We start from the raw sequence: 72,089 nt of genomic DNA, 5'->3' as shown, positions 1-72,089 counted from the left end.
GTTTGGATTACAGTGGAGCATCCAGGATTGTATTCACTTACAAATCCATGTCAATAGTTGGTCTTCTTTGTTGCCAGTACGTACAGGAAGTCTGAAATTTGCCTTAACTAGCTCGTGTTTGAGGCCATGTTCACAATAACTTTGATATCATTTTTTTTTAACTGTTAAATGCTACTTGCTTTGTGTGTCGGTGTGTTTAAATCAAGCAGCAACCAACAGTGACACGTCACCTGTTGGTTTGTGAACTGGCGTCGCCATCTTGGTATTTTGGAACCAGAAGAGACCATATTTGGACGAGCTGGGGAGGAGCCAGCGGAGGATCTGATTGGATCTCACAGGACATTATGCCCCGCCCACCCGTAGCAGAAACCAGACTGCCCCACAGGCCTCTAAATCAAACAGACACGCCCACAAACATCCTGCTAGATGAGGCATCATTTCTAATTAAAGATGGGAATATTTTCAGATGGACAAGTAGAAAACAAATGAAAAGGAATGACATCATAATGATTTGTGGGGAAAAAAATGTATGGACTTTGTATTTCATGAGAGAAGTTGAAAGGGAGTCTATGAAACAAGAGCCTTTTTGCGGCCAAACCCCAGCGGCCATTGGTGGTATTGCACTTTAAGGCACTTTAGATGTTAAATGTCAAAGTTGTAAACCCCGTTCAACATATATAAGAGTCAGAGGAAACATTTATATGTGCAAAGAGGGTCAAACACCAGAGTTGTTTCAATTTTCCAAATCCTAACTGCATTATTATTCAAGCAGTTTTACACCAGATGTTTGAGTAAAACTATTCCAAATCTAAATTACTGATCAACACAAATCATTTTCATGCATGCAAGTCCTTTTCAACTGCGAGGCTACAGATAGCACAGGGTAACTGAAAATGTCCCGTCCTCAACTCGGCAGAGTTTGGAAAGTCCCAAAGCCGACCGTGGGAATACGGGACATCAAAGTCATGTGGCTCAACACCGGCATAACCGAATGAACAGTTCAGATGCAACGGTGTCTCCTCGACATTATTGGCAATTAGCTGCTGATAAGCGGGCAGGAAAGGCAGCAGACGGTGTGTGAATGTCATCAGAGGGCTGACGAGAGAGATACGACACTGTGGTCCGAACCGAACGAGGATCGAGAGCTGAGGCTGCCAGGAGGCGGCGGGAAAGCAGGTTGTTAAAGGGGAGCAATTAAACAAATCATCTGTTCAACTAGTACAAATATTTCAATTGAAATATAAATATGAGCGTCGACGGCCGAATGAAATACCACACGTAGTTCACAACACAATAAAACCAGTCCGAAAGAAATAAACCCTGCATTATCATAAAAGCCTTATTCTTTAACCACATTGTAGGTTTTGCAGTTTAGTGAGAGGTTGTTGTTTTGTCCCCCCCCCCTCCCCCTCCCGAGAGCTACTGGGCTTCGACCTTCATTAACAGAAAATCAATGGACAAAGATGTCACAAAGATGAAGTTCCGAATGAATTCAATCTGACAGAAATCCGTAATTATAGTGGACCTGGCTTGTTGTCCTTCAGTGAGCCATTCACATCATCTGCTCTTTGTTTAGTCATTGATTTTGTAGGATTTTAAAGGTTGAGAAGATTTAAGATGCTTTTCCTTTAACATGAAGCGTGACACACGTCAGGCCCATAGCTGTTGATGGATCTAGTAATCTCCGCGAGTCGTGGAGCAAAAGGGTTTTGACATGTTGTTATGTATGTTGTGTTATGTTATGATTGTTACAACCAGCTGCTTTTTTTTTAATGACGTCATTTCAATGCTCCTCCTTCTTCTGCTTTAATTTAATGGCACATAACTTGGAGAACCAAGACCACCATAGTGTACTGCCATCGGCTCCAAAAGCGTAGCGAGGACAACACGGACCGAACGGCTTCAAGTTTAAACACGTCTTATCTGTCGTAACTATTTTTTTATTTTTTTTAAACAATCTACGAGTAATATGAAGTTTATTTCATGACTCTCACTTAAAAGCTGATTGCGTGGCTCCCAATGGGTGAAGACTAATGGAATGCACTCTTGCAAGAACGCAACCATCAAAGCACTTCCTCTGCAGGTTTAACCTCGGGTCACCCTGACAATATGGAAGTTCATCATCTAGGAACTGATGCAGCTCTGATTATTAGTACAGCATTAATTAATTTATAAGGCTATAATTGGCAGTGGTGGAGCTCACTGGTGCATTATTTTACAATTATCGATTCACTAAGATTCAAGTGGTATCAAAGTACTGCAGCTGATTGGCCTTGAACCAATTTGATCTATTTAATGGCCGTTTTCATTTATATTTTCAACTGAAATTTCAGAAAGTACCCCGAATCATTCAAAAGCATCAACGTGGCCTCATATTTTTAGTCCACCGCTACAGTTGGGTGTATTCTTCTTACCAATGTAGATAATGGGCGGTGCGACGGTTTGGAGGTCAGGGTTCGATTTCAAGTTGTGTTTTAAAATACGCGTCGGTCTAAAGCCCGACCGCGGCGCGCACACGAACCTCAATTCAGGGTCGAAATCTTGATCATCGCGTGGAATTTTCGGCCTCCTCTTTGATGTTTCTCCGAGTTGGGGGGCGGGGAGGGGGGGGGGGGGGCACTATTTATACAGCCGCCACTTGTTGTCTGGAAAGTGTAAGCCTGCGCTGCCGCGTAGCTCCCCACTGTACACAAGCGTGTAAACACGGGCCGGGCTCACAACGCTGCCCTCCTTATCGACAGGAACCCAAAGTTCCTCCAGTGGAAATGTCTTTGTTCCCCCTCGGCTGCCACACAATGAGCGCGACTCTCTGGAGTCTGCTGAAGGCACAGCGAGCGAAGGCCTTCGCTCATTCCACACATAGCACGGCGAAGGCGCTGACCTTGGCAGGAGGCTGTTAAAATTGTTCTCCACAGAACACGCATGTGTACAAACCCGACAAAACGTGTTTCAGCCACAGCTCGTAGCATAAAAACACATTCGGCTGAGATATATTCACCCATCAGTCTTCTCTCACGCATACCCTCTCGGTCTACCTGTCTGTTTACCAATCTATGTATCTATCCATCTATTGACCGACCAATCAGTCCAATCAATCTTATGTATCCCATCTGCAGTTTGACTCTACTGTATCTGTCAATTACACAATATTGTGCCTCTCCAGCCACGACACGATATCCTTCTCACGTATTGGAGTGCGTTGTACGTCCAGCCATCGACAATGTCGTAGCACGTCAATCAATCGTATTGTTGTTCTCCGACGAATTATATTATTTTATATTTATTTATAATTATAGTATTTCATATTTCCTGTAGATGGTTTGCCAGATTAGCCGATAAACCATTTTTTTTTTTTTTTTTTTTTGCTTGGAAAAAAATGACTGAAATCAATAATCAAGTAATCCACATTTCCATTCGGTTTCAGGCGTGACTCCACTGTGACGTAACCGTTGTACCTTCCTGTTGGATCACTGTTGGATCTGTCCAGCTGCGCATCAACAGAACTGCGCGTGTCCATCCGTCGACCGCATCGTCCATACCCGTAACAATACCGGTCGATACGAACGCCACGGCGACCGAAGCAACGACTGCCCATCTCCCTCTGGCCCGGTTGCTACTTCTGCATCCTGTGGCGGGACTCAGCATTTGCTCTGACGTCAACGACCCTCTGACACGTAAAACGCCGACAGACAGATTCACCGAGTCAGACCACGAAGACAGGATGACCTCCTGCAAACAGTGTGAGCACAGAGGAAGAGGAAGACACACACACACACACACACACACACACACACACACACACACACACACACACAGAGAGAGAGAGAGAGAGAGAGAGAGAGATTTTCCCTAATGACTTGCCTCACGGCAGCAGTCAGTTGAAGCTCTACAGAGGATGAAATCCTGTTACAGCTGGCTATTCATGACGCCTTTAACCGCATTACGCTCCCCTCTCAAGTCTAGATCCAATTTCCCTATCAAACAAGGTAGCACTCTGTGACGAGGCTGCCGGCCTTTAATGTCGTAAAAAAAAAAAAAAAAAAAAAAAAAGTATGTTTTTCTTCTCTCTGTGTCTCCAGAGGCTGGGCGCTCCGGGCGGATGGGAACAGGAACTCAGTCAGACGAGGGGAAAAGGGGGGTGGATAACTCACTTGACTCCGGTGTGTGGTCCCCATAATAACATGAAGATGAGGGAGAAAAACCCTTCCTGAGTAAGGACATTTCGTCAGTCCTCACCTGTTCAATTAGCTTCTTTAGGATTAGGACTTTGGTTAGAGGTCCTAATGAGGATGTGAATTTCAGATAAATTGGGTTTGGCTGAGGTTTAGGCCTGCAATGGACTGGTTAAAGAGAAAAATATTTTTAAATGTTTCATTTCAGTTTTATTGTCTGGTGTATTTAAAAAAAAAAAAATGTTTATGTATATCTAGCTGGCATTTCAAGCTAAAGTTTTGAGTAGATTAATACATTAGTCAAATTATTATTATTATTTTTTTAGGTGACTTCTTTGGTCTTCTACGACAGTAAATTTAATATCTTTGAGTTTTTGACTGCTGGTTTGCCAAAACAAGATATCTGAGGACTTCAGGTTGGATTTTGGGAAACTCATTTCATATAATTATTGACATTTTAAAGACCAAACAATTGTTTAGTTAATTGAATAGTTGGCAGTGGGGCAGGCCACTACAGACCAAATCAAATATCACAATATTTTTGACCAAATACTTCAATGTCAATATTGCCAGAATGTTTTGTGCGATAACTTTTGTGGCTTTCACAAAACATGTCCACAACATTTATGATAAATAATCATTATTAATGTGAATATGATGACCAAGTGGATGAAGGCAAACAATAGAGCGGCGAGAACAGTGTGATGTGCAATGAAGCCTTTAAAACCAGGAAAAGACAACACTACAATAGCCAAAAATCGAATCTGGGCTGATATCATGATATATAGATATAAATATAGATATAGATATCAATACATTGGCCAGCTGTAATGGATCCAAGCTCTCCAGCTTTAAGGAATAAAAAAGGAGAGTTGGAAGTAAGGATGAGATACGAGAGAAATATCTGGGACTCGTTTCCATCGAGCTTCTATTCCAGAATCTTCTATTATTAACAAGAGGATGTCAGAACTAGATTAATTATATGAATACAAAGGTTAATTAGGTGGGTTTTACTTCATCTACTTCCCAAAGAAAAATATTCATGAAGTAGAACTGACATAATGAACTACAGAAGAGAAGCTTCAGAGAGGCTGTTGCACCATCGACCACATGTTCGTCTGCAGGATAAAAGGCCTTCCTTATTAAGTCAGCTGTCACATCGGGCATCTTGCCAAGTGGCACATCCCTCCACTAGCTATTCCCAGCTGTGCCCATATCGCTCAATGCCAACGCAGAGTCCTAGCGTGACCTCACACAACCCAAATTCCGAGACTTTAAAAAAAAAAAAAAACATTTTTTTGCATGCACCAAAAAAAAAAAAAAGTAAATCAATTGGAGGAAAAAGTCTAATTATTGTGCATTCATGCTTATCTGTTGGGTCTTTACATGGAAGAATGACGACGGCTCCAGCCAAATGCAACTTGAGCACAACCCAAAAGAGTTTTAATGAATAAAAAGGATCACCGGCTTCGAAGAACACAATCAATTTTAATCAGCTTTCGTTACGCGGGACTCCCGTGGTAACTTTTAATTATCCTTTCCTTTAGTCATTCCAATCGACTTGATTGGCTACGGATGAATTTGACCTCTGATCACCTTTCTAAGGTCACACCTGACAAGTGTCAAGTTGAGAGAATTGACTAAAGGAATCGCATCGGGTTTCTGATTAATTGATTTATTTAATTTTTTTTTCCCTTCAGGAGTGTCACTTTCACCACTTTCCATCAACACAGAAGAGACACGCAAAGGACAAACATTTTAACACGTCTTCCAAAAGCTGGTAACTGCATTGCTTTTTGAGATCAGGATATACTCACTGTATCAGCGTATGCATGTCGTTCGATAAGTAACAAGAAATCGCAGCACACGAATGCAAAAAAAACCAAACAAAAAAAACACGTTTGAGGTCATTTAGAAACCAAAACAATGAGAGCATGAACAAGCTGATTTTTCAAAGTGGTCTCTGTGTGTATCTTCATCGCAGTTCTGGAGAAACACAAATCTTTTTTTTTTTTTTCTCCCTTTCACCAACACACAGTCGTGGATTACTGAACAGGCCTACTGGGCACAGACACCAGGGTCCAAGCTGTCGGGGGGGGGGGGGGGTGCCAGAGCTCCAAACTACTCCAGGAGAGACGCCGAGTGAGATGCAAATTTACAAAACGACTACAATGATACATAAATTATGGCGCAAAAAAGAATTCACCAAACAATCGGTGAATCGAGGAAACGACTGATCGCGAAAATAGTTGCAGTCCTAATTTCACTCGGTGCCGGAGCCTTAAAGAAGTGCACTGTATGGCCATATAAAGGCAATGCGAGAAGTGCAGGAGGAATTGGCTCTATCAAAAAGAAACACCCTTGAGCAAGGCACCAAGCCTCTACATGCTTCAAGCTGAGACGCTCACTCGGCAATAGAAACAGGCGATTCATCGCCGCACTAAACGACAAGACAAGCGGTTATTTTCATCCCTGCTTGTTTTTTTGGTAATAAAAGCAGAGTAAATGCAAATCAGGGCTTCAGTTTGATTAACGTCCTCAGTCCCTTTCTTCAGAGTTATTTATGATAACACACCGTCTGGCTCATCTACACTTGTCATGGCTCAAGGCAACATATTTCTTTGACATGCCCAAACAAACCCACGAATGTGCCAAATTACAAAGTCGTGCATTATTTCCTTATTCAATCCGAACCAGGTGAGTGAAGACTGAGTCACACAGGAGTGCCAAAATGAAAAGATCAGCATAATGACTTTAATGTGTTTTTCCATTACCAAACTCCAGCCATCACTAACACTCGCATGGATGGTGGCAATAAACGTCTTCACTCAAGGTCCCCTAGCTCACTTTTTCCTCCATTAGAAAAAAAGCCAAGTTATGATGTAGGTGTTCAACTTTTTTTTTTTTGGAGCAATTTAAAGACATTTTCTCCAAGGCTGGTTGAAAATTTGACGTTCAATGTTCATTCTTGACCTTAGAAACAGCAGTTGAGAAAACAATCTCACTAAAAAGGTCCATTCGGTAGCTGTTGTGGAGCTTTCAATCACATCGCATGTTCTTCAGTATCAACCTCAGCTTTGAAGCCAACATTGCTCGGATTAAATATAAAATGAAAGTGTCTTTGAAATCCACATAACGTGCTTAATTCAAAGGCCATTTAAAAGCTTTGAACATCTCTTTTAACCAAAAACATCTGTAACTATCATAGCAGCAAGAAAACTAACTGGAAAATGTTGTCATTAAGTGGTCTAAAGTTGTTTTTTTTTAATGCTATTTTTCCAAAATAATTGTATGTTAAATATTTAATGATTTCAGCAGATATGGAAATTAGGTAATTAACGGTAGAAGTGCTCTTAAGATTAATAACAGGATATGTTTGGCACATTTCACCTGGCATCCTAAAAGATAGTTTATGACTAGTTATTTCACATTAAATTGGAAGTATGTAAAGTAATTTGGAAATACTACAGCAGAAGGGTTTATGATGCCAAAAAAAAAAAAAAAGAAAGTCAAAACGAATCTCATCTGACATTGAGGGCATTAATTAAACTTTACAACATTGTGTGCATCAGCACCTTGACAGTATCATCATAATACACCTGCCAAATCCCTGAATCATAATTGCTCAGGCACAATAAGAGGTAATGGGTTTAATTCATTGATGGCTTGAAATACGGCTCTACAGGTCAGAACAAAAGACACCAAAGGCGAAAACAGCTCACAGAAATGAACTCACCGAGTCCATAAACACGCTGAACCAAAGCCAAAACACCAAATAATATGCAGGTCAGCACAAGCGAAGTGTACTTACAGATTGGGGAAACGGGGCCGTGAACGCATCACCCCGCGCCCCGGAGGAAATCTTTGGGACTTCACGGACAGAAGGAAACAAATGTAGGAAACTAGCTGGTCGTCGGTGTGTCATGAAACGGATTATATAAACCGTTTTTGAAGCGACACGGACTTTAAAAACGCGGTTTAAACACGAAGAGAAAGCGGCCGCAGCACGTGTTTAACGCGACGCAGTGGCGTAGCAAGAGCTGAGCGGCGACAGAGACCGGAAGTTTAACGAGACCGCCATATTTCAAAAAAAAAAAAAAAAAAAAAAAAAGGGTGCGTTTGATATATGTTACGTTAGTTAGAGTAGGTCACGTGAGCTACTTAAAATTTTTTTTAAAAAATTTAAAAATGGTCTCCTGTAGATTATATTATATGTTATATAATAAAGTGTATAAAATCAAAATAAAAAAAAAATCTAATATATGACAGACGAAATAAGATTTCTGGTGATACGTCAATGCATATGTGCACTTGGAGCTCGCGGTGAAACTAGTTTTAACAGTTTTATATAGCCTAAATGTAAATATTTAAGTTAAGCAGTGGTCACCTAAGACACATGTCAGAGATGATTAATGGGAGAGGAAATAAATTAAAAAAAAACGAATTTAGTAGAAAAATAGGCCTACTCTGATATTTGTGGTTAATTTGTGGAAGAAGTGGAAAACAGAATAGCCTGAATTGGGACTTGGGCGGGTTTCATTTCAATGAAACCACCTGATAAAAGATTAGAACAGAAAAGCCTGTTTGGTGAAAACAATTCATTGACATCGGGAACATGTGTCACGGGGCCTCATCTGCTTTTTTGAAGTTGTTTAGAAACCATTTATTGAAAAGCTTTCTGGAATTTTTTTTTATATGAACTACAGAGGCCTGTTAATAATAAATAATATGATAGAAACATAGTTGTAGAAACATTTAATTTAACAGTTTGATTTGACGAGAGAACACACGTAGGCAACTTGAGTGCATAATTAAATGGGTTGGTTTTTTTTAGAACATAAGAAAACAATTATAATGAAGATAATTTTGACTTTTTCCCACACTTCAGACAATGCTACCGTCTTGCATTGTCAACCACAGATGTTGATGCCCCTTGCGTCCTCGTGGTGCTTCAGCACCTAAAAATCCTTTCAGCGTAGCTCTTATTTTCTGTACATATCGAGTTATTTTCTTGTGCTGCACATACTTGCTTCAAAGGAGCTCCTGAGGGTATTTTACACTCCCTAATGTCAGTCAGGCTGCAAGAAGTGCAAATTGACCTTGCAAGTCGCTGCGCAGTGTTGGGTTGCACCGCACACTGTCACTCGAGCGTGTACAAAGGCGACATGCATGGCATACAGTGTGAGGGGGGGGGGGGTGTCAGTAGGACGGAAAACTACGTGGCGGGATCTGAAAACAAAAACAAAGAAAGCATCGTCTGAAAGCCCTCAATCTTTCCATCTGTCTGTTCATATATACATGGGCCTTATGTGTGTGTGTGTGTGTATTCCACTCCATGCTATATATCGGGGATATACGAGCTCATGCTTTGTTTTCCACCACCAGTTGCTAAAGCCTGCACTCTCACCAGAGATATCCAAACAACAAAGACGTGCTGTGAATGCACTGGCATCTCGCCACGGCATGAACATGTGTGCAAGTGCGTGTGCAGTGTGTGTGGACAAGAGCTTCTGGCCGCGGTGGGGAGGTCGATGCAAATTCACAGTTTGTTTATCCTCCTTTGGCCCTTTGACCTTTCATCTAACCCTGCAAAATCCAACATGGCTGTTTGGAATGACTTCCGTAGCCGTGATTGTCGATGAGGAGGGAAAAAAAAAAATCAAAAACCAAAACTCCAGTCCATTAACAGGTCATGTTTATGTTATGTCTCAAAATCAGATTAATTGTGATATATTGCCTCAGACTACGTTGTTGTGGTGATTGGTAACTAACCCTAACATAACTAGCTTTTTATACATTGTATCTTGGAAGTCAGTTCATCAATAGTCAATCAATATTTGTATAAATTGAAGAAAAAAATTACAAAAAAAAAAAAAAATCAAGTTGATTAAATATGAGTATTTTCTGTTCTTGTTAGTTTTCTCTGATAGTTTACTGCAGTACAAATATTGTTGGGTTTTCATATGTCGGTTGGAAAAAAAAACAAGACATTCAAACACTGAAAATGGAGTTGCAATTGGGATGTTTCACTATTTGTTCACATTTTATTCTCTTGTTACTTGAGGAAATAACCTGCAGATTAATTAACAGTGAATATCATCAATTGAATCACTTTTGTAAATGTTTTTCCTGTAAATGACGGTGCCACCTGCACATTTCCGATAAACTTTAGGACATTTCTGGTTATACAAATTCCTCCATCCTCTTCGTTCCTATTCGAATTCAGGTATATTTTTGCTTCATCTGCTCACTTGTCTCAGTGCAACTGCCATGTTTACCCACAAATCATTTAACTTTCATCTTAACATGTTTGTTTATTCAGACTCATGGAGCTCACACTGAACAGCTGTCCCAGAAAAGCTGTTACAGATCTGTGCTGCACTCCTGCAGCTCCAGCCATCCCCTCCTCTCTGCCAAGACAGTGCCCCCTCCCCTGCCTCCGCCCTCCAACCTCCTGGTGCAGAGGGTATGTGTATGTGTGTGTGTGTGGGGAGGGGGGGGGGTTACTGCAGTGCCAGGACGGACCTGCAGTGCCAGTAAACACACCCCACACACACAGACTCAGTCGTACACTGTGGCTTGTTTCTCCGCCCACAGTGCCAGCTGCAGCCCGCTGTCCACCAGCACGTGCCAGGCTGATGTCCCATAAGGGCCGTGTTTGGTGTGTATATGTGTGTGTAGACTCTGTCTGTGTGTGTGTGTGTGTGTGTGTGTGTGTGTGTGTGTGTGTGTGTGTGTGTGTGTGTGTGTTTAAAGGGACGAACGGCTTAGCCTAAAATCCTGTCACCCAGCTGCCTCCACTGTCAGATGCTCCCAAAGACCCACATCAACAGATGTACGGAGCAGCTCCGGGGAGAAGAGCACACACTAAATACCATCTCGCGGTCGGTCGGTCGGTCTGCAGACTACCCGTGTGTACAGAGAGCCCACGTTTTGTCACGTCATCATTATAGTCGTCGTGGCTTTTACAGTTTGGGTGTTTGCTTCCCTTGCGAACGCTCGCCGCCATTTTGAGCCGCAGGGTCGTAGTACTACGTGTTTACAAATGCAGCGCACCGAAATGTCCTTGGCTGCTGTAAGGAGCCACTTTTGGAATCTGGTGTCAGTTTACTGATGCAGTCTGGGATCAGTGGGGGGTAGGGGTGGGGGTGGTTGTGGTGGTGGTGGTGGGGGTGATGCTGACAGACACAAAGGCAACTTGGCAGCACACTTCTACTACCTCGTACCAAGAAAAGGCGATAAATAAATAGTTCTGTGCTTCACGATCAGACATCGAAGAGGACTTAAAATATGGGACTAAAAATGAAAAAAAAAAAAACTGGTTAAAGTCAAGTCAAGCAAAAAGGTGTAGAAATCAAAAGTCTAATGACAGAGTGTCACGCTTAAAACGATCTTAAAGATCTTTAACAGCCAAATTGTAATTCCAGATTTTCTACTATACTGATTTGACGAGTAATTTAGATTCGCCTTAATCTTTGTGTGTGGGAGAAAGCAACACAATCACTTTTATCAATCATCAGCTAACACAAACAAGTTCTCGACTCGTCTCATGGGACTTCTAAAAGTAATTTCTGAAAAAAAAAAAAATCATAAACGAAGCATCGCAAGTCAGAAAACTGCGGTTTAACATTAACTTCCGATGTCTGGACTTAAACCGGGATTTCGTCGCCGTAACACACAACATGGTCAAAAGTATGCGAACACCTGAAGAACGTGTGACGACACTTTGATATGTTTCCATAAGAGCCTCCGCTGTTCCGTTTTAAGTTTCTCCACAAGATTTGGTAACCCGATTAGAGATCTGAACATCAGTGAGATCAGGTACTGAAGTCGACCGATAAGGAAATGAGCCACAGGAAGTATCATTCAGCACAAAAACAAACTGCAATCACCTAAAACAAATAAGGACATGAATCACTTCTGCAGAAATGAAACCCCATGTTCTGATATAGAAGGTATTGATATCCACCGCATCCCATTTACAGGATCTGACAAAGCTCAGACTGACCAAACCCTTCTTAGGAATGATACAGTCATCCATAAATTCATATATCATTATCAACCCGCCCCCGCCGTCCGATGACACCACCACTTCCACAAAGCTGTGTAAGTTGATCCGGCCTTTCCGACAAGGGAAGGTCCCATTAGCGCCAGCCAGGCGTGCCCGTGGGAGTCGGGAGGAAAAAGTGTCCCACCCCACCACCGCGCCGCTTCGCCCCGACACCAAAACGTTCCTCATGAAACATTCACATCGTCACGCGGCCGGGATGATCGCGCCAGCCTCCCATTGGCCGAGAATGGATCGGCCCAGAACAGGAGACGAGGTTCTATTGGCGCGGTGGAGAGCGAGAGTGACGGGCGGGGCTGGCGAGGTTACTGGATCGATCCGTCCCGACAGCCCTCCTCAGCCCACACAGACCGGGGCGGAGGCTGCAGCTCCTGGGTGGACGGCAACAGTTAAAGAGGCGGAGGGTCAACTTTGAGCTGCTCGGACGTGCGAACAGAAAGAAAGACAAAGAATAAGAAGTCAACACAATTGAAATTAAACTAGCCCACCCATGTCGTAGTTCTAGTTTTATTTACCTGCATGTTTCTGGAGGGAGGGAGGAAGCCGGAGCACCCGGAGGGAACCCTCGCAGGAGAACACAGAAAGGCCCTCGCCCCCAGTTAAGGTTTGAACCGAGGTGGTGACCCGGCCGAGGCTCGAACCCTGCACACCTCCCTCCTGAGAGGCGAAAGCGCCGACCGCTACACCGCCACTAATTGGAGTGAGAAGAAAAAAAGCTCGCTGCATTTGGCCGTGGTGCCAACAGCAACGGGGGGTACGGAGGAGACGTCAGCCAGTTCTGTCTGCCGACGAAGGCCACGTGATGTGGTTGAAAGCTCCGGAGTAAGGGGCCAAGTCGACCTCCAGTTTGAATTGGTTTGCGAGTTTAGAGGCCCTCTTCACGACGTCAACATGTTTTGGCGCATGAACCTCCAGCTCATCAGTTTCAGAGTTCTGCGTTGCAAACCAAATATTACAAGCGCGATCATGAAGTGTCAAAACTGTTTTAATAAATAAGTGGGATGATTATTTAGAACAATGAAACATCCACTGAAAGAATGGAAACTCTTTTTTTTTTTTTTTTTACTTTGTACAAAATTAACTTATGTCCCTTGTACAATAAAGTGTATACAATATGCATATTCAGCTTTTAACACCAGCAGTGATGCATTTTTAATTCTTTATTTTGCTGTCCCATTTACAGAAATACAATGGCGTTTTGAGACAATGACAAGATATGAAAAGGGGTAAAACTTTTGTCATTTTTAAACTGAGTTGGTAACTTAAAAAAAAAAAAACCATTTGCATGACAGAAAAAAAAAGAAAAGAAAAAAGAATCTGCATCTGCAAACATTGTTCCCTTCATTAAAGCCTTGAAACCAAACATGAAGCTAATGCATGATGTCCACATTTGACCTACTAACATCAACATTCATAACACTCAACACTGCCATGGTGGACTGCGGTTTTTTTTGTTTGTTGTTTTTTTTTTTGTATTAACCCTCCGTCAGTGTTTTTACTCCAGAAATCTCCACGAGAGCTGAGAAGAGGAGAGTGCTTTACTCAGGCGAATAGAACACGCCACAATACACCACACAATGTTTTAAAGAGTTACTTTCCTTTAAACAGTGAAAACAAACCAACAACATAAAAAGATGACCATAGATAACACAAATAATGCATTACTCGTTACATTAAGGCACCTGAAAGAAAAGGGTTTGTGATGGGTTTAGAAATGGTTTGGAAACTTAAGGCAATCATGTTGGCAGCTTTTGAACACTACCCACCAAAAGCTACTGTTGATCTTTTTTCTTTAATTACCAAATCTTGATTGAGCAACTAAAACCGGTGATACTGGAAAGTAAATTCAAATTAACTGAAACAAAAAACAACTCTGCGCTAGGTTGCACCTCTGGCCACACCGCTATTTTGTGAAGTCCCGGTAGGTGTTCTCCGTTAGCAGTAAACGGCAAAACCGCACAATGACTTCATTGATTGGACGAGAGGTCAGAAGGGTAAGAGTAACATGTTCTTTTTCTGCATTTTTTGGATATAGTTTTGATGTCCATTTTCCATGAATATGCCCATTTAAGACGGTTTCTGTTTTACAGTGAAGTGGTAAGTAAATATAGAGACAAATAACGTAGTACTGAGAATGGAGGTTTTCTTCAATAGAGAAAATGAAGGCTCTATTTGCCTCGATAAAACATCCAGGCCATGCTTCCTGCTTTCTACTGATGACTGGTTGGTATTCCATCTGAAATCTGGCAAAATCTAATATAATAAAATCTGCAGTGTTAAAGACGCTAAAGATCCCGACTAGATGTATTACTGTTGGCCTGCATTTAGCCAGATTACCATTAAATATATAAATTTAGTGTTATTTTGACCCCAAAATGGATATTATGACATTATCTGAATGTTGAAAAGCATCAGTGATTTTCTTTGCATAACTAAAAAAAAAAAAACACCACTGAAATAAAATAATCCCAACTGTTTGTCACACAAAAAGAAGATAAATGCGTCGACGACAAACCATTTATAAACCCTTCAGCAATTCCTTCATAAGTGGTACCTCATTGTAAAAGTTCTTAACTGTGGGACTCTGAATAGTAAGTGTTATAAAACCTGCCTATTTCGACTGGCATAAATAAAAGGAATGGCATTGTAAAAAAAATAAAAATAATATTAATCATAATAATAATAATAATAATAACAACAATAATAATAAAAATGTGTGACTTGTCTTTAAGTTACTTATTTCAAATATACACAGCGACTCCTTTCGTATTTACACGTATGTACAGAGTATTCATTTCTGTTTTGATCAAATACCTTGAATGGCGTTGCTGTGAAATTGAACTCTTAATGTACACAATATCCCTTTGAGATTTGAGAACAAGGAGGTCAAACTGGGCAGCGCGACTTGGAGCCTGAACACAGCTCTCAGAAAGGCACTTGCTACCAACTCAAATACTGCAAAAAATCCTCAAACAGAGCTTTCAGCCGAGACAACTGAGAGACAGGAGAACAAAAATGGAAGGCCACATAGTAGGCACTGGGGTTTCTGTCCCCTCTCCCCTCCAGGCCAAGTGTTTTGGTAAGGCTGGCGCATGACGGCCACAGGTGGGATCGGTGGGCGAAGCTGGAAGGAGACGGAGCAAAAGGGGATGGTCCCTCTCCATTTCCCTCAAAACCCTTCCCCTCACCGTCCCCCATTCACCGTGTATCTGCCCCCACAGACACGGAACAGGAGCCAACTGACAGTTTAACAAAATCCTAATTATCTGTAAACAAACAAACAAACAAAAACTTTATACATGCCCCCCCCCCCCCGCTCCATTTCAACGATTCACCGTTTCTTAAATGGTACAATTCCATAAACAAAACAACAACAAAAAAACTTGCAGAGAGCTTCTTTTGCCTCCCGTAACGTCGTTACATTTCTTCTCCTTCTGTACACAATTAAAGAAAAATAAAAGAGAACAGAAGCAAAACAACAACCAAAAAAAGGACATTCACTGTGCTCGAGCCTCCTGAATCCAAAACAAAATTTTAAAAAAAAACAACCAAAAAAAAAATTAAAAAAAAAATCACTTCAGGTGACAGTGACGAAAACATGAAAACAAAGTAAAGAATGGCTTATTAGAACAAAAAAACAACCAAAAAAAAAGCCTATTTTTTTTTTTTTCCCTTTCCAAAAGTAGTCCAAAACTAAGAATAATCGCTGCCTCGCAGCTTCTCTTGCTTCCGACATCGCGAGTACTTTCGTTAAATTTCTTATACACAATGGTCTCTGAGGTCTTTCTGACCAGTCAAGACGGCACTGACATTTTTCCAGCGGTTGTCTTTGGGGCTGTAGCCTGGGGTCCGGTGGGGCGCTTTGAGGGGTGAGCTGGAGCTGTGCAGGGTGCAGATCACTCCCCCACCGGACTGCACCGCAGTCTTCGAGTACTTATAAACTAGCTGCTTCCCCGCCTCCGCCCCGCCGCACTCCTCCTCCAGCTCGCCCTCCGTCTCCTCCTCCTCCTCCCCCTCGTCACACGTCCGACACGAGGGGCCCATGAGCTTTTTGCGCTCCTGCTCGGCCTCCCTGTTGCTTTCCTTCAGCAGCTGCTGCTGCTGCTGCTGCTGCTCACACCCCACCACCAGCCGCAGCGGCTCCCACTGGTTGTTCACGCTGTCGTCGGCGGCCGATCGCGACGTCCTCTCGCGCGCTTTTCTCCGTTTGCGCGTCCACCAAACGCAAACGATGATGCAGAAGAGGCAGAGCAGGCAGAGGAGGACGCACAGCAGAGGCACCAGGTAGTCTGGGGACACGGAGGTGGACGAGGCGGGAGACGGGAGAGAAAAAAAAAAAATAAATCAGCGGGAGTAGGGACAAATGGCAAAATCGGACACGGAAAGGTGGGCTGTGACATCACACCGCCACGAGCATCGAATTTGAAGGAAAGAAAACTTTTGTTTATATCGTCAGCGAGATTTTGGGTTTATCACGTCATCGTAGCGCGACTTTCGTCGTACTTTCACTGACAATTTCCCGTATCAGTGAAAACTAAAATAAATGTTCTAAAATTAAAAAAAAAAAAAAAAAAAAAAGTGATAAAAATAAATACAACAAATCGAATCGGTTTTTGAGGATCGACACTCGTAGTAACAAACCACGACTCACCCACTGAAGCGGACACGACCTGCGTTTCCACTTTGACCTCGACGACCGCCAGCATTATGGTGCTGTTGTGCCTCTTGGACAAGGTGCCCACGATGGCGCCTGCCGCCTCCTGGATCAGGCTGTGGTCCGACAGGTCCTCGGGCTGGAACGACTGGGGAAAAAAAACAAAACAAAAAAACAAACGGGCGGCGGAGAAGAGATGAGACAACGAGCTGGAAACGGACCTGAAGTCGGGTAACGACATGCGGCATGTTTACGTCGTATTCAACGCGGCTGCAAGAAATGGACAATACGTGAACGTCTTAAAACTTCTCCGTTGACTTCTTACTGCACAGCCTGCACTCACAAAATGGTTCATTTTTGTACTTTATGTGACACAAAATACACAACCAATTTATATTTAAACAAATTTAGGTTGTGTTGTTTAACAGGTGCTTGCTGTATTTAAAAAAAAAAGAAAAAAAAGAAAAAAAGTTTAAATCTCCAAACGAATTCAAACTGCGGCAGCCAAAACCTGGAAAAGTACAAACTAACGACCTCAGCCGAAGTGGAGAACGTAACCAGTCGGCGACGGGATGATCGCTCACTCACGATAGCGACGGCTACGGCGTCCTGATTGGAACGGGACAGGTCGCAGAGCAGCAGGAGGGCGTGGTCCTTCGCCAGGCTTCGGGTGTCGGGAAGATACCTGAGCTCAAAGCAGATATTCTCCACTGTTGTTCCCTGCGCACACGCACACACACACACACACACACAAACACGCTGTTCAACAACAACAACAACACAACAACCAGAACCGCTCGAGACGACGGGAAGCAACGATTTGTGCGCGCGATGACGGCGACTCACCGGTGGGACTTTGTCTCTGTTGAAAACAAGTGTCACGCGGCCGCAGCTGTTGTCCAAATGGCCGCTGTTCGGCTGACACTTGGTGGTCGCTCGCGGAGGCGGCGGCGGTCCGGCCAGCGAACAAACCCCCCACTGATGGCAAGGCGGGGAGAAGCAGGTGAAGTAGCTGTGCTCCAGACACTCGCGTCCGGCCGGGCAGGACTGCGGGCTCCGGTCCGGGCCCGAAGACGCGAGCCGGCAGGGACGGCGGCCGCACAGCACCTGGCGTGAATTTTCTCAATTCATTAAAAAACATGACAATCGTCCAACGCGATTTCCCAATTTTTTTTGTTTTGTTTTGGCCAAACAACAGTTCAAAAGAAACTAAATATTTAGTTTGAATACGTCAAGTTTCAGAAAGAAACAAAACCATTAAATTTGACATTTCTGCTGTAAAAATGACTCAAATCACTAATAAAAAAAAAATGAAATGATTTTGTTAGTTTACAAAATACCTTATTGACTCAGTTTATTACTGTCGCACACTAATTGATCATTATATCAATTTTGTAATGTGAACGATAATATAAACACACTCGAAAAAAAAAAATTAAAGTTCAAATGAGGGACATTTAACCCTCGTGTTGTCCTCGGGTCAAAATGACCGGCAGCTGTGTTCAACCAAGTTCTATTTTATTTCTATATTTTTTGGGATCATTGGTCATCATTCTTTAAAAGAAACCCTCACAGCCTCCTTGTCACCAATGATCCCCCAAAAAATATGAAAATAAAATAAGAAATTGGTTGAACACAGCTGCGGGTCATTTTGACCCGAGGACAACAACAAAATTACATAAAGATGAAATACTAGTCTCTGATCTTAACACCTTTATTTCCTCTTATTTCCTTTCTGCGGTTTCTGTTTCTGGTCCTTTTCTACCTGATTTTGTAACCATCTCAGAACAATGAATAATGGCTTAAATTAAAAGAAGACACAAGTACCATTATATTCATCGGCATGACTTAATTCATACATGAAGCGTAATCAATTTTGAGTCGATATGCAGCCACTTTTAAACGTACGCATGGCGGACGCGTGATACAAACGGTAAGGAACAGGAAGACCATTTTCTTAACTGGAAAACAACAGTAAGCGCGTAGAAAACGACTATTTTCTCACATTTGTAGCTCGTAGGTTGCGATAAAAGACCGACGAGCGACTGGTTTCACATGTAAACAAACTGTCGTCACCGGGCTTGTTAGCCGCCGTTATAATCGCCCCCCCCCCCCCCCCACCCAAAAAAATAAATAAAAGACAGATCGCATAAAGCGGCCGATATTCCACCGCGGCGTGTCCGGCAGGCGTCTCCTACCTTGCTGCAGTCCACTCTGCCGTTGGTGCAGCGGCAGCCGTTGCACTCCTCCTCCCAGCGGCTGCCGTGCGGAAACTGCAGCCCGGCGTAGCGGCACGTCTTTCCGACGCCGACGACTGCGGAAGCAGACAGGGAGAGGAAACGTTTGACCGTGCAAACAAGGGGTCGGGACTGAGACGTGGACGGAGAAGGTTGGGCGCGCGGGGGCGTATTTACAGTCTTGGCACCGGGCTCCCGTTCGACCGGGCGGACAGACGCATCGGAAGCCGTTGATCTCGTCCACGCAGGTGGCGCCGTAGGCGCACGGCGAGGACTGGCACTCGTTTACGTCTGTCGAGAAGAGAACAGAGCGGCAAGGTTAACTCGGACGCGAGTCTCGGCGGGAAAAAAAAAAAAGGGCTCGGTGACGTGGGAGAACTCGTACAGCTGCTGGTGGACGACCAGAGAAAAAGAGCAAAAACCTCAGAGAAATAAATAAATAAATAAATTGTACAACAGTAGTGTTTTTTTTTTTACTTCTCAATATCCTTTCCTAATCGATCTACGACTCCACAGATTTATTTCGCCGCCTCTTGACTGAAATACCAGTCAGTCAAACCCCCCCCCCCCCCCCAAAAAAAAAATGAAAATCCCAACGCGGGCTGAGCCTCTGAGATCAGTGGGAACTCTCGGCCATTGTCGCCCAGATTTCGCATGAACACGGTCGGGATGAGGATTCTCAAATTCAGGCCTGACAAAAAAGGTGAACGCTATCCGGCCAAAACAAAGCAGAGCGGAGAAGAAGAATTTCGGGGTCACTGGGTAATTTGTCTTCCGTGTGTGAATGTGTGACTGTGTGAGTGTGGAGGAGGGACGACCTCTGACCCCCCGGGGCGTTAAAGGACCGAGAAAAAGGGAGAGGGCGGAGTCCCGGCCTTGCATTTAGGTGTCAGTGTGTCCATCACCTCCCCGTCCCCTTTCCTTTCCTTTTTTTTTTCTTAGTTCCTTCCTCGCTCCATCAATCCATCCTCTTAATCATACTGCGTTGCCATGGCTACCCTCAGGGTCTCCATGAATCGGCATCGGATCAGGGATTTCGTTTCAGGTGTTTCCGAGGTTGTTTTTTTGTTTTTTTTGCATCAAAAACACGCGTTGTATCATCACTCACTGATTCTGCAGTCCGGTCCGGCAAAACCGGGGGCGCACTCACACCGGAACCAGTTGACTCCGTCCACACAGATACCACCGTTGTAACTGAGAGGAGAGAAATAATAATACAAAAAAAAAAGATCAGATGGGAGCTGTACATCCTTTCCAGCCTCGTCGTTTCTGTGCGTGCTTGCGTGTGTGTGTGTGTGTGTGTGTGTGTGTGTGTGTGTGTGTGTGTGTGTGTGTGTGTGTGTGTGTGTGTGTGTGTGCGGTGGGGGTCACAAAGCTCAATTCAGCTCATCAATACAAGCCTCCACCTTTCAGATGCTAATAGGCGTGTCCAGCCCCTCCCCTCCTCTCCTCTCATCGTGCCTCCTCAAAGCCGAGCTTCCCCCCAGGTCGCACTGGAAGAATGGACACATACGCCCTCCCCCCCTGCATCCCTTCCCTCCACCTTTCCACCCCCCCCCCACCTGCATTCACCACCATGGGGTAGGTGGGACTCTTGTCCTCCCCACAAAACTCCCACGTCTCACTGTCCTATTCAATACGCCCCCCTTCTTCCTCCCCCCCCTCTGTGAGATGCCCCTTTGAGGCTTGATTTAAGGACAACTTCCACCGCTTTCAGCGGCCCTTCACCCCCTCCAGCCTGCACGGTGTCTGTGTGAAGTGTGGAGACGCGGCTAAATGCGGCTTTTTTTTTTTTTTTTTTTTTTTTTTTTTTAAAGTTTAAAAGATGGTGGGAAAGGTTTGGCCGCACCAGAAGAGCGTGCGACGCGAGAGACGGTACATACCATGGATGAGGGTTGCAGTCGTTTGTGTCTGTTGAGGAGAAACAAAAGAAATGTTGAGCTTTCGCCGTCCCATGTTTGTGTCGTTTCAATTTCTTTTTGTCACCGGTATTATTTCCTCCAAATGTCATAAAGCCAATCTTTTTTTAACTGGTCACAGCATTACAAGGGAAACAGCCTCGGAAACCCACTTTGTTCATGTTACTTACTTGCGTACTACTACTTACTAATTGTGTCATTAAAGCTCCAAGATATTGCAGGTCTTGGACTCTCAAACATCCCCACAGAACATAATGTCACCAAAAATCACCTCAAAAACAGTCACATAATAACAATTACTAAAAGAACAACAATCTTTCAGGAGCATGCGGGTCTTATTGGGTATTTATTCTTAACAATTATAGCTTAGAGCTCAGTTATATTCAAAGTCATGCCGAATGAACTCACTCTGTGCGCAGGTGGGACCCTCCCAGCCCTCTTTGCAGATGCAGGTGAAGGTGTCTCCTCCTCCCACACACGTCCCGCCGTTGGAACAAGGACTGGAGGCGCATGTGCTGTTCTTGGCTGCGGGAAGAGAGAGGATGAGTCAAAAACAAAACAAAAAAATATCAGAGGTGCACTTAGACTGTTAAAATCTAAAATAGCAACAGGGCTTCTGCAAAAAAAAAAAAAACAACGATGCAACTGCATTGAAATTCTTTGGATTTTAACTCTTAAAGCAAAACTGTAAGCAACACCATCAACCATTAGCTTCTCTGAACAGTTATACTGTATACAGCAGTGGTTCAGAGCAAGTAAGTTGGGATCCATGCTTTTATTTTGAAGGATATACGTGTCCCGTGAAAGTTTTTACCTGTAGCTCAAGATAAGTCTGCCTTCATAAAGTCCTATTCGCTCTTCATTGTGTATTACTGTATTATTTGTGCTGGTTTGCGACTTGATGACGACGGAAACATGGAGCTCCTGAGGTTGAGCACCACTGGTATACGTCACATATGCCTCACCCGTGTTGCAGGCGTTTCCTTCCCAACCAGGCGGGCAGGCACAGCGGAAGACATCCCCGTGGTCGTAGCAGGTGCCTCCATTACTGCAGGTGGTCTTGTCACACTGGCTCTCGCCTGGCCAAGAATAAAGAAAAACACATGAACCATCTTCATCTGACACTTTGTACCATCAGGGGAAAAAAAAAAAAAAAATCGAACTTAAAAAAAAAAAAAAAATGAAGTATAGACATCATGTTGACTTCTTTTAGATGAGGAGAGCTGGGGCCACGGCAAGCTCCGAACATTAACGCGCAGTCGACGGGACTCACGGGAATGGCAGGTCTTGCCCTTCCAGCTGTCGGCGCACTCGCAGTAGAAGTCGTTCACCAGGTCGACGCAGCGGCCGCCGTTCTTACAGGGGTTGTGTCGGCACTCGTTCACATCTGAGGAACGTTTTCAGGACTTATTAACACATTTTTCTATTCTGGCGCGGAGGTCTTTGGTTTCGTCATGAAGGTGAATATCTGCATGTTTTGGAGGCGGAGAACTCACTGAGGTCGCAGAGTTTCCCCTCCCAGCCGTCCGGACAGAAGCACTGAAACGAGTTCACGCCGTCGATGCAGGTTCCTCCGTTTCTACAGGGGCTGCTGACGCAGTCGTTGATATCTGACGTCACAAGAAAACAGGAAACGTTGGAAGGACAATACGCCGCGTGTTCACTCGGCAAGGTGTTTTATTTGAACCCTTCGCATTCAGCATTAATAATGACTTAACGAGCACTAAATAAATGTTTAATAACACTAACATGCAGTCTCTGAGTAGATCTGTACGTGTTTATTAATGTATCTGTAAATGATAACAGCGTGATTATATAGCATCATACATGCCTGCAACTATGTGCATGTACATTTTAAAGTTCGTATTGGTTTAAGACAATATTATCTGTTTTCTATCTTTTAATGACGTGTTATGAACTCCTAAACGCAAAATTAGGGGCTTAAAATAGGAAAAAGATTTTGATATAAAAACTGTGCAAAGTAAAAGTAGACAAGTTTAAATAATCCAAAAATCTATTTGAAAGCATGACTAACTTTTTTTTTTTTTAAAAAAAAATTTAGGGCCTGACTTTTCACTTTTTGATTTCAGCTGTCGATATGATATTTCACGCGTCACAGCTCAGCTCTCTCAGGAAACTCTACGTACTCTCGTGGCAGTAGATGCCGCTGAAACCCGGGTCGCAGACGCAGGTGAAGTTGCCCGCTGGCTGGCTGATGCAGCGCCCTCGCGGACCGCAGACGTTGGAGGAAATGTGCCGCACTCCGGCCGAGTCATTGGTTGCTACAGCAACAGTGCAGCTGTCAATCACTGCAAGAAGAAAACGGTCAAATCAACACGATTCAAATTCCTCCCTCTTCTTTGGGACGCTGGTTTTGTTTCAGCGCCGCTTTCATCACTGCGGATCTCTCTGCGGTCACCTTGACACGGGCTGGTTTGGCAGCTCTCTTTGCGCCGCTCGCACGTCTTTCCCTCGAAGCCTTCGGGACACGCACAGTAGAAGTCTTCCTCCATGCTGTGGCACCGGGCCTCATTCTCACAAGGGTTCGAATCACAAGCATCGGAGGGGGACCAGCTAGAGATCTATGGGAGGAGAAGAAATACAGGAGATTACAATGAAGGCAAAAATATATAAAAAGGTCAAACCAAAGAAGTGAAATTCTAAAATACCACCTCCGTTGTTTCCTGGTAGCAACAACACCCGAGATGACTCAAAAATGTTGTCCATCAGCTTCACAGATTGTTTTAGCATCTTTCTGCGCGTTGCTTTATTCTTTGGCTGACAACCGAGACATAACCGTCTTCGGCAAATGAAAATAATAAAAAGCTTTAATGAGTGACGGCACACTACCTGCCCAGCACAAAGCAGGAACGACTCAAAAGCCAGATGTTTACTTCAAAAGTTGATGGAGACCCCCCCCCCCAAAAAAAGAAGAAAGAAGCTAAAAGGCTCAATATTTTAATAGCGGACTTCACCAATTTCCCACAACACACAAGTCCAAATAAATGCTGGTCCACATGGACTTCATTTAAAGCTACTTGTGTTGCCATACAATGGTCAAAAATCTATTAAAGGTTTCACTACGCCTTTTTTTTTTTTTTTTTTTTTTTTTTTTTTACATACTTATCCAGAGAAAGCGGCTGAAATCTGATATGACGTGAAAAACAATTCACAAATGTGCGAATAAAATTTGGAGGCCAGAGGGTTTTTCAGATTTAACATCATCACAACACTAAACTACTGAAGACAAGGACGTCGAAGCAAGTGAAGCCGAAGCAGCGACGGAGAATAGAAAGCTAAAGTCTGTGGAGGTGAGCAGCTTATCTTGGCTCAAGGCACCGCTGGTGTTCAGAACAAATCGAAGGTAAGTGGACGAGCGAAGTAAGCCTCAGAAACTTTCGCTAAGCTCATCAAGGGAATCCACGCTTTCGGTTTTACATCACTGCCCCGCTTAATCTCGTAAGATTATTCTGAGACGGAAGCCTCGCAGAGGAGACGGAGAGACACACACTGAGCAGGCAAAAGAAAGAGAATCCATTATGAGGACAAATATTGACTCTGGTCCAACATCATGCAGAGCCACAGTGAATATAATAAAGATAAATCTTCTGAACGCGACTCAAGGCCACAGTGACATCTTCTCCCATTTCTACAAGCAGCAATTCAAAAAAGGTCGGAGAGAAAAATCTCTCCGTTTATGTAAACAGAGGACGACAGCGCATAAACTGAGGGGGTGCAACCCTTCGCCATTTAAGGTGCTGAGCAGGGGAGGTCGAGCAGGGGGCGACAGGGTCGGTGAAGTTTGTGGTCACGCGTAGTTTATTTTACCGCAAGTGCCAGGAACAGGTACCGTTCGCATGCGTGTGGTGGGGAGATCGTGTCTGAGGGCGATAAATCTTCGGCACATTAATGTCCCCGCTCGCACTGCTCACAGCACGAGAGATGTTTCATTTCAGAGGGTAATGTCCACATCACAGAACCAAAAATAAATTCTGCAATAAAAACGGACATTTCATGAGTGCATATTATATCATTTAAAAGGATGTTACTTGGCTTTTCCAAAACAAATATTGTAGAATATTTCAAACAAAATGCCAAATTCAGTGTAAATCATTGACTACGTAGTTTTAAACATGATTTTATATTGCATTGGAGCTCTGTTATGCTTTATTTGCCACTTGCCATTGAGTTTGATAGAGTTGCTGTAAAAAAACATTTGACCGGCATCTCCGAAATCTATTTCTCGATACGACCGCTAACGGGCAGATAATCTTTTTCTGGCTCGTGCACAAAATCCTGACTTCTTCAGCGCAGGAATTCGTGGTTTCTAGAGAAGTGTTTAAAGCTACCGTCGCTGCGACCATACTGACACCTCACTCGTTATCAGAGAACCGGGGTTACCTCTGTAACCTAAAGTTGCACCGATTGTTAAATTTCATTTAACGGACCATATATCTCAAGTTCACGCTATAGACTCGTCTCCATACAAATAAACTCCTCCAAATAAAGTTATTTTATTCTGGTCCATATTTAGTCCGTCTTTCTCAAACAACAGCTACAGCGGATGCTTAAAAAAAAAATAGAAACAGCTTAGCCCAATATAATTCAAGGTTTATTCTTAGCAATAAACCCATAAGCCATTTTGGAGCTTTTGATTACATTATATAAATAATATAAATGTTATTCCATGTATTTATATATCTACTATCTTAAAGATTTCCTGTAAATTCCCCAAAACTGAGCAAACTCCATTTGCTATTTCTTTCAAAAATTAAAAGAAAAAAAAATCTTTATTATACATCATTCGGGGACCATGAATGTTTGATTGATTCCCATGAAATGTTGTGCAAATAGCTGTTGAGATATTTCAGAGGTGGAGCCATCACTCGAGAGCCGCGCAGACAGTGTGCCTAAAAACGCAAACGAAATATTTTTTGGGTTGACTCCCAAAACAAATTCTATGCGGGAAACACAGGACGTGCAAAATTTATAAATCGGTATTACATTATTAATGCAAGCATGTCTACTACTGAGTAAATGTGTCTCTCATCCTGAGCTTCTCCACTGGGATTGCTCTCTTCTTTTTTTTTTTTTTTATCTTCTGAAGACATGAATCAGATCGCAAAAAAACCACAAAAAAAACCCAGCCTTACACAATCAAACTTTTATGGACTGGAGAGGAGATACTAATCATAAAAATACGACGCTGGAGGCGTCGTAGTTTGGAATGTACACCGTGCCGTTGCAGGCAATCAGAGCTGTGTAGTATGCGGACAGAAATCCAGCGTCACCTCATTCAGAGAGGCTCGTATTTATAGTAGAGATGCTAAATCAGGATTGGCTCCTGACCAGCAATGTCCTCCATTCAGGGCCCCAGAGATGCAGTGAAGTGTCGGTTTCCTCACTGCTAACCTACATTCAAACACACACTTCATACATGAAAGGCTGCAGCAAGGACACGGATAGGAAGTGTGTGTACGGGATGAAAATATGAACTGCAGCAGAAGTTTCCGATGAAAACCGGGCTTTGGCTTTGAGACATGCAATAATACACAAACATTAGGGCGGGTTATAGCACCGACTTGGCTGCAGCGGACTTGTCGGGTCGCATGCTTTATAATTGCAAAAGTCACTTGGTGTATAATTCAGGGCGGGGGGGTCTCGAAACCCTTTTTCCTCTCAGAAACTACTTTGACAAAATAAAAGTGTGTCTCTAACATTTGTTCACATAGCTGAGCTCCACCAAACCAGCTGAATACGCTGCTTTTATGTGAATAATAACAAACTGATACTCAACACGCACACAATGAAAGCTGCTCTCCAGGGGAACATTCTCTGTACATATATGATAATATTCTCTCGTTCATCTCCATGACGATCACATCTTTAGTCGTGAACCGATTTGTTTTATCAGGATGTTTTTTTTAGCATCCAACTTCATGTCAAACTGTTTCGCTGGTGAGCTCGTATCTACCGATCGGATGTGAGGCGTTAAAGGAACATTGGAAAATTGTAGCATCTAGTTATAACTTGCATGCGAGACATTTAGGGAATTAATTGTAGCTAGAGAAAAACAACCTGGGTTACACTCTCCCCCTCTGAAATGCATGAGAACTTAAGATTTGTACCGTAATGTGTGATGTCATTTTTCTTTTGCTGAAATGGATTTGATCAAATTGCCATCGGGGAAAAAAAAAAACCCGTATCGCTCAGGAACAGGTATCGAACGTTTGGCACGGCACTCGGCCCTTTTCGTGTCCCTTAGGGTCCCCACAGCGATATATAAACACCTACCGCCACCGTTACTGCCGCTCGGTAACCGTTCACTGCTGGAACTCGTGAAACATGACACTCACCTCACACAGCTGTCCGGCGAACTCCGGTGGGCATTCACAGACGAAGCCGTCCAACACCGCGTGGCACTGGCCGCCGTTCTGGCACGGCCTGCTGTCACATTTATTCCTCTGGATTTCACAGTGAGCGCCCACGAAACCCGGAGAGCACTGGCAGTGGTAGCCCTTCGAGCCCTCCTGAAGACGACACGACGGAAAGGAAAGAGTCAAAAGGGCGCAACATCCAACATCCACAAATTCAACCGCATTTTCCACCGTGTCTTATTTCAACTAGGAAACGTCCCCACCTTGCATGTCGCCCCATTCTGGCAACGACCGCGGCAGGAGTTGACGTCTGAAGAAAAAAAATTAAACATATCAATTAATCCCTAATCCTGTATTAGGTCGAGACTACAATGAGGGAACAGCACAGATTAAGTTTAAATTTTTGGAAAAGAAATAACTAGTGAAGCAAAGAAAGTGCCAGATAGACTTGTATAGATTGTAACTGGGCATGCATGTCAGAGCTGGAGTTTCAGTTTGCCAAGACGAGAAAGAAACGAGTTGCCACATGTGGGAAAGTGAGTAGAGGGAGGCTGCGTGTCCAGGAAGTGAGAGGAGGCATCTGAAAGTAGTCAGAAGAGGAGGTTCGCCAGCGGAAGAAGAGCAATTTTAGAAGTGACTTTGAGGAAGAAATACTGACTGATGTCACAGTTTTGTCCGGACCATCCCCGAAAACAGTCGCAGTGATATCCGCCAATCAAATTTTTGCAAGAGAAAGCGTTCACACAGGGCTGTCCTGCACACTCATTTGCATCTGTGAAGGCAGGAAGGCAGAAGGAGACCGAGTCCATCAGTTCAAACAAACCAAGGGAAGGACAGGGAGAAAGAAAAGACACCAGAAATCCATTGTTTGAAGCCCGATTTACACAAAAAGGAAAAATAAAACTGTGACCAAAGCTGCTGCGGAATTAAACATTATTGGAGTCAAAAAGTGCAAAAGGAGCTTGAAATACCTCAACTCTCTCTGAAACATGATAAACTGGTTGCTACACTTTCTGACAGTCAGATGATCGTTGCATTGTAGGAAATGCAGTAATTCACTGTGGTTTTAGTATATTTGAAAGACGAGAAGTCAAGATATTTCCACTTCTGCTACTTTGATTGTGTCCATCGTTTCTTTTTTTTTTTTGAATCCGTCTCCTCTGAGTTACTCTGTTTTCTGAAAGTGAAACTGATGATGGACTCGAAGTATCAAATTTGATGCAGCAGATCCAGAAATACCCTCTTCTTCTTCATCCCACACAACCTTCTTCCTTTTCAAAATAGCCCATAATAATCAAGCTCCATCTTACATTAAAGATCTCTTAGCGGCCTTTAAACCCAACAGAAAGTTCAGTGTCCAGGCTCGCTTATAGTTCAGAGTTTCCAGCTTCAGACATGGAGGCAGAATATTTAGTCATCTGGCTCCTCCTCTGCTCTCCATTTTCAATACTAAGCTTAAAATTTACCTTTTTAATAAAGCTTATAATTAAAACAGGCTAAAATGACTTTTAACCACCCCTTTGCTGTGCTCTCCCCCTCCAGCATGATGTTTTAATATTTCCCTAATATGTATATTTACATCGTTTTTTTTTATTCTATTCACTACAACAGTAAAGTGAATTCTTTGAGACTTTTTGTATTTATTATTTCCTTGATTTTGCTTGAGAGATACGTTTCCCAAACCGGTGAAGGACATGGGAGGACAAAATCTGCTGTCCTCAAATGTGTAAAAATACAATCCAAAGTTTAACCAAAGCCAATATTGAGCAGTCAGTGTTCGACAAAAAAAAAAAAAAAATCAAGTGGATATCTTCCAAACGTCGGTGTTTTTAGCACAAAATTGCCTTTTTGTGTTACTATCCTTTCATTGCTGCTCAGCAAGGAAAAAAACATCTCCACAGTCAGCTGTCCAATAAAGACAAAGAAGCCACCAAAGATTAAACGAATCAACTTCAACACATTCAAATGAATTTCCTCCTGACCCCTATTTTTTAGAAATGGTTTTCATCGTCGGTCCATCGTGTGCAGAGACTCACCGTCACGGCTTCTCCACGGAGCAGCTGACGCGCAACGTTTTCATGTGTTCACGCAGGTTAAATGAGTGCAAAGAGAAGAGTTTCACTCGCAAACATTCACCACCTCCACACATCAAAAGGGTGGTGTGTGTATGTGTGTGTGTGTGTATGTGTGTGTGGGGGGGAGGGTCTGCGGGGAGTCCTGCTACACTCACACACCTGTCTTCTCTCTGAAACCCAACTCTCTCTCTCTCTCTCTCTCTCTCTCTCTCACACACACACACACACACACACACACACACACACACACACACACAGATCGCCAGGTAACACAGGAGGCCTATAGCTGCCTGTAAACTGAGATCTGAGCTGGTAAGATGACACTCGGGATCTCTTTCCTGCCTTTAACCCCCCACCCTCCCCCCTCCACACACACACACACACACACACACACACACACACACACACACACACACACACACACACTTTGTTTACTGGTCGTAATCCATTTCCTGGCTTCACGCTGGTCACGTCCGCTCATCGGGATATAGAAACGAGTGCCACCGCCAGCGACAAACAAACAGCCGGATATAGACACACTAGTAGCTCATAAAGTCATTGAGGAAAATGGGCCGCGCCGCGGGCAGCTGCCAGCTCATCCAAGGTATCGACGGCTTGTACTCCGGCCACGGTACTCAGGTTGCAGGTTTTTTAATCCAAAAATACCGTCACCCTGAGCGAGCGACGCCGTGGCCGGCGCTCAGAGGCCGCTTTGTTATTTGTCTTCGGGAACAAACAGGGAAATGCGCAGAAAAACACGCATCTCCCCGCGGAAATAAAGGCCGGCTTGCCAAAAATGTAAAAAAAAAAACAGGAATGCTATTTGTGTGTATTGAAAACTCACCTATCTGGCAGGTCTTCCCCTCCCACTGCGGTGGGCACGTGCACTCGAAGCCGTCCTCCAGGTCAACACAGGTTCCTCCATGAGCGCACGGACCGGAGACGCACTCGTCCAGATCTGAGGAAAAACAAACGCTCTCTTGCTTATTTCTAACTAAAGGCCACAATTAAAAAGAAAGGCGTTGGACATACAACGCACTGATGAACCGATGAATAAAGAGGATCTGAGGAGCAGAAGCGACTCATTTGGAAAAAAAGAAAAAACGGATTTTCCAGATCAAAAGAGAGTTCAAAAAGAAAGAGAGGAGGAAAGATTAAACGATGCCAATGCGATGACGAGCGTGGAGGTGCGTTCGAAAGTAGCGCGAGCGACTCACTGTTGGCGCAGGTCGGACCATCCCACCCTGGCGGACACCGGCACTCGAACCCCGCGGAAACCTCGTGGCAGGTACCGCCGTTGGCGCAGGGACTGGAAACACAGGCGTGATCGGCTGATGGGGAGGAGGGGGGGGTGAAAATTAAAAAGTTAGACAGAAAAAAAGTCTTTCATATTCCGTACCTATAATCATTTTTCTAATCGTTTCGTGTCACTTTAACGAATTCTTCTACACTTTCAATGATGTCCCTGCAATCTCCAAATGATCACTCGGGAACTTTAATTCTAATGAATTTCTAAAAAAAAAAAAAAAAAAAAAGGAAGACTCGACCTGACAGAGATGAAGAAGGAAGAACATATAGTGTACGTGGAAGAAGGACCGTCACAAGAACAACTCCACAGTGATTGTGGACTTTAATAGAGAGCAGGTTGGACTCCCTCTCTCACCGATCTGACAGGTCTTCCCCGAGTAGCCCTGCGTACAGGCGCAGTGGTACTCGTCCGGCTCGGTGTTCATGCAGGTTCCTCCGTTGACGCACGGGTGGTGGCGACCGCAGTAGTTCAGATCTGGAGGAGAACGGGAGGCAGATTTAGAGACGAGTTTTCATCAACTTCATTGACTCGAAGGGCAACGCAAGGAAGTTATGTCACATGTCAGTTGATCCAGACAACAAAGACCAGGAGGATTAGGAGAGAACTCGCGATTTAAAATCCGTTTTCCTGTAGAAGCATCTTCTAGGTGATGACGTCATAACTAACGGACATAGAATCATCTATATACACTTTAAAAAAAAAAAAAAACCAGCGGAGCAAACATGTAACCGTGCTGTCAGGTTCCTCCGAGTGGATCGACGTCGAGCGTTCAGCTCTTTGCCGTTTTGGTCCTGCCGTTGCCGGAGTTCCCAGAAGCTCGTCGGAGCCTTCGATGGGTCGAGAGCACCAGCTGTCCGCTTCGACAGGAAGCACACGGAGTGTTTTTCTCAACCACTCTGCTGCACTGCGTTATGACAAGCATTGTACTGTATTTACAGGATACGACCGAGCGCTTCGCATTCAGAGCCGTCTCTCCCGCAGTTTCTGTTCAGATCTGCGTAAAACTGTCCCATTTATTTTTGAATTCATATATATATATATTTTTTTCCCTCCTTTTTTATTTCCTTCTTCATTATTAGATTCCCCCCCCCCCCCCAAAAAAAAAATATACTCAACCCTAACTGATCCCTGCACAGCAGCCTCAGGCTAAAAGCCAGGTCACCCCTTAAGCCTGGTAAATAAATGAGCAGGGATCTGTCTCCACCGGGGATCTCAGGACCCGTTCTCATCCCCTGAAGAGCCCTCTGTGACGAAGGGATGGGGGGGGATCAGGTGTCCCTGCTGCTGCTCGGATCACACAGCCAGTAAAACTATCTGCTGCCGTTCTCCAGTCGGACAGGATGGCCAGCAAAGGCGATTCAGACCTTGTATGATATCGTGATAACGGAACAACTACATGCAAAAAGCTCTAAATGAATCCTGAGACAAAACTAAGAGGGAGAATAATAACTTACTTCAGATCTTCTCATTTTGGTCACTACTTGCAATACATTTATAAACTTTGAATGTTGTTTTCCAAATATTAAGTTCAGTTTTTGACACAAAACGACGCCTAAAATCTGCTAAAATGACTTTAACAGGGTTACAACTAACAATTATTTTTTTTAGCAGCAAATAATGTAGGGGATTATTTTCTGTAGTAATAGATTCTTGATACCTGACAACAATCATAAAGCCACCATCACAATAAAAAAATGAATGTTCTAATGGCCCAATGGACAACCTTCTTAACTGAACCCGGTGAGGTTGAAACCACCCAAAGAGTCCCCAAAGAACAATTTCTTTACTGTAAATTAGGATTTATTTTAGATCTAAAAATGTTCAGAAATTAAGAAAAGTCCTTAAAGCGTAAAGGGGATTACAAAATGTGTTGTTTTTTTTGTTGTTGCTTCAGCTAAGACAAAGAAAAGTAGCAAATCTACAAAATTAAAAAGCTGCAACCTGGAGATGTTTGTCAGTTAATGGAAAATCGCAAAGAAACTTGCTGACTAATGCTCGAGTATTCGATGAATAGTTTCAGCTCTAATCGCGTCAGTGACCTGCGAGTGACTGGTTAAGATAAAAAAATTTTTTTTTTTTTTTTTTAACTGAATATGCATCAGCAGCACGTTAAGGTGGCAAAAAAAAAAAAAAAAAAATGTGTTTGAGATTAAAGATGCTCTGATTTCTGCAGCTGTCAAAACAAAAAAGTTAACTGCTCAACAACAACAGCTAAAGATAGAGCAGTGTTACTATTTTACACGGAGATACATTTCTTCTTCAAAACCTATTTCTCTGGCACCTCTGGTCCGAGTATCTTGCTCACTTATTACTCATCAAACACGGATAACTGTAGCCGGAGGGAAGATGCAGGCGCTCTGCCAGGGTCCTGCGTGGGAGGTGATGAAATTAAAAAAAAAAAAAAAAAAAAAACTTCTTCATACCTTTATCACACAGCAGGCCGCCCCAGTTCCTCTCGCAGTTGCACTGCCAGGGGATGTTGCAGGTTCCGTGCACGCATCCAGGATAAAGCACGCATTCATCACAGAATTGGCCCGCCCAGCCGTAGTTACACCTGTCAAAGAAAAAAAAAAAAAAAAACAAGGGGGAAAAAAAAACACCGCGACCATAAATCATTCATCCCGATTGAATTCTTTCAACAGATCTTTGAAGGATCGCTTCGTTTTAGTTGATTGGCCCTTGTTTTTATTTCTCTTCGATCACTCTTACAAAATATTAAAAACCACCGATAGATGCGTCTTTAATACGCTCCGATTAAGGGCAGAAATTATGGTCAAAACATCAGCAAGCTTAACATCCCAAACAGATCAGTTTCATTGACCTTAAAAATGATGAAAAACACCCACATTCGTTTTTGTTGTGCAAAATTAAAAAAAAAAAAGGAGTAAGTTGGTTCACAATTTCCAATTTAAAGTCAATAAAACCTGATAGGAGGCTTTATCTTGTGCGTTTCCTGACTTCTTAGAGCCGATAAACCTTCTTTTTTTTTACATTTTTAAACCGTTTAATCCCACCGAGGAGCTGCTGCGGACCGCCAAAGTTGTCAAAACTGACCTCGTTTTACGCACAATTATAAATCACGACAAACAACCTGAAGTCTGCGATAAGAAGAGCACCATCCATCAGGCGCCGGCCGATTCAGGTCCCGGCTGCATGCTAACGGCGCGTCTGCTCTTGCGGCCGCACATCTCGAGGCCTCCCGCCGACTAATCTTAGTGGAGGGTGACATTCCAGGGCAGGAGGGGTTAAGAACACTTCCACCGGCTCCCGCGCTCCGGTCAGAGTCTGGGGAGTCGAGGTGCAGCGGTGTGGGGGGCGGGCGGGCGGGCGGGGTGTCCCGGGCAGCGCGACTGCACGGTGAACATGCGCGCCCTCCCCTCCCCTCCCCTCCCGCCCGCAGCCCCGCGACGGTACCCGGCTATTCCGAGGCTGCGGTGTCGTCGAGCCAGCTGTCTCGTCAATCGACGGCTATTTTCGAGCCTCCTGCAGACGGCACCGCTGCCTCTCCGAGGGACGAGGCCCTTCAGAAATCTCTGCCATTCTCAGGCCAGGGAGGGGGGAAGAGAGGGGGGGGCATCAGGGGAATACTTGGCGTGCTTCTATAGCTGTATATGATTAGCTTCGGGAGGGCTTGACAGCAATGTAGCAACAACACTAACAGAACTTTTGGCAGGGAGACTCGGTTACCGCTTTCTACGCGCCCGAAGGGCGTCGAAAGTGTCTTTGAAAGCGTGCTTTGAATTTTGTCCATATTGACACAATGATGAGTCACCAAACATCTCGAGGTGTAATATATCTTCTGAGGCGCAGTCCAACATCTTGACACGCAAAGTTTGCAAAATGTCGAATTACACTGCACATCCGAGCGGACAAGATAGAACTTCTCTGGAAATACGTCGGGACAGGTCTAACGTGGCCTAAATTTTTTTTTTTTTTTTTTTTTTTTAAAAAGCCTGCACGCTGCAGCCTAACAACAGGCGTGACATGGAACAAAGCCCATAAAACAGTGATGAAATACAGAGAATGAAAGGAAATGCTAAGGGATTAGTTTACAGCTTTCTGTGACCCGAGGCGTCATTAAATTCATGCCAGTGCAGGAAGACTCCGTACCGCTCCTCTTCTATTCAAGTCACTTTTCCTGTTGACTGTGACTCGACATCTTGTATGAATGAAGAGGTGTCTGCTCACGGGAACAACAAAAAAATGTGAAGCAGTTTCCTTCATCTGGTCATCCCTTCATTCCTCGGCTCTCGGCCAAAACCCCTTTTCCTTAATAACGGTGGGGGGGGGGGGGGTCTCCTTCCATCCGGCAGGTGGGAGAGTTATTTATCTTTATTTTTTTTTTTTTTTACAAATGACGACGGGATGTTCCACATCCTGGAAACCTGGACCGGTAGGGACACCCAACGTGACTTTATCGGTCATTTCCACTTTGGGAAATGTACATAACACGGTGGGATATTCATTTCCTTTTCGCGCCCCTTGCCCTTCAAGGAGGGACCGCAATGCGGACGGGGAGGGAGATCTGACCATTCCCAGCACGTTTGCGGTGGTCAGATTCACACGCCGACAAGACCCCTTTTCTTCGGTCCGGGCTGCGGAGAGCTGGTGAGATTGCTTGGTATTCTGAGGAGGATTTCGGGCAGCTAAAAATACAAGAAGGCAGGCGCGGCGTTGCCCTTTTCTTCCGAGATGCCCACGAGGGAAGGAAAGGCTGACACAAAAGAAACCAACAGGCTTCGACAAGTGAACGTGCTTCTGTTTGGAATCCAAAATCCATCATTCTTGCACACGTTCACCTTCTCTACCGAAATCATTTCCAAGAAACACAACGCTGCCGCAGCTGAGTTTCCAGCCGTTACAGAAACCGCCTTTTATTTAGGGCTGGGTATCGTTCCAAAATTGTCCATTACCAGAAACTTGACTTCAGTTGCACTTCCTCAATGATACTTTTTTTTTTTTTTTAAATCAAATTTGAACAAAACTAAATTTACATTTCACATTAAGGTAAAAATGGACAGGTGTCCCCTACAGGCCTCACACGCAATCTAGCAATAGATGCCTCAATACACCAGTGTTCCCTAAATGCCTCAGATGCAGGCTAACAGCAGATGCTACAATTTTTTTTTTGACGTTCCCCTAACGCCTCACGAGCAGGCCGACAATAGACAAAAACTATTTACTGATGTTCCCTAAACAATTCAGTCGGGTCCGGTTTAGTACACAGCCTTACTTTCATTACAAAACACACCGCACGCACGACACGACGGCGATCTAAATGCGAAGCAGCAGAGGGTGCAACAGCTACTGTACGTCGTTCTGTACATGAAAGCAACATTTGTACTAATCTTACTTGCATTCGCCTGGGACGGCGCAGCTGCCGTGTAGGAGGTTGCATCCTTGCTTGCAGATCGCTGAGAGGAAGAAAAAAATAAAAAAGGGAAACCATTTAAAAAGTTCATGTTCAGCCATGTTGATTGACATGTTATTACATTTATTACAAAAGGAGGGGGTACGAGCAGGCAACACGGTAAACTGGGGGGGGGGGGGGAGGAGAAGCTGGTTTGTTTGCCTTCTTTCTAACGAGTGCAACAAGACGTGAGAATTCACGGCACCCCGAACGAGGTTGTGGGCGAGGAAAGGGCAACTTTATAGCCGGCGTGTACAACACTAGCCCCTCTTAAAAACAAGCTGCCCCCCCCCCCTCCTCTTTTCACCCTTCGTCTGCTAAGGTCAGTTGGATGATCTATTGAGGCCCTCCGCCCTCCCACCACCTCCACCCACTCTCTCCAACACCACCCACAAGCACGACCCCAACACCGTGGCTGTACGCTACAACATCAGCATGCTGCATTTGTAACACGCGCGCATATTTATGCTGCAGTGCCGTGCACTCTTTTGTCCATTTATAATCGGGATAAAATTATTAAAAAGATCTACAAAATGTAGTTTTAGGGTTATAAAATAGGGCGACAACCGATGATCATTTTTAATCACGTGTTTATTAAATACTTTTCAATTAACTGGCTAATCTAGTGGATTTTCAAATGTCCAAAAAAAATATATTTTTTTTAAAAAATCCTATGACGACATTAACAGTCCAAAACCAAACAAATTGTATTATTATCTAAATGCAGCAAACCTTCACATTTGAGAAGCTCGAATCAGGAAATGTTAGAAAATCAGAAAAAAATCAACCTTGACCATTAAAATCAGCAAAATTATTGAAGAATTATTGAAGAAACGGCTGCAGAAGAGAGAAACTGGTTGAGCTATTAAAACACGGGAATAATAACATCGTGTGAAAACTAATACAACAACAACAACAACAAAAAAATGCATGACTAGGTTTAATGCCACGTGACATCCCACGGTGAAGTGTTCAGACGATGCGATTTCGAGCTCACCTGTCCTGCAGTCCGTCCCCATCCAGCCGCCCAGACACACCTGCGCCCCCGAGGGCTCACAGCGGTAGTGGCCGAAGTAGTCGTCGCGAGGGACGCACAGCTTGTTGCACTTGTTGCCGTAGTAGTTTTCGTCACAGCGCACCCGGATACGGTACGCGAGGCGCGCCACCGGCCCGTCGTGCAGGATGTTCTGCCAGTGGTCGCCGGGGTTGATCATGCCGGTGTGAGCGCTGCGCTCGATCAGCAGCTCCTCGTCGTCTGAAGGGAAAACGAGATGGAAGACGAGTTACGTCAGGTTGAGGACATTCTGCCGTGATTTGACCACAAAACCGGACACTTGTGCACAGACGAATAAAAAGACCGCTATGATATCCAATAGTGGGGGGGGGGGGGGAACCAACTAATTTCCTTTCCACTGCACCTCAGTCCAACTCCCTGGATAAGTGTACAATAATGGATTGTGCCCCCCAATAACCTTAATCAACGGTTACAAACCAACATTATATCAAAAGTCTGTGCTGTTCAGGAACACGACAAGTTCATGTTTCTCTAGATGCAATGAGTCCACGCAACTGTGGCTTTGTTCTTCTCCAGAGGTTGAAAACCGTCAAAACTGACTCGGGATGCCGCCAATAAGTAGAAACTGTATTTAGGAAGGCGATAAAAATCAGGTTACAGTATTTGAAATCAGACAATGGAGCAGAATCTGATTTATTCTGTTGTAAAGTCACAAGAAGAAGCAGCGCTTTCTTATTCAGCGTACAGACGCTTTGATATCATTGTGTTCGCGCGTGTGTGTGTGTGTGTGTGTGTGTGTGTGTGAAAAGTACCCACTGAATTTTAAGTATGTAATTGAAATTCATTGTCTGCAGACTGATGCATTCTCTGGTGATAGCGCACATCACCACTACAGGGAGTTTTGTGTGCGCATCGTCATGAAGCGCCTGTGTGGCGGCGACTCCAAATTCAGCCTCCGGCATGAGAGCGTTCACGTTAAACATCGTTTGCTCCTTTGGGTCTCGCTGCAGCACCAGCTCCCAGAAAACAGGCCAAAAAAAAAAAAAAAAAAAAAAAAAAGGAAATCTTTTTCACAGTGGGATCGAATCTCGCAAAGAACCTCGGTGGAAATAGGGGGTCTGTGATTCCCTTTTCTCTCTACGGCTTCGGGGCTCAATGCGCCACAGACATTTTGAAGCAGGAACACACGTACACGTACGTACACACATGTATGTACACACACACACACACACACACACACACACACACACACACACACACACACACACACCTCTGCTGGGGACTGACACAATGTCAGACAGAATTAAGCAACAATAACAGAAATAACCCCCGGCGGTTGCCAGATAGAGAACAATGGGCTCCGGGCCCAAGCCGGTCTCTGCTACTAAGTGTCTAAACAGTGAGCCCGGCCGCCCCGTCCACTCCACTTCCTGCTCGATAAACACAAGGAAAACAGCCGGCTGCCTTTCCTGAGGACACAGGGAGGGGGTAAAGGGGGTAAGAGGGCGTGGAGGGGGGTGGGGGGACACTGGAGGACGTGACGCTGGAGGAGAGGAATCTCACTGACAGACCGACGGCTCTTACGTAGGACCAGACATGAGGCTGGTGCTGACTCAGGCCAGACAGTAAGTTCATCTTCACGTTTCACAGGCCGAGGATAAATCCACCGTCACTTTATTTCCTCTAATGCAGCGATTGATGCTAACCAGAAAAAAAAGATGGCCGCATGAAACAACCTGGGGGAGCTACATGTCGACCTCCGCCGTCCGTCAGGACTGATCATTCGGGATGGTCAGACAATGGAGCTCACGGTGATCGGTCTGATTTTTCAAACAGGTGTTCGGCAGTCATACCGACGTTAAAATTGTTTAAAATTGAAGTCTCTATAAATCAAAAGCATGATCTATAACGCGAGTGTTGGGCCAGTTATCGTCACAAAACACATTTGGTGGACAAAAAAAAAAACGGTGGATCCCGATTAGTGACGCATGGAAGAATAAGTGGTTACGATATGATATGATACGGTCTTACAAAACCAAGCTGAAAATGTACAATTATTTTTGTGGCCGAAGCCTCGTAACACCTGCTAGCAAATGAAAAGGCCTTTTCCCCCGATGGTGTATAATCTTGAATCTCTTTGGTCGGTGCTATAAAAGCATAACACTTCGGTACCCAGAACCGTTGTTGCAAATGCAAATGCCTTCTCGCATTCTTCGCAGCCCAACCACCGTACCGTCTCTTCATACATCCAATTTTGTGTTAGATCTGGCTTTATAATAAAGAGGCCAAAATTAACTGAACAAAACACTTCCAATGGTAAGAAAGACACAAAAGGCAGCGCCGCCTTAATGAGCAGCTGTTGCACATATTTCGCTGAATTGAATTTGGCCTTTACCTTCAACAGTGAAAAGGAAATGCTGTGAAATTACCTAACAACTGTGAAAACAAATTAAAAATGAACATAATAAGCGCGACCTGCCCAATTCACCTGCCAAGGCAACGGCTTCACTAACTGCTGCAACTCACTGTGACCTTAAAGAAGTCTGCTACTACAGGCAGACTCCCTTGGGATCTTGAAAGGCGTGTATGTTCCTGACGGTTGTGTTTCTTGAACCCATGACATTAAGGCTGAAGTCAAATGATGTGTGTGACCAAACGGCAGGCTCGGTTCAGCTTTTCGAAAAACACTAAATCAAACAGAACCTTCCTGAGCTTTGGCATGAAATGAAAAAAAACCACAACATTTTTCTCGGTGACATTCATCCATTAAGAAGTGCCGAAAATGTGTTTGTGTCTTGTATCCCTGGACCCGAAACACATCTATTCAGCGTCTTTATAGCGATTTGGCTGCGACCGAAGTGCGAGTAGCTGGCAGGAAATCAACTGCACTGCTTCACAAGCGACATTTGGGCATTACATCTATCAGAAACATCCAAACTAATTACTGTAAATGTACACAACCGCTGCAGAAACAGGAGACAACACGGGGCATGCAACGGTCTAATCAAAGAGCGATGATGTCAAAAGCTATTTCTTCCCCATTGTCCGCATATACGAGTGGAAGTGCTTTTGATGTCATGGACAAAACAGGATGAAATGACCTCATATAAATAAGCTGCGAGATTGGAGAAGAAAGGACGGTATGGTGCGGTATATAAATTAATCCACGTACACGCCTGCGTGCGCAGAAAGGCGCTAAAGACTCGTGAAAAATGCCACCGTTTCCACAGATCAAAGCTCCGTCCAGACCTACAGACATTACAGTCCTCAATGTGTCCTCTTCCTCCCAGACGGGGCTACTGCTCAGACGGGAAAAAGGGGTTGTACAGGAGTCTACCCAGCGGACACAACCAAAGGAAAACAGGATACAGCTGGTCAGACCTGACCGCCGGAGCCAACATAGCTGAGACGAACCGAGGCTTTTATATATGAAGAGTCTTGAGGTGGTGGGGGGGGGGGTGGCAGCAACCAAGAGTTAGTCATGATACACTAAACAAATCTTGGTGGCAACTAAACTGCGAAACTCGTCCACTTCTCGAGGCACATTGAGGAAGCTACAGCACGGAGATGTGTGCGTGAAGTTCAAACTTACTTTTGCGCGTGTCGTTGTCCCAGTCCCAGGCCTCCACGATCAACGTGTACGTCCGCTGGAAGGGGGGAGAGAGAGAAAGAAATGAGTCAGATAAAATATCTCGTTCTCTCCTTTATTTCATTTCTGTCTGCACAGGAAGACCTAAATGATCATTTAAACTGTTGTTCGTTGGCTTATTTCAACTGGCTAACAGTAGCCCGTGGTATCATTAACTCGTCAGCCGTCGGTGGGATCAACAGCTGTGACCATATGCTGCACCAATCTGAGGAAACACAACCACCCTGTTCAGGAATCAAAAATCAATACTTCTCCAGGAAATGACGTCTCAAGTTGCTCACAGAGTGAATGCAGGGTTGGTAACGTATGAAGCACAAAGACGGGAACATTTGAGACTATTGAGCATGAACCACACTTACAATCACAAGTTCCTCTTGGTTTGAAAGAGCACTGTAACTAGTCACAGCTCACTTCTACTTGTTAATATTCCAGTCCAAAGACAAATCAGCATAACTAATGGTGACATGATGTCTTTTTCCTCTCAGCCAGCAAAAAAAAAAAAAAAAAAAAAAAAAAAGGAACAACTGATAAAGGGCCTTTGTCATTTTTGTTCCCAAATTCACTGAGAAGTAAACATCACAATAATTACAACACGTTCCTAATGTAGACAGAATAATGGAAGTGATCATTTCAGGCAAAGTCATGCTCCTCTTCAGCAGAAACAAACAAACACACACACACACACACACACACACACACGCAAAATCGATTCCATTGCTACTACAGAGTCTCGTATACAACTCGGCTCCGTTGCTCAGAGGTACGCTTGAGTTACGTCGCCAATGAAACCCAATGATTCAGAAGTGAGAGAGCCAAGATACGGTAAGCACAACTGTGACGCAAGGAGAGTAATACATCAAAGTGCCTGGGGAGGTTCCAAATGTCCACCGGCCCAGCAGGCGGTAAAGTAGTATGAATCTGCATTACTGCACCCCTGCTGGCTTCGCGGCTGCGATACAAAAATTCTGGTAACCAAGGCGATTGCCGTCACGGAGGGCCAACAAGCACGGTGCAACTTAACCAATATCTGCTGTTGCCCACGTCCAGAACCTGTGACCACGAGGTAAGTGACCGGCCAAAACACGGTGAAAGTAGGCGTGGAACCCGGGTTGGTTACGACCACTAACAAGTCCAATAAACCATGTTGACAAAAAAAAAAACAAAAAAAAGGAGAGAGGAAGCATCACTTTGTGCCTTTTTATGAAGAACATAAAGCTGAGAGAAAGAAAAATATAGAGCTGCAGATGGCTGAAAGATGGAGAGAGAGTTTAGAACAGATCTTTTGACAGCAGGCATGTGATAAAACATTGTCCTCAAACTTCAAGATAGACAAAGAGATTTCTTAAAATGTATCATTATCGATCGGATATCAGGGCATCAAGGCTGCACACCAAACGGTGCCCAACATATGGTCCCCAATCTGGAAGAAACTCGGCCTAATTTTAAAACCGAGTGGGGCGTCCAACTGTTGGGTTAAAAATCTGACACTTGCCAAGAGTTAGAAGAGAAGATATACGTCACTCTAATGTCTGTACGCTAAATACAAGGACGAGGTTAGTTTATCGTAAAATAAAGAAGGAAACGGTTAGCCTGGTTCGGTCCAAAATATCTACCAACGAGCACCTCTAAAGCTCACCAATTAACATGGTGTCATGATGATTTTTTTTTTTGTATAAAATATATATCTGTTAGACATCGCTACAATCCACTTAAATGTTAGCAACTGGTATCCACAACACATTAGTTACCTGCCAAGATGGTGGTGGTGTTGCCTTAAGTAGATTATGGTCGACTAGAGATTTTTGGGGATTTTTGTTTAGAAAAAAAATTCTAAAATGATTAATCAATTATTTTCTGTTGATCAATCAATTCACTGTTTCAGCTCTAATGGCTTTTATTCACCATATTCTGATTTATGGCATAAAATACTTAGATTCATAGATACTTCAGGATTACAAAAGTACAATTAATTTCAATGATGAGGCAATAATTTGTCTGCACAGCTGACACTGGTTTGAGTAAATATGAACACACAAATGTGTACACACACACACACACACAGATGGAAACTAACCAAGCTAACCAGCATCGGAGGAGTAATCTCGCTGGTGTGCTGCAGGGCACACTGCTAGGCAACCAGCTGACCTAAATAGCACCCATTACGTCACCACCAGTGACAGTTGTAGTAGCCACAGTGTGACTGCTGTGACCTCTAGTGTAATGTCATTGATGGGACGTTGGCCTCGGGCGGTGCTGGGTTTATAAAAAAAAAAAAAAAAAGCATGAACAAGCATGACTTGTGGCTGCTTCAATGAAGTGGGGAAGATAAATCAGAGGAGAGGAGGACTGCCAAATGTGTGTGTTTGTCAGTCTGTGTTGTTGATCTAGGGGACCAACAAGCTGGTAGGCTGGTTGCTGCTGGGCTGTGGGATTAAGTAGGCTTGTCTGGCTGTGGGTGGTGGCGGGAGGAAGGGGAGGGGAGTGTTATTGTGGGGGACCGTGGGTGACGAGGGTGGGAAAGAGGGGTGAGCTGAAGAGCTTGGCTCAGAGTCGGGACACAGGAAGAACAGGTGAAGGAGACTGCACTCGCAGGTAAGACGTGAAGAGGAAAAATGGGTCTGGGGGCAAAGGGGGATGGCCAACGCTGGGAAGCTAAACTTAGAGGAGAGGGGTACAGAAAAGAGGAGACGGGGAGTTTCGGCGTCTGCGGACGACGCTGCTGTTCCCGGAAGCTCTGCCGACCCGTCCAACCGCAGACACACAACAGATGCAGCCTCAGAGATGGATTATTTGACATGAACGTGGATCATCCCACGACACATAGCTCGGCTTCTGACCTTTCCACCCATCCCCCCGCCACAAAAGGGTGGGCTGGCTGCCCCAGTCTGAGCATGTGGGTGGGTGTGTGCGCGTATGCCAATGCATACAAGAGGGAACTCCTGGGTAGCAACGCATGCATGCATGCATTAGTGGCCGCAGATCTTCGGACAAAGCCCGCCGGCTTCGTGAGGCCGCGCAAGAGTCAAACCTCGTCGCGGTGCAGAATCGAAGATCAAAGAAAGAGCAGGTGGCCACGCTGTGACCGGCGCCTTTCAGGGTTTACAGAAAATCCGGGGTTGCCTGCATGCCTACGTGTTGTAAACGTTCGGGTTAATAGTCCCCCGAGTCAGTGTATGTTGGGGATGAGCAAAGCCCATGGACTAGTCTGGTTTCCCACAGACCATCCCAGTCTGTGATTAGCTGGATTAAGTGACAGCTGCTCAAATGGTTGGAACAAGATAGATGGATGGGAAGGGGGATAAAGGGGAGGAGTGGGGGAGGGAAGGGGGAAAGGCTACTGAACAAAGACCCTTGTCCCAACACCGTAACTCACCCCCATTCCAATCAAAACCATTGTCCATGAAGAGACACAGTCAGCACGGGCACAATTAGTGTCAGCATGTGTGCTACCGAGCCCGAGCGGGACAGTTGCACTGGTGAAGTCAATACAAGCAGCCAGTGGTTCTTGTGCGAGTCCTAATCTTATATCCAACTGTGCTGCGGCTCAGCAACCATCCTAATTTCATTAACCTGCCCTTTTTCTCAACTCTGAACACACGTCAGCTACATCTGACGGGGAGAAAATACTTTATCCGAGACGATGAAGAATCCTCAGTCAGTCAAATCTCCAAAACCCTAACCGGCCCTTCCCCTAATGGATTAGAGGATTTACTCTGAGAAATCCTAGTTTTCAAGTCAAGAAGGGGGGCACGGTGAGATAAAAAAAAAAAAAAAAAAAAAAAGGCTGTTTATGTGTCATGCACTCAGTGAATCTGTGTTCGCTTGGTGTAATGATGGAAAATTGAAGTGTCATCTTTGCATCACGTGGCATTAAAAATAGTGATTTCGGGTTGTTATTTAAACTACCCATACTTGCGAAAGCAGAAGATGTGGTGGTGTCAGGGGAGAGCCACAGGTGTAGGTTCCCACGCCAAGATGAGGGTTGGAAAGGAAGGTGGCCGTTGAAATAGAAAAGGGACAGGGAACAGAGAGGTAACAGTGGGAAGTGGAAGCCGGGGCAGGTTGGGGTCACTAAGCATGGGATCTTGCACGCTTCTTTTTCAAAAGAGGGGTCAGCCCTCCGCATGTGGGCCGATGTGCGTGTTTGCATTCGAAGAACACTAAGAATGTGAGATCCAGGCGTGGAGGGTAATCCCATGGAAGAGCCTGGTCCGCCAACAATTCACTATGACCGGAGGTCTGAGCTTTGATTGACTCATTCCTGCCTCTTGGGGGGGAAAGTTGGGCTATCAAGTGTCCATTGAGCATTGAGAATTGTTAAAGCTGTTTTCCGCTGCCTTTGAGCTATAACATTCACAGACTAGTACTCCCTGTAAAACACTGTGTGTGACCTTGAGCTATTTCGGTTTCCCATGTCACCCAGAGGTGACCTGAATGTCCACCTCTGTGTTCCCAGCTCCTCCACAGGGAGCTCCACTGACATCTCTTGATTTATTGCCTTCTGATGGGACATGAGGTCATCACGCTTCATCCCGTGGCCAGTAATCGCCGCATGTAATCTTCATTAATCTGTGATGTCAATCCCAGCTTTTGGTTTTACTAGGGCTGAGTTTACGCTATTCCAGCCAGGCCACCGAGCTAGGAGGGACCCATGGGGACGAGCAGCATGGGCTGCTTCTGGTACCTTTTTCTGACATTGATCTTCGGAAGAAATGGTAAAAACCTGGATTAATAACAGCAGTGATCCATCAGCTTTAGTTAGCACTGCTGTCTGCAGATGAATAATAACCAAAAAAAAAAAAGGCCCATAAATTACATTAATCAACCCTGAAATGTCCAGTTGCATACATTTTTTACTCTAATTAGACCAACTGCGAGTTAAATAATTTGGTGTCACTGGCTCCTAATGATACTGAAAGTCATTAATGCATGGAACATCAAACAGGCTGAATGTCACACAGTCTAGACACCTTCAGAGAGCACAGCCACAGAGGGTTTCTGAAAGGGGGCAGGGGGGTACGACAAGGTCTGGAGCAGGGCGGGGTGGGGTGGGGTGGGGGGGGAACAGCTTCTTGAGGGTAAAATGCAAAGAAAAGAAAAAAAAAGTCGAGCCGAACCAGATTCACATCACTTCAGCCGGGAGGGTGCGACTCAAATGGAAATCTCTCTCGGTCGAGCTCCTCAATCTGTTCAGAGGCAAAGGATCAAAGACCTCCAGTGGCAAAATCCTCGCATATGTGGCGATGATGTTGGCAGGCAGAGACGGACACGTTGAACGGTTTTTGACCCTTTCTGACATCAGTGCTGAACATTGTGTACTTTTTCCTGTCCCAGGTTTACAGTCAGACATCAGAGGTCCAAAATAACATGTACAAGTACAGTCAGCATTACTCATTACATTGTAATAATCCACACTTAGATAATTGGTTAACTTTAGAATGAAGGTGGGGTCAGGTAAAGCATTGGACACCACTGCTTAGGGTTCATGTTAAAGTAAGAGAAAACACACTCTGATGGGGAATCTATTAGAATCTATTATTTGCCTTTCACATCTCGTACTACTGCCCGGTGCTAGCAAAACAAATTCTTGACAGGTTCCACGGGCATTTTATGTATTTTTTTTTTTTTTCCAGCTCAAAATGTACAACAATATGATTTGACTACATTAAACAAACCGACATCAAACCCTCCAATTTCCTGAACGACTGAATATTTGGCGTTTTTGTTTCCCGAATGACATCAGACTAATTTTCTACAGATCATCTGAGCAAACTAATCACTGCAGCGCCACAGTGAGAGAAAGAAGGCCGTCTCCGGACAGCGCGACGGCCTCTTTCCACAAAACAAACACATCACAGTTGCTTGAAGGTAAACAACCAGTCAACCGTGAGCCTCAATCGAAAATACTACACTAGTGAATTTTACTTTATTTTATGAATGACAATAGCAGTCTTTTTTTTTAAAGAACCTTAGCAGACAGGTTGAGCAAGATTTATTTCCTTTATTACAACTACGTGTGTGTTTGAAGAAGCAGATTACAGACACGCAGTCATATCTCTAAGGTGGACGGCTACGAGTGCTGCCAGAGTAATGTTCCAAGAGATGTCGCGCTGAAGGCAAGGCATTTGGCTGGGTGGTGTATACCCGCTGTGGGGACACACACACACACACACACACACACACACACACACACACACACACACACACACACACACACACACACACACACACACACACACACACACACACACACACACACACACGGCCCATTGAGCATGCTGCTACTATGCCAACAGGGTCATTACCCATGCACGTCCAATACAACAAACCCCTCCCCTCCTGGTGCTAATTAACCAGCATGATCCAAGACTATGCGACACGTAAAACAAACACCAACACATGCGTCGGCGTAGACGTCCATTACAGTCACCCGAAAACAAACCGAAAGCCACTAGGCGGTCAGAGATGGGTGGGGAGGGGCGGTGCTACTGTCAAGACAGAAAAATGTCCTGCTCCGAAAAGAAAAATGCCAATAATAAGGTTAAATGAAATGGATCAAAGACAGATTTTTATTCCTCAGTCAAGGACGTGTTACTATTGTATCAAAACATGGCTGAGCCTCATCTGAAAATACGAGTCTGACCAGGCTGATGGTCAGAAAACGATTGAAAAATAATACATTTGATACTCGTGTCTGAGCTGCATATGACGACTTGAGGGCTTCAAACAATCAGGTTAAAGCTCGATTATCCGGGAGTCTTGGATATTTGTTAATTACTTCCTCCGGTACTAATTTGCCTCGAGAAGTCTAAGAGCTACTGCGGAAATAAGCGCGCTTCAGAGACATTACCAGGCTGATTCCTGATCCAAAGCAACAAGGCGCCCGACCGGAGAGCCAAACGGCACCACCTCCAGCCGAGCCCATTATCATTTCAAACAGGTTCAACAGCACAGCGACAATTTAACTGCCCATGTAATGACACGCTTTAATTACCCCCGCAAGGAGCCTCTGGCACCTGCACACCATTCATTTAACGAGAAGCAGGGGGACGCAGCGAGCGACGGCAACGTCCACGTACGGTGCACTCGAACACGCCACCATGCAGGGCGGGAGTATGTTCGCAGAGACGCACGACTCACCACTATACATCAGCAATGTGTTGACAGCAGTCCACCACCCCGCCCTGTTCCAGTCATTTTTACAAAGCTAGAAATAAGCTGTTAAAAAAAAAACTAGGAAAAGGCTTCAATCAAGCAAGTGTACTTTATGCTCTTGTGAACACCTGGAAATCACAGCGTGCAAATAATTTAGAGTCCGCACGGTCTTATTTGTTAGCAGTTGTGTCATAAATCAATGTGGTGAGGATTTATTGATGCTTAAAACCAAACAGTCCCTCGCGAAGGGATCAGCTGTGCGACCACGCTGACGAACCCATCAATAAAATCAAAACTAACCTCCGGCATTCAAGTTGTTTCGTATAAACTCTGCCCCCTAAACAGACTGACCAGACGAACAGATCTTTGTTGATGAGTTTCAGTCTCCGTTTTGGTCTGAAAAACGCTCAATATCAAACCGGTTACTCAGAATGCGGACGGGCGATGTCTACCGAACAAAACTATCGCAAGCTTTCCTAGATCGGTATCAAACCGTGTCCCGCTGTGCCCTCCAGAGCTCGTTTAAAAAAAAAAAAAAAAAAAAAAACTTAATGATCATTGGAATTAATCGCAGCTCATTCTTGTAACTAATCAGCAAAATGCGATTGCGGCGATTCGATTGTGATGACTATCAGCCGTCTGCAACGGACCGCGGCGGCGTCCGTCAGCCCAACACAAGTTCAGACTAACGAGAGTCCGGCAACGGGCTGCAATGAATGCAAGACGACGCAAGACATAAAGTCTTAATCTACAATCTTTGGAAATGTTGTGCAGTAAAAATGAATCCGCAATATAAACACTGGATATAATATATATATATATATATATTTTTTAGCACCGTTTAAAACGTGTCCATACACTGGAGGAAAAAGCTACACTGTCCAGGTAAAGTAGCATCCTGATATAAGAAATAAAAAAAAAACCACATCAGTTTCATTTTGACCCGAGATTCTGCAGAAGCAAACAAACACCGGAGCTTCCTCGTGTGTCCCGTGAGTTCAGACCCACGAGAGGCTCCTAAACACGCTACTTCGTAGACCTGAAGGAATACCTGCAGCATCACAACAAAAGGGGCTCGCGATGCCGTAGGAAATGTCTCCATGGCAGCCCATAGCCAAATTTGAATTCGGTGGTTTACCCATTCAAAAGTGATAAAGCCACTTGGTCCATGACGGACCATTCGCAGGGCTTAAAACGGTGGTTTGCCCCGAGGCTCCAACCTCAACGAGAATAATGAGAGTATTTTCATACATCGTGGCTGCAGGATGCGTCTCGTCAACCGGGTGGGCAGCATGCACGATAGCTCCTTTTAAAAAAAAAAAAAAAAAAAATGAGACGGGTGCCAGGTTTTCCACACACTCTGCCCGACCTGTAACCGAGACGCTGGTTTGCAAAATTCGGAGGAAAGTCTCTTTTTAAAAGCCAGAATACGCAACACCTAATCTCTAAAAAACAACTGTTGATATAAATGAGCCTCGCAGTTTGGACCGGCAGCTTTGGGAAGTTATCTGGGTAAGGAGGACAGCGCAAGAGGGACTCTGGTGCGTTCTGGCTCAGACAGAAATATGTCCAAATTTAGTGGAAAGTCACTGGAACAGCCAACACAAGAAGCTCAAATCAAGTGACAAGCTCCAAAGGATTTAAATGCAGTGTTGCATTGGAAGGAATCTGCGCATATAAAAGACGCCTTTTGTCCACAAAACCCACATGAAGATTTGTTAATTGTTCCAAAGGCTGAAACACGTTTCCCCTTCCTGAGGCGCCGAGTAAGAAAACAGCCTTCAAATAATCACGGCGAAGCGCTTGTGCACGCTCGCGCCTCGTGCGAAATCACAGAAGGAACAAAACAAAGCGTTCTCAGAGGAAACCCCGGCTCCCTCCGCCCCGCCGCGTCCATTTAAGATGAAGAGCGTGGAGTCAGATGGTCACGACAGACTTCGGCTCACACGGGCTTCCGCAGGGGCAGCTGTCCACGTCGCACAGTCGCCACTACACTGCAGCTTTGTTGACGGGGCGACGCGGCTATCTGTTCGACTCGGAATGACGGGCCGATCGTATCCAAGACGCAAAAAAAAAAAATGTGCAGCCCGCGTCTGCCGGGAAGAAAACCGGAAGGTGGAGCGCCGATCGGGTTTTTTTTTTTCCTCCCGCAGCGTCTTCGAACACGAGCCGCTTCGTGCCGGAGCTCGACGTCTTGCCGCGACGTCGGCTTTTTCAAAAAATTGTAATATTCAAGTTGTCAGTCTGAGATGGGGGAAAAAAAATTTAAAAAAAAATCACACACAGAGACGATCTTCTAAAAATGACTCTGAGGATTGGGTCGACTTGTTTTTATTAAATTTGTAAAGTTAATAAAACGATTTACCCTGATATTTCAAGCAATAAGCTGTGTGTAAGTCAAAGCCCCCCCCCCCCGTGTGTGTGTGTGTGTGTGTTGCATGAAACAGCTAAAGCTAAAAGGTCATCAACAGTGCCAGACTAGTGATAATTTAAAATCAGGCAGGAGCGATAAAACGGTAATTTCTTTTAGACATTTGAGCTATTATGACTTGTATATTTAATAAAAGGGAGAAAAACAGAAAAAGAAAAATATGCATCGTGTCTGATGGATCGTGAGTATATTGACCTCCGCGTCCTCAAAAGGTAAAAAAAAAAAAAAAAACCTTAAAATGACATGAAATTGAAATCTAAATGAAAATCGGATTGCGAGAAGTTTGTAACATGGAAGCGGGAGATTTAATCTGTTCTTTGAGTTCAGACATTACTGCAACGGTCACGGACAAGCGGATCAGATATCCAAATCATCAAGTCAGTGACGGGGCTTGGACGTTATTCCCGAAGCGCAAAGTTCACTGTACTATAAAAGGATAGCTACAGCATCCCTGTTGTTTAGGTGGGGCTGTAAAAAAAATTATAAAAATTAAAAAAAAAATAAAAAAAACTTCAATAAAGGCTGGGAGGCAGGTCCTACTTGTAGAAGACGAGCAAGCGTCTCGTCAGGACTCTGCAAGCGGCAGAGACAAACGTAGCATCGCTGCAGAGCTCAAACTAGGCACAAAAACAAAAAGAGAAACGCTTACATTTAACCTGATAAAAACAAAACCAAAAAAAAATTGCTCTACTCCATCATCTTTGACATTTTACAGACTTTAATTGCTGTAAAATCAGAAAAATAATATTGACTGAATGTGCCTACAATCATTCTTGTGTAAAGTTGGGAAAATTGACTCAAAAAAAAAACAACAACCAACCAACATTGGCTCTTTGCGGAACGCGTGAAGACGAGGCAGCGAAAACCGCAACCTTAAAATACAAACAATCGAGGAGAGCTCTCGCACACAAAAAAAAAACAACAACAACAACAACAACAACAAAAAAAAAGCTCTCCGTCGTCCGCACCTCGGGACATCGGCCCGGCCGGCCGATTGCAGGATCAATACGGAGCGGAGCCGAATCGCAGGTGAGACTCGTGCGAGCGGCTTTCCGCGAGGCCGCCCCGGGACCCGCCGGAGCTCGGATGGGGGAGGTAGAGAGAGGCGAGATAATTGTTTACTAGAGGCCTATGCGGCCGTCTCCTAGCAACAGCTCCGACGAGCTCCGTATCAGGTGTGAGCTCAAACACAAACATCCTGCCGGTTGTCCTTTGTTGCATCAACGGACAGAGCCGGTGATATTTTGAGCACATTTTCTTGTTCCTCAAAACGCACAGACTGGATGTGGAAGTGTTCGTAGCTTCCGGCTCTTGAAAAATGAGGCCGATGTCGAAGCGCTTTAAACTACGATACCGCGAGGTATTTTGGTTTTTGCTTGCTAAACCAAAGCGGTGTTGTTGTTGTTGTTTTTTTTGGGGGGGGGGCGTGTCTATTTGATTGACGGGCCTGTGGTGCAGTCAGTCAGGTTGCAGCTGTCGGTGGGCGGGATGTAGTATCGCCGGGTTGCCCCGTCAGATTTAGTGACGTCCACCGCTCGCTCCTCCCCCGGCTCGCCCGAATACGGTCACCGCCGGCTTCAAATCGGTAACAATCACCGGGTTCACCATCTCGGCGAAGGTTTGGGATCACCACGCGTGTCCGTATAAGCCTTTTTTTTTTTTTTTTTTCTGGCGTCGGACTGGTTTCAGCTGAAGATAAATTGCACAACGCAGCCTTCAAATTCCAGCATTTACCCACAAGGCACTTCACGCACCAAGTATTCATGCGCACAAACAGCTGAGGTTTGAACTCCTGCGCCGCGCGGGTCGTTTGCGCAGCAGACTCGAGAGTATTCCCGAGTGCGCATGCTCCTGCTCATTTGTGCAAATCCTGCACGGGCAGACGGCTCGGGGGAGTTCGACCTTCACTTACTCCTGACACAAATTCAAATCGAGTTCCGACGGCGACACGAGTACTAAAGCGACACCGTGTGCGTCTGACGTACGGCCGGCCGGGAGAGCGAGCCGAAATCCGGGGAGGTAGTTTTGGGTTCGAGCCAGGAAAAACAAAAACAAAAAAAAACCACGATCTTCCGGCAGGTCCGTGCAGATCAACGCGTCACACTTCGACGCGAACGACGTCGTCCACGTCCGGCGAAGGAAACCCCGCCGTTCGAAACGATCGGCGGCGCGGGACTATCCACACGTCGAGGCGGCGCACCAGCGAAGTAACCGACACAAACCGCGCACGCACGCACACACACACACACACACTTTATGAACTCCACAGACGGGCTGTTCAGGACCTCAGAGTATAAACCGCGTTGGCTTTCTGCCCGAATAAGAACGTAGTGAAAGCGGGAACGGTTAAACCGACGCCGCCCGAGCGTCGGCAGGTTTTCTGGCGAACCGCGCGCGTCTCGGTTTGGGAGCGGAGTGGGACGGCAGGTCTGACGGCCGCGTCTCCGGGTCCGGAGCGGATTCGGTAACATCGAACGGACGTCCGGCTGACGCGGCCGGAGGGAGAAATTCCACCGGCAATTTCATTAGCGATCAGATGGGGAAGTGAGACGTGCGCCTCGCTTCCTGTCTCCCGTCTCTCCCCTGAAGTGCACACGGCGGCTCGGGCCAACGAAATGGAAACTCGATCAGCGGCCGTGTTAATGTTTGATGTCCACGCGGGCCCGGCCGGCTGGGAAAGTACCGATCCGGCGAACCTGAACGTCGTTTCTTAAAGCAGTTGTTCAAACATTTTGGGAAACTTTGCTCATTTCAGTCTATTTTCTTTCAGTCCGGTGAGAAGACTGACGCTCACGTCTGTAACATACAGTATGAAGCTGGAGATGCACGCTGACTAGCCTGAAGACTAGAAATGGGGGGGGGGGTTGTGGAGCCTGGCCTACTTGCATTCAAAATTGTACCTACCAGCACCCTCAAACGCTCATTATTACTTAAAAAATACTCAACTTTTTGTATTTTCTTTCTTTAATTGGCACTAAAGAGGTGTAAAAACAACAGTGTCTCGTTGTTGTTTTTTTAAGATGTGCTGTTTGTATTTCTTAATGAACAAATGCAACCTATTTGTATTGCGCTAATTATAATAAGAACAATGCCTGAACGAAAAGAGAAGCAGCAGCAGCATCAGGGAACGTTTCCTGTAAATCCAGAGCTGCAGAGCGCCGGCTGAGCTCAGAGGCAGCAGCGGCCGTCGGTCTCTTTTCCTGGCACGCCGGCGGGACAAGCCAGAGCTCGAAAAACATCACTGGTAGATTTCCAAAGAACGGATAAGCATCGCGTAATCTGAGTAAATCAGCCATTAGCGACCGCATCACGGTGGTGCGATGATGACAAGACGGAAGGGACGAGAGGAGACGAGGCTGCGACGTCCGTGAGCCTCCAACAGAAGCAGCCGCCTTTCCCAGAGAAATGCAGGATGATATTCAGAGTTAGAGCAACAACAACAACAACAACAACAAAAAAAACACCAGACCGGGACTCGAGAGCCAGTTGAGAAAATTAAAAGGCATCAGAGGGTATTTTTTTTTTATTATTCCGAATTTCCCCCAAAAACAAAACACAGCTCGTGTCGGATTATGTGGAAGAGTAGTTTGACGAGACCTCAAGAAGTTTGACCGAACGAAGACGTCCCTCCGACGTCTGTCTGACTGACTGACTGACTTGCGCACGCTTTGCAACAGCCGTCGAGATGTCTGCCGGGCGTCATCGGGAGAATAATAAATGCAGATCGCCCAGAGCATTAAAAAAAAAAAGGAAACCCGTGCAAGTCTACCACCCCCCCCCCTCCCTCCTTCACCCCCGCGAGTCTGGAAGCTAAATTAAAATAATTCGTGCCTGGTTTCGTTTTCGGGACCGTCGCCGGGAGATGACGGTCGTCGCTGGTTTTACATGGGGCTCGAACACGGGCGGTCGTCCAGATGACACGGCCAACAGTACAACTGCATCTTTGTTTCTGCAGCGGGGAAAGCAACAACGCCGCAGCCAGTGACCCTGACAGGCTTGTTGTGACACCTGGCACTGGAATAGTGCACCGTTATCCGCCGGCGGCACTTAACAGAAGGATAACGCGCCAGAATAGCCCTCTTCACCTCTGCCTCGAGGTGTCCGTCAAGGAGTCGAACAAGAGGCAACTCGGCGGTTCATATTCTAGGAGAACGTGAGGTTAACAAATCCAAAGTAACGGCTCAGGTGATAAACCACCTGCTGGTTTTTTAACAATAGACTCACACTGAATATATATATATATATATATATATACAGCCTTTGACGTGTGAAATCACACCCTTGCTATTTTCCCCTGAAGCTCGATAACGTTAGTTCACAAAAGGTGGGCCGCCTGCAGGGGGGGGGGGGGGGGGGGGGGGGGGGGGGGGGGGGGGGGGGGGGGGGGGGGGGGGGGGGGGGGGGGGGGGGGGGGGGGGGGGGGGGGGGGGGGGGGGGGGGGGGGGGGGGGGGGGGGGGGGGGGGGGGGGGGGGGGGGGGGGGGGGGGGGGGGGGGGGGGGGGGGGGGGGGGGGGGGGGGGGGGGGGGGGGGGGGGGGGGGGGGGGGGGGGGGGGGGGGGGGGGGGGGGGGGGGGGGGGGGGGGGGGGGGGGGGGGGGGGGGGGGGGGGGGGGGGGGGGGGGGGGGGGGGGGGGGGGGGGGGGGGGGGGGGGGGGGGGGGGGGGGGGGGGGGGGGGGGGGGGGGGGGGGGGGGGGGGGGGGGGGGGGGGGGGGGGGGGGGGGGGGGGGGGGGGGGGGGGGGGGGGGGGGGGGGGGGGGGGGGGGGGGGGGGGGGGGGGGGGGGGGGGGGGGGGGAAACGCCGAAATCATTAAATGCACATAAATACAGAGACGATACTTGAATCAAACGTGTGACGGCAAAAGGCTGCGAAAACATATGCTCTGCTTTCAAGGCAACAGCTTGAGCATCAGCACCAAACCTACCACAGAAATCTACTTTCTCTATTTTGTACATAAATTTGAACAGAAGTTAGTTATTGTCAATCATTTTACTGCTTAATCAGCCAAAGTTTTTTTTTTTCTTGCTAGATAATATTGAAAACATCTGAATAGCCAAAGACATTCAAACCGCCACCGTAGACGACAAAGGAAACCAGATCCGAATCTCTTTCCCGAGTGGCGCCGGGGATTTTTGCTTAAAGAAAATTCCTTCGCCGCTAAATCGTTTAACCAAATTGTGTCTGATTAATTTTCGTCTAATCTAAATGCATAAACTGTGATCCACAAAACATCAAAGGTATTGTGGAAAATGGTCAGTTATTGACACCTTCAGATGTCTTGTTTTGTCCAACCTACCAGAGACATTCAGTTTATTGTCGCATTTGATAAAGAAAAGCAACCAAACCTCACAACTGCAATTAGAGGATTCTTCTTATTCTGGCATTTTTTTTTTTTTTGCTTCAAAAACTGCTACGAATTTGTTCTCAAAATTGCCATTTCAGCTGTACCCAATGTACATTTTCTGGTTCGTACGTCAAAGTCCACTACGACAGCCAACTATACGATAAATAAATCGGAATAAAACCAGCAGCCTCGTTTCAAAAACGCTACGACACGATGTCGTTCAAATCAAAATCACAAAAAGGTGCACCGAAACTCGGTACGGCACGAGCAAGAACGAGATGTTACCAAAACCTAAAAGTGTGTTAGGTGATATTTTTAGTATTCTTTTTTTTATTTATTTATTTTCCCCTCTCCTTCCCTTTTATTACATTCCTTATTGGCGTGCCTAATTCATCAGCTATCACTCATTCGCCGTCAGATGAGTTTAACCGCCCTGGAGGGGCCACCAGGGGCCACCTGGCACCCACAGCAGGAGAGGAAGCTGTGGGGTGCTGGAGGGGAGGAGGTGGGTGGGGGAGGAGGGGGTGAGGGGGGAGAAGGGAGGGAGAGAGGGGGGGGGTACTCAAAACCAGCCAGCAGTACACGGCGAACCGCTCTCGCCGCGCGGGCATCTGAACACGCACATCTCCAGCTCGCGGCATCACGCCGGTCATTAATCATCCCGGTAGAGAATTCATGGAAGCATCCATTCAATCATCCCGTTCTCATTCACCTGTGAGGACTTGTCGCTTTTATATGATCCGATACCTCAGAGATGGCGAGTCCAAATTTGATTTTTGGTTGTTTTTTTTCCCCCCTACCTAGCCTGTAGAAAAATCCCTTTTTCCTTTAGCTTTGCATTTTTTTCCCCCCAAAACAAAAATCATCCATCAGCAGTGGCGATCTTCATAAAGCAAACGTCGCCAGACGGATCGTCAAAACGCCAAATCTGAAATGGCGAATCAGCAAAAAAAAAATAATAAAAAAAAAATGTTGAAGCGAAAAGCTTTTCCACAACTCCATACGAGAAGTAACAATGTTCCAGCCCCCCTCCCCGCCCCGCCACCACCACCACCACCAGCCAGCCCGGCAGGATCTCCATATCAAAGCGTTTCCCCGGTCTAATCACCCCATCGTGAGCCCTCGGCAGGTGCGGGCTGGCGGAGCTGGAACAATGCCAGTCCTCATATATCAGGGCAACTTTAAAAGATGACCCAGATGACACTGCGAAACACTGGAGCTGCAACCGGATCCTCGCGGAGCATGCAATCGTTTAGCCCTGATGCGTGTCAATTCTCTATACGGACAGGAAGCTGCTAAACATTCCCCCCCCCCTCCCTATCCCCACCCCCCCACCCCCCTCTTTAATGAGGTCCATCTCCTCCGCAGGAGACACCCGCCCGTGACCCGAGAACAAATCGTTAAGGATGTTTGATACGAGTATTACACCGATGTCGTCTATGAAGAGGCAACTTTTCCACAGATTGTTTGGCTTCCGCGCCGGAGCTTACCGGACAGCAGTACTGTTACTGTTGAGCTGCAACAACAATTGTTTAATTTGGGAGGTGGGGGTGAGGTGGGGGGGGGGGGGGGGGGGGGGGGGGGGGGGGGGGGGGGGGGGGGGGGGGGGGGGGGGGGGGGGGGGGGGGGGGGGGGGGGGGGGGGGGGGGGGGGGGGGGGGGGGGGGGGGGGGGTTAAGTTATTCTGCAGCTATTTTGATAATCTATTGATCGTTTAGGTCATTATTTAAAACAAATATGAAGACAAACCTGATGCTTCCAGGGACTCAAATGTGAGAAACAATCTAACAAATGGAATATTTCGGGGAGCTTTTAGACCCGATTCTCGGGCATTTTGAGGACATCCTGCGCTCGAGGACGCCGACGAACATTTTCCGCCGTTTTGCAAAAATAAAACTTAAAATGAAGAAAACGACCGCCAGGTTCGTCAAAACCGGAAATGATCTGCAGTTTCACTTGCAAGGACAGCGCAACTGCCATGGATCTTAATTTGAAAGGGTACTTTATCAATACAAGCGCCGTTATAGAGTACTGCGCGAACGGGAGAGTGGTCCCGAAATATTCCTAAACGGTTTGGAGGACGTGATGCTCCAGGTGCGTGGGCACAGACGTCACAGCCAGAGCTAATTTGCCCCAAATTTTAAACCGGGTTCTGTCGGATGATCTGCCAAAAAGACAACAGCAAAAAAACAAACAACAACAACAAAAATCACACTCACCGGCCACGCAAACTGGAAGGGGATCAAAATCTTGCCAGCCTCGTCGATCTTGTTCGGGTTATTCTTGGCGCTCTTAAAAGAAAACATATTTCCACCGAGAACTTGGGTAGATCCAGCTCCGAACGTGCAATGGCCGCTGGTGGTGACCTCCATCTGGTACTCCTTCAGGCACACTTTGAAGTAAGTGTCGCACTCGTCTCGAGTGCAGCGCAGGTCCTGGGAGCTCCTGGAGCCGTCGCAGCACTCCCCGTCCGCCACCTCGCCGTTCACATTCTCCACGGAGATCAGCTGCAGCTCGAAATAGCCGGTTGACTGCGCCACCTAGAAACAACATGTTTTAAAAACAGACACCACCACACACACACACACACACACACACACACACAAACAATTTGTTTTTAATATAGGCCCCGCGTAAACAAGACTAGCGCACGATTTGTGCCGCTTAATCTGGTGCGTAAAGATGGGCAAGTGGCCAAACTGTGTCTTTTAGTCTCAATTAAATCCGAATATCAAGGCTTTGCAGAACTGGGTGGATTGTGCCCCCCCCCCCCCAAAAAATTAATTTGGTTCCATCATGAATGGAGCACGTGAGCAGCCTCCGGTTTGCATGCTGGTTTTTTTTTTTTTTTAATTTTATTTTATTATTATTTTTTTTTAGACAACCAGGTTTACTCTCGAGACGGGATCAATTTAACCGCTGCAGCAGCCAAGTGATGCAATGCAACTTGGGGCTACAACTTGTTTGGTTCAGGCCTCAATTCTCCCCCCCCCCCCCCCCAAAAAAAAAATTAAATTAAATTTTTTTTTTTAAAAAACGGGGACTCGGGATTTCACCAAAATGGAGAGTACACTGTTATCGATCCTTTGGACTTCACGCAGGTCACGGAAACACGACCACATGCTCCAAAACTGACGGCTAGGCTAATTCAATTATCGATTAAATGTGATGCTAATATGGCAACGCCGGGAGCGCAAATAACATACATCTGCCCACGCCCACCAACTTTTGACAACGGTCAAATTTAAACACGTATTTCATGCATGCAGAACAGAAGAAATGAGCATTGATTAAAATCAAATTTAAAAAAAAATAAAATTAAAAATAAGATCTTTTTTTTTTCTTTTTTTTTACCTCCGTCCATAACGTCAGCAGCAGGCACACTATGAAGCAATTCCTAATCCTGCTGCGTTTCCACATGCCGATTAATTAGAGTGTCATAGGAGGAGGGGAGGGGAGGGGGGGGGCAGAAACGGTAAGAAAAGACAAAACAGCCGCGGACCCGGCGACCAGTTCCTCCTCTCGTGACATGCAAACAAAAAAACAAAAAAACAAAAAAAATTATTCGCATGCGTGTTGCCTCCGCCGCGTCCGTCCGGATTGCGCCGAGGCGTTTACATGCGTGCCGTGCCGTGCCGTGCTGTGCTGTGCTGTGCTGTGCGAGGAGACAGGCGGATTGCAGAGCCGTGCTGCTGGTCCGTGTACAGGAGTGCCGCACCGTCAAATCTCTCCACACAGCAACTGAGATGTTTGGTAGGCACAGCCTGAGGAGAGGGGACGTCTGCTTTGATTGGCAGCTCCGCAAACCACTTACCAATTGGCCAGCGGGCAGTCTCTGAGCCAACCGGATTAAGAGGCGCACAATAGTATAATAACCCCCACCGCCGCCTTCCCCCCCCACCCCCACTACTCCCTCCTTCCTCGGCCCTCCTCCTCCTCCTCCTCCTCCCCCCCAAAAAAACTTGAATTATACTGGATTTTTCTATTTGAGCTGCGTTTAGACAAAACGCGCATTACAGCGCGCAAACAAAGCGGGGGTCGACTTTAATTAAACGCAGCCGCACACGTATTATAACGAGCTGTGGCCATTAAGCCTGCTTCAAATTGGGGACCTTATCGGCGCTGCGTCGCATTTAATTGCAGTCTTAATTGGGGCGCAGGAGGCAAATTTGGAGGACTTCGCTTTGGCGTCAACTTCATTCCGAACATTAAAGTGTAATTTGCTCCTGAAACTTTTCAAATGAGTCCTGCAAGTGGGCTGCACGTAAGGGGTCCGCGTGGACTGACTGCCGGGAGACTTGTCACGCGATTTATGGCAACGATAAGGTGATTATAAATAAACATGAAATAAGCAGTTTCCCTTGCTGCTTTTCCTTCATTTTATGGCTGATTTAAATCCCACACACACACACACCTTGTGATAAAGCTACGTCTACTATTCACCTCCAACTCATTCGTGATATTATATGGCGAAATGAAGTTATGATTTATTCTTCTTGCCAAAACAAACGTGCTTCACCGGTCTGTTTCTGCAGCGTTAATGTCTATTAAAAGTAAAAAAAAAACTGCCCCTACACCACGCAGCACTTTTTAAGACAATCCATTGCAGTAGTTCAGAGCGCCCTCTACTGTCCATGCAACACTCACCAGTCAACTAAAAGACATTAAATATGCATCATTAGACATGCTGTTCTTTTTGTAATGTTCTCATTACTTGTTAGATATTGTACGGATATTCCATTTTAATTAAACAAAAAAAAAACGACTCTTGGTGCAGCATTCTCCATTCATACAGTTTTCTCTTGCATTTGAAGTCCTTTGCTCTTATTCCCATTTTATTTGTCTCTGCTGCCTCCCATCACTTTGAACATATAAGGCCACATTAAAGCACTGCACCTCTGACAAGTCCTCAGCTCATCTCGACACACAACATGCAAAGGTGTCCACTTCCTGTAAAGTGACGACCTCAGCAACAAGTGCGTGTCTCCCTCTAAACCTGACCCCCCCCCTCCCAACCATACTGTACATACAAGCACATATATACAGATGTAAACATTTGCACAGGCTGGTCTCAGTCTGGGATATTTGCATCACCTGACAGCGCGGCCGGTCAGGTGATCTGGTCTTTGCAGACAGATGGCCAATGGTTGCCAGTGTTTTTCCGTGCTTTGTATGGTGATAAGCAGTTGTGGTGCTTTTGATCTTTCTTCCTCAAAACTAAGAATACATAATTACATTTTAGAGCAAGTGTTAAGTTGGCTGTGTGAAGGGGAAGGAAAACAGAGTACAGAAATCTTAAAACACTTTGAATAAAAGGTTAAAAAAAAAAAAAAAAAGCGTAAATAACTTTGTGCTGAAAAAAAATGCAGGTACGACCCCGTAAGTCCCATTTATATTCCCCTCCCTCCTCCATCTATCCTGGTTTCCACCCAGTTTACACACCCGGAGAAACATGGAAGTGCCAGATGCACTTAAATAAGAGTGACGTACCTTATTTTCTGGGTAAACATCAAAAGATGGCACATTATTCTTTGACCTAACATTCATTTACAGATATCTTCTTTAGCAAAGAGCTAATTGAGCTAGTGGCCAAATATTTTGGCCTTCTTAAATGAAGTGTAATCTTGTAGTTCTTTGTCATTATAATTGCAAGACGGAAGCTCCATTCAAAACTCAGGCTGCATACAGCAGTTTGGTGTCCTGTGTTTATAAATTTTTGTACAAAATACAATGATGATCGGAAGTCATTTAAATAAAATGTGTATCTACATAAACAGGGTTGGACACTTTGACTGGAAACTGCAGGGATGGGAGGTTGTTTTCAGGTCAATACCAGCTAACAGTCCAACTTACCTGCCAGACATGGTCCTCAATAGATCTCCATTAAACATCTTCGCTCCGGACAATAACGGCGTTCGGTGGGAGTTAGTGCCGACCTACAGTGTGTTGGCCGAACCTGTGACGACACATTTCCCTTTAACATCGACCTACTCTGAAATTCAACCTGCTACCAGGAGCCGCCCAACCCCCCCCCCCTCCCCGTGTGACAACAAGAGAGAGGAGCTGCCAATCAAAGTGTGTTTGACAGCAGCCCCCTCCTCCTCCTCCACCTTCTCCTCCTCCTCCCATGTCACCGTCTCCTTCTCATCAGGCGACAGCCAGCCCGTCAGATAGGCCTTGAAGGAGGCCTGAGCCGCCACGAACGCTTTGACTGGAACATTTCACACGCTGTCACGAGTGCATGTGAGGGCCTTGAGTTAAGGATCACACTTAGTTAAAGGGCCCGTGGGTGTTGAAGGAACGACGTGTAGGAGTATATGTGCGTGTATTCTTGACTGGTTAACACCATGGTCTGTATATGGTCCGTGGTCTGGACTGAAATATGTCGGCAACATTCGGATGTATTGCCATCAGCTTTATGGTGCCACAAGAATGAGCCTCATTGACTTCAGTGACCTCCTGACCTTTTATCTAGAGCCACAACCAGGTTGGCATTTGTGGTTCTGAAATATCTCAGCAACTGCTGCAACCTGTTATCACGGCAAAGCGTGAAATAGACACGCCAGTCCCCTACAGCAAATTGTGAGATAGCCCGGCTTTGCGCTGTCTGGGTCTGAAAGTTACACGTTTATTAAAGCATGGAACTTAAACACACTTAAATGTCATGTGACCCAGGATCAAACAGAGGTTCTGAGACCAAGACATGACAAAGGACATTTTTTGGTGAAGTTGGGAGGAAGGAGGGTGGGGGGGGGGGGGTTTGGTGTCATTAGTCACAGACCACCATGGAGGGCGATGAGGTTCCAACTCAGGAGGTGGCACTGTTTTTCTGGAGTTGTTTTTCATTTCCAAACCGTAACCATGTTCCTTTTCCCCGAAGCCCAACCATTTTATTTTTTTCCCAAACCCCAACCAGAACCCCGACAACGTGTTTTTGCTAGAAGTTTAATTTTCCTGTAACTCACATGGCTCTGACCATGCAGTACATTTCATTTTCATCCCCTGCAGGAAAACGTGAAACTTTCACGCCTAGACAGCGCAAAGCGTGGCTATCCCACGTTTTGCTGTAGTGGACCGGCGTGTCTATTTCACGCTTTTCCGTGATACCGGCTTGCGACAAATGGCCCATAAAGTTAGTACGCAAATTCATGTCCACTTTAGAATGAATCATTTTTGATTAAATACCTACAAAACGGATGTCATTAGCGTCAGTCTGAGCTGTTCTTAGCGTTAGTGCTCCTGAGAAAATGCATCTCCGTTTACACCTGCTAAACATCTGCATGCAGCATCGCCGCTGTGAGCGTATTAGCATGCTGGTGTTAACGTGCAGCTCAAAGCACGTAAATACAGCCTCACACAACTGCTAATGTGTCTCAAGACTTAGTCTCTCTTTCCAATGTGCCCAAGTCAAGGCTAATTTCTCGGGCTAAAGCCATAAATCCAACATATTTCCATGCCCCTATTATAATTCAGCGCTTCATTACACAGGATGATGTTCATGTTGAGGTACAACGACAAAAAAATGCCTCCGTAAAAGCATTTAGACCTTAACGATTCACTAATACGAGCCTCTCCATTCAAAGCGTGACTAATGAAATTAGCTAAGCATCTCTTTAAGCCTGAGTGATCCACCAGAGGAAACTGGATGCATTTTTCCTGTATGTTAAAAATAAATAAATAAATAAAGAAGACAAAAAAAAAAAAAAAAAAAAAAAGATTTGCACAAACTGTGTCTGAAAATCCGAGCAACAAAAGAAAAACACAGTCTAATAATTTTTAGACGTTCAGCTGCTCCGTGAAGCCCTGCTTTATCACATCAGTCACGGATAATATCTGTAACGCCATTAAAGACTAATATTAACGCCGAACTGATGTATCTCCCGACTCTAACACCTACCGGAGGGGCCTCGGGCGCTGCGAGCCTACCTTGTCTTCCTGTTTGCACACACCGCATGCATGTGTGTGAGGCACGGAGAGGGGAGTGTGTGTGTGTGTGTGTGTGTGTGTGTGTGTGTGTGTGTGTGTGTGTGTGTGTGTGTGTGTGTGTGTGTGTGTGTGTGTGTGTGTGCAGGAGGAGAAAGGATTATGAGTGGGAGCGCCGTGGGGGGTTTGCCAGCCTCCAGGGGGGAGGTGAAGTGGATTTCTTCTCTCATCCATTTTTCATGGCTTTTCTCCTTTCAGATCTCCAGTCTCTGTACATACGGCTGACGGGTCGATTCTCTTTTATCTTTAAGCATCTTTTGGGGACTCTCGGCGTGCGTCTGCTGGCGTTTTGAGGGGGTTGATGGAGGCGGCATGGGTCAAGGTTGAGACTTGCTGGGGTTTTTTCATCCAGCTCTAATGACTATCTCGCCATTTGCTGATGCCTTCAGATTTTTAATTGAGGCTGGGCGGTTTCGGTATCTTCCTCTGGTGGGCAGGATACTGAATCCTAAATAATCAAAGAGAGAGGGAGATCTTTGTTTTCTACAGCGCAGGCTTCATCTCAGAGGAATATTATGGAGGTCAGTCCACATGGACCGTACATAAACAGCACTGTTTAATGGCAGTTTATTTCCCTCGTGGATTAATTCAAACACATATGTCTTTTAAAAGGGGGCTTTTAATAATTAATGACCTCAGTTTGTGACCTCCAGAGTTCAGCATCATCGACCCAACTTGTTTCCTGGCCACCACCCTTCCCCTCGAGCTACAGTCACCTTTAACTGCCACCATTAATTAACTAGATTTTAGAGAGGCGGTTATTCAATGCAGAACTGCGTGATGATCCTCCAAAATACTGGAATACTAAAGGTGCTTTATCCCCATTTGGTGTCGAAATTTGAAGGTCTTTGTAGCCCTTTTGGTTGTAACCAGCCAATAAAGAAAAATGCCAAGTAGCCCGGCTGTTTTCGAAAATTAATAAAGCTAAAACCACAGAAAAACAGTACATTTCTTTCTCATCTACATTACCAACACAAAGCCATTTCTGTATGGGGTCGGACATGCGCAGCACCTCTATTGTTGTGTTTTATCTTGTTCATTTTTCAGGAAATGCCTCCATACCAGAACGTGCTGCATGGTGTAGTTTGAGAATGAAGAAAGATCGCTCAAAAAATGAGAGTCAAAAATGATGGAGAAATTATGGGAACTGTAATCAAACCGAACAACAACCTAAAAGACATTTCACAGACCTTACAGTGTATTTAGTCAATTGCGGAATTCAAATGGAACTCGTGAGCTCGTGGTTAACAACATGGGAAGTTGTGTGCTTGGCGTTCAAGTGGTTAAGTCGTAAAAACACCGTTGCTAGGAAACGGCAACATGGATGGTGTCTAGAAGCCACACAGGCTCACAATTTAGCAAGCCAGCAGGAAGATAACGTTACACAGGAGATGCAAAGGCACCTCTGATGTAGGCTATGACGTCATTGAACACGTCGCAAGTTCAAACGTCGTGAATACCACACGAGGGCGCTGTTCATATGGACTCGTCTCGCGTACGCGGTAAATACGACCCCGTTTCAACGTAGCATTAATCCGTGACACGTGCCTACCAGTAAAATCAATTGTCAAAACATTTGGAAAACATGTCTTTTAACTGGTTTTTTTGTTTTTTTTAACAATGTTGTAGAGAAAAAGAAAAGAAGGGACAGAGGTTTTAGAGACTGCAGCTTTTGTAAATAAACAGCAGCGAGGACGTCGTCGGGCGCGTTTTAGCCGACTCTCCCGATCCTGACTGACGAGTCAACAGAAGCACTGAGCCCTGCGACATTTAGGCAAACATTTTCTTCAAGAGTAGACAACCAAGCCATCTGGCCGGGTTTACTCGGTGAGCCTTGTGTATATGGACGGATTCAGACATCTATTGGGAGTGTGACAGTTTGATCTGAGACATCTTCAGGGTCTATCTTTGTGAAACCGGCCTCAGCATGTTGACAATTTAAAAAAAAAAAGGCTACAGAAGTAACTTTTTTTGTCGTCCACTTGTTAGTCATTCCTAAAAAATAATGCTTACATAGAATTTTTTTTTTTTTTTTTTAAATCACAAAATCCTTCACTCTTTCCGTTGTGTGGTTTCATGGGAACCACTGGCTTAAGCCAAATTCATCCTTGGTTGCTTCAACTACCACAATCCTACAATAAAAGTACAGTTTTTACAACCGTCAATAATGAATTCAATGAATTTTTGAAGCAGGAATCAGTCTGAGGTTCAAAAAGCCTTTTCTGTACATCAGAGTCTTGTTTCTTTGTGACGTTTGTGTTTTCCTTCATGTCCCACGGCTGACCGAGCCATCAAGTGTTCAGAAAAAAGGTCATTTCCGCTGCGGTGAAAAGACACATGCAGTCGCTACCGACACTGCAGCGTACCTCTCCGACACCGGCATGTTCTGCTCCGCTGACGGTACTGTATGCAGTCGTGTTTTCTCGAGCGGAGAGATCAGATTTCGTACTGTAAATGCTGGTCTGGGTGACTTGTTACCGTTCGGAGGGGAAGTAAAAGTGACAGATGTTTCCAAACTAACTGGAAATGCATAGCTGGGCTTCAGAAATACGGAGCCAACGAGGAAACGGTCCATCACAGCCCCCACATATATATATACACACACACACACACACACACACACACACACACACACACACACACACACACACACAGAGTTTTGATAACGACTTACAACGTAAAAACCACAGTTACAATGTTAACCAGTCGGGCAGGTCGATGCCACTTCGTCGTGTCCGTCTGGATTTTCCTGTTCATGCTTGGCAGTCCTCGTTTAACCTTTTAGTTAATGAGACATTTGACAACAAGGTGAATAGTTCACAACTCCCTTTTTACTCAGTGCATTTTCAGCGACAGCCTAAAGACACTCTGCAATCATCTTCAACCTTGAACAGGAGTTTAAGGAGGAGAAGCTGCGAGGGGAGCTTCCTTAATCCCTCTCAACCTAAATTATTGTCTCTTTTGCTTCCTCTTCTCTACTATCTATCTGTAAGAGGTGAGATACGAGGGTCAGATTACCTAAATGCTGCCCGCCCTGCTATAAATCACTGATTAAAAGTCACGATTAAAGAGAACATGCGGCGTGTTGTTCAGATTTCTTTCCTGTCAGGATTAACATGGCAGATAACATTTTCCCTTTTGACTCCAGACTTTGTTTTAAACCCTCCCATCCATCCCAGCGTGCGTGGACCTCGTAAATTCAGCTCGAGGATAAGGCCAGCAGACGCTGCACAAGATCTCGCAAGCCTGCAGAAAAAAATGTGCGGCAAAACCCTCACGGCCTGCTTGATATTAGTCCTGCAAAACAGAAACAGGTTGCGGGTATTCACCTGGTTCCTGTCTGAGCCTGTTTATCAGTTCCTCCTCTGCTCTTCCTCAAAGCACTTCGCCACGTTAATCCAAGGGGATGACCTAACCGCTCAGGAGTTTAGGACACAAGAGAAGCACATCTTGTAGCAATTTAATGTGTAGGTTAGGTGAAAAAGTAGATAGTAAACAAGTGAATGGTCCATCCGATCAGAAGATTCAACTGAATTTGAGAATGATTTTAGGATAAATATAAAAGGTTGTGGATTTAAAAAGAAAGAAAGAAAAAGAAAACAAAGTCATTGTGCCACATTTTACAAAAAAAAAAAAAAATCCTTTTTGATTATTTCCAATTAAATACTTAACATCACTGTATGGTTGAACTGGTCTTAACTCATTAATTTGATTGACTGTAGGGTTGTAAGTGGTTTAGTTGTTCAAGCCCTCGAGCTGCGGAAGTAATTATGACTCTTGTCTATCAAGACCAAAGAAGAAAGTAGTCTGATGTTACTTCAATGCCACAAAGTCAAAACAGTGAGCAGGTTGGGGAGGATGGATTGGGTCAAAAAGCATTGAACAACAAGAACAGGAGGTTGTTATTTGTTTCCTACCAACACGTAAAGTCAACACTGGATTAACTCAAACCGTTCTTATACCCAGAAGTCAAATTCGGCCATTTTGTCACAAAGATACGTAAAAAAAAGAGCCTCATGTGTGTGCAGCAAAAACCACACGGTCCTGGTTTGGGTTAAAAATATGTAATTTTAGTAGGTAACGCCAACAAAACCTCAGTATTTGGCATCTTGGGAATAAGAAAAAAAGACCACTATCCATCTCTAGCCTAAACCACGTAGTTATCACCGAAAACACGACTGCTGGCTTTAAGGAATGTTTTGTTAAATCGGCATTAAAAAAAAAAAAAAAACGGCCTTTGGACTTGTTGCGTTAAAAGGTCGTAAGCCAAAAAGATTGGTAACCGTTGGTTACTAGGACATCTACTTTGCTTCTTACAATTACAACCATGCATGCACTCTTTAGAGTCAAAATAGCCCTGCATTATTGTGAAGATTAGCAGCCACAAGAGTGTAACCAGTGGACCTTATCAGGAAATGTACCATCAAGCAAGACATTTAGTCCCCAGATGCTCCAGTGGAACGGCTGAGCAGCCAAGAATATAAAAGTTTAAAGCTGCAGGTCTACAAAGACCTACAGTAGATTGATGGGTTAAAAAAAAAAAAAAAAAAAACTCCTTCATATATATGTGTAAGATGTCATTTGCATACAGATGGAGAGTGCGACAGAGTCCGCTGGATTCATTCTGGCTTTGTGCATCCCAGTGTGTCCTCTGACTGCACTGGTAGTTGTGGCAGTGGTAGTTATTGGATCTGGACTTTTCCTTCAAAGGAGCAGGGTTTTTTTTTTTTAGATCCCACCTGTGAATGGACTGCATTCAGAAAGAGAGGGGAGGTAATCCATCTGCTGCGGAGACACACACACACACACACACACACACACACACACACACACACACACACACACACACACACACACACACACACCCAGATGGTCTCTGGAGAACACAGACATCCCATGTGTCCAGTTACAACATGAAAGCGACGAGGGACGCAATTGAAGGGCCGATCCTGTCCACCCGTCCCCACCACCCTTCCCAAAGACGGATGAGCGGTTCGGACACTTTACAAACTGCTGGACGTAAACGGGGTGTTTGTAAGAATGAGCTTCATCGGGGGTGTAGAAGTGTAACGCAGCCGCTCAGCTGACTTCTCTCATTTTCTGAGGATGAAGACAGTTTAGTCCAGAGTGCAAATAACAGAACTAGTGGACAGACGGTCCTGGACAGATACGCAGTTATAACCGTCAACCTTATAAGGTATTTCGATATTTTCCTCGTGTATGTCTGCAGTTGCATTCGGTTCAAAGTTTTAAAGGTCTTACAACTCTCTGATCGCCAGCTGCCAATCAACAAGCAGCCGGAGGGCAAAGCCAGCGACTCGCCGGTGAACACAATCAACTCGTTTGGGATTCCCGGGGCATCGAATACCGCCATTTTATTTTTTTTGGGGTCAATTTGCGTCAGAAAGAAGCGACCGGTGTTTTTAAGTCTGTCTCAGTATCTACATTCATTCAAATAACTTACACGACGTGTGTAACGTTACCTACGCGAAACGACTTATTTTTACACCCAAGCCGCGTTTTCTTTTTGTCGGTGCCTGATCTTAAGGCAGCAGGGATGTGAGAAAAAAAAACAACAACAAACCTGAATCCGACGCCCCGGGATGAGAGCGGGTCGACGCAGAGCCGTCGGGAGGAAATCACTACCGGCCTTCAACTCATCAGATGAAGAGCGACGTGGGCCGAAGTCAGTATTCATGTCGCGCCGTGCGTGTTGCAAAGGCTACGCGACACTATGATAATATTCTGTCTCACTGTTGTGTTTACAACTTGTTTCACTGCCCCAACAAGGATAACAACAACAACAAAAAAATAACAAAAAAAAAAAGAAATCTCTTAATGCTGTGACACCGTGACAGAGAGTATGTTTGTGTTAAGCTCAGAGCTCTTCCCATTTAAATGACAACAAGCAATTGTACATTTTGTACTCCGCAAATCGATCTAACAATAGAAACATGATCACGTCACTTTGCGCGTGCAGAGGCGTCGACGTGGCGACTAATTGTTTTGCCCGAGTGGAGAATCACGCAGATCTCTCTGATATTAAATGTTGCATCCGGTGGTAAACGTCACCAAATCTAATTTAAATGGACTACCGACAGCAGCAAGAAGCAGAAGAGAGTCGACGATGCAGAAGTGGAGGAGAAACACAGACTCATTCTGTCTTAAAAAAGAAAACCAAAAAAAAAAAAAAAAACGTTCACATCTTTCACAGAGGAATGTGAAATAAAAAGCTGCCTTCTCCTCTGATGTTTGTACAGTGAACGACTTCGGTGGAGTTGTTTTACCAGAGAGGCGAGTTTGGACGCTGCAGTGGGAGGGAGTGGAAGCGTGACGTGTTGCCAAGCCGGTGAAAGACGTGTGATGCTGGTAATTTAAAAAAAAAAAAAAAAAAAAAGAAAGAAAGAAAGAGAGAAAGTGATACGGGGAGAGTCGTGGCCGGCGGACACGTTTCAACGCCAACGTTTTTGAAACAAATATCAGACTCTGATTTCAACTCATTTCAGTCTACGCAAAACAATGACATTATGAAAAAGACAATGTTCTTCCTGTTTCCCCTCGCACACCTCCGCTCAATCACCTCAGATAAAATCATCAGTTTATTTTCCTGAATGAGAGAAACCCTGCTTTCATTTCTGCTAAAAAAAAAAAAAAAAAAAAAAGCTATCAAGATGAGGTCTGCAGAATTCCCTCTTCCTTCACCTTATCTGCCAAAGCAAAAGGATTCTTTGCATAAATGTGTCGTCCCATTTTCTGATCCACATCGAGCTTTGTCTCATCAGGATGCGTTTGTTCGACGGAGATGATGTATGTCAACAGACCGCATAAAGGCCGCTGACAGATTTATGGAAACGGCCGAGGCTGTTATTGAGAAGCGTAAATTCCAACAGCGTTTTCTACAGCGGATATAATGAAAAATGAATTTCATTCATCACAAAACTAAAATATAGATAGATATGATTTATAATAAATATAATAAATTGATATATGTTAGAAAAAAAATTGGGTTTTAATACTTCAAATGCATTCACTTAACACCTTTTAAGGCTTGTTTCATGGATGTTACTGCAGGTGTGAAGCCTTTTATAAAGCTGAGGAACAAGGAAATAAATCTCTCAAGTCAAAAAGATACAACGATTCTTTTTGACTACAGCATCCGAAAAAGTCCCGTATCCCGACGACTACTTCCTTTTAGTATCGGATTTCTTTTGTGGTCTTTTCTTAAAGGAACAGCTCAACGTTTTAACAAAATACTGCACACTTTCCTTCTGGGTTGGATGAGAAGAACGATGCGACCCCCACGGCTCTGCGTTGAATCCAGAAATGGAGCCATTAGCGTAGCTTAGCATAAAGACTGGAAGCAGAGGGAAACAGCTAGCCTGCCTTTGACCAAAGTTTGACTGCGAGGACCTGTTTTGTGGAAGGATGTTTGCGCCAGTACGCCTGGGTTGTAACCCAGTTTTGTTTTAACATTTAGAAGCACCGTGTTTTTAGAGGTTCTACATGAAATATGCATCTGAATAAAGGCGTTTTATTTTTTGCCAGAAGAGTAACTTGGACCTTCTTTCTTTTTGAACTTTTTGTGTTCCTGACCGAAGACCACCTTCGTCACACGAGTTTGAACTCATGCGAGCCCTCCGGACCTTTTCCTGTTAACAAATTCACTTGTTGGAATCTTGTTTGATTTGCACACAAAGCAAAATATAAAAATGACCATTTGTGGTTTAAACAGCAGTTTATCCATCTGATCAGTACCAAGCGTGAACCAATCGTGACGTCACCCGTTGGTTTCTTATGAAGCCTCGAGTTTGGATTTTGGCCGTTGCCATCTTGCTATTTTGGAGCCAGACATGACCGTATTTGAACGTGTCTGTACATTTTGTACAAAGTACGGACTCATTTGGCACCTAAAATTGTCCTAAAATGAAGCTTGAAATCTGAGTAAATAATCGCAAGACAAAAAAAAAAAAAAAAAGACATTTTGGGCATGAAACCCATTTTATTTCAACTTAATGCAGTTTAATCCAACACAGTTAGTGCACATGCAAAGTATCATATTTAAATATATACTGTATGTTTGTACCAAGTGTCATGTTTTGAAAGTTAAATATTTCAACATGTAGGTAATAAATTAACTTTAACGAAACATTACTAAAAACACTGCCCACAATGAGTATACACTTGTATTAAAGCATAAAATACATGATAAATTGGTAAATCTGCAATGTTCATATTTGTACTTTTCTTCAGAAAATAATCTGTTAAAAACACAAATTCAGCGTGAGACACCAGAA

General features: G+C 45.0%; 1 protein-coding gene across 2 annotated transcripts; it reads right to left on the bottom strand.

Annotated features, from left to right (window-relative positions):
- Nucleotides 1–13,361: 13,361 nt before the first annotated feature.
- On the bottom strand, nucleotides 13,362–59,353 carry jag2b (jagged canonical Notch ligand 2b). Of its 2 annotated transcripts, XM_069722347.1 has the most exons (26): nucleotides 59,167–59,353; nucleotides 58,032–58,352; nucleotides 40,829–40,883; nucleotides 37,219–37,476; nucleotides 36,165–36,225; nucleotides 33,235–33,365; nucleotides 31,166–31,285; nucleotides 30,720–30,833; nucleotides 30,347–30,460; nucleotides 28,086–28,199; nucleotides 27,691–27,737; nucleotides 27,407–27,580; nucleotides 23,470–23,632; nucleotides 23,198–23,359; nucleotides 22,547–22,660; nucleotides 22,324–22,437; nucleotides 22,016–22,129; nucleotides 21,459–21,575; nucleotides 21,015–21,042; nucleotides 20,240–20,325; nucleotides 19,309–19,422; nucleotides 19,093–19,208; nucleotides 17,741–18,001; nucleotides 17,483–17,614; nucleotides 16,892–17,042; nucleotides 13,362–16,529 (listed from the first exon to the last, which is right to left on the bottom strand). In XM_069722347.1, the coding sequence occupies exons 1-26, from the start codon at nucleotides 59,230–59,232 to the stop codon at nucleotides 16,000–16,002; spliced, it is 3,777 nt and encodes a 1,258-aa protein (XP_069578448.1). In that variant the 5' UTR covers nucleotides 59,233–59,353; the 3' UTR covers nucleotides 13,362–15,999. The 2 variants fall into 2 exon arrangements, with proteins under 2 accessions (XP_069578448.1, XP_069578449.1); XM_069722348.1 differs by lacking the exon at nucleotides 28,086–28,199.
- Nucleotides 59,354–72,089: the final 12,736 nt, after the last annotated feature.

The sequence above is a fragment of the Brachyistius frenatus genome, unplaced genomic scaffold (genome assembly GCF_029030835.1).
Source record: "Brachyistius frenatus isolate BFR_SWC_R1_liver_20210118 unplaced genomic scaffold, ASM2903083v1 Contig_286, whole genome shotgun sequence".
In the NCBI taxonomy this organism is placed as follows: Eukaryota; Metazoa; Chordata; class Actinopteri; family Embiotocidae; genus Brachyistius; species Brachyistius frenatus.
This window is presented reverse-complemented; position numbering and strand designations above follow the sequence as displayed.

What these genes read in the sequence shown, in the direction of transcription:
- jag2b (XM_069722347.1), bottom strand. Translation starts at nt 59,232, where the DNA reads ATGTGGAAACGCAGCAGGATTAGGAATTGCTTCATAGTGTGCCTGCTG. An exon ending in CGGCATCTACTGCCACGAGA is followed by an intron (nt 22,661 to 23,197) that starts GTACGTAGAGTT and finishes TTGTGACGTCAG; the next exon opens with ATATCAACGACTGCGTCAGC. An exon ending in ACAGAGACAAAGTCCCACCG is followed by an intron (nt 17,615 to 17,740) that starts GTGAGTCGCCGT and finishes GCGTGTGCGCAG; the next exon opens with GGAACAACAGTGGAGAATAT.